This window comes from Abramis brama (assembly GCF_963993115.1).
Source record: "Abramis brama genome assembly, chromosome: 7".
NCBI classification, from domain to species: domain Eukaryota; kingdom Metazoa; phylum Chordata; class Actinopteri; order Cypriniformes; family Leuciscidae; genus Abramis; species Abramis brama.
The window spans coordinates 1,847,151-1,912,100 of NC_139969.1; the positions used below are offsets into that span (position 1 = coordinate 1,847,151).

General features: G+C 39.7%; 2 protein-coding genes across 3 annotated transcripts; both read left to right on the top strand.

Moving 5' to 3' along the window:
- Nucleotides 1-20,049: 20,049 nt before the first annotated feature.
- Nucleotides 20,050-42,802, top strand: pias4b (protein inhibitor of activated STAT, 4b; the record flags this gene model as incomplete). Its single annotated transcript, XM_084120296.1, has 11 exons — nucleotides 20,050-20,147; nucleotides 21,518-21,842; nucleotides 23,146-23,230; nucleotides 24,958-24,999; nucleotides 25,093-25,183; nucleotides 26,522-26,647; nucleotides 33,719-33,824; nucleotides 35,376-35,449; nucleotides 35,637-35,797; nucleotides 37,439-37,563; nucleotides 42,612-42,802. The coding sequence occupies exons 1-11, from the start codon at nucleotides 20,121-20,123 to the stop codon at nucleotides 42,800-42,802; spliced, it is 1,353 nt and encodes a 450-aa protein (XP_083976422.1). The 5' UTR covers nucleotides 20,050-20,120.
- Nucleotides 42,803-44,149: 1,347 nt separating this feature from the next.
- map2k2b (mitogen-activated protein kinase kinase 2b) lies at nucleotides 44,150-56,777 on the top strand. 2 transcript variants are annotated; one of them, XM_084121022.1, is made up of 12 exons: nucleotides 44,150-44,335; nucleotides 44,719-44,928; nucleotides 45,135-45,345; nucleotides 47,126-47,272; nucleotides 47,449-47,526; nucleotides 48,453-48,504; nucleotides 48,602-48,726; nucleotides 49,575-49,788; nucleotides 52,686-52,738; nucleotides 53,033-53,094; nucleotides 53,219-53,264; nucleotides 54,761-56,777. In XM_084121022.1, exons 2-12 carry the CDS (start codon nucleotides 44,840-44,842, stop codon nucleotides 54,869-54,871), a joined length of 1,188 nt encoding a protein of 395 aa, XP_083977148.1. In that variant the 5' UTR covers nucleotides 44,150-44,335; nucleotides 44,719-44,839; the 3' UTR covers nucleotides 54,872-56,777. The 2 variants fall into 2 exon arrangements, with proteins under 2 accessions (XP_083977148.1, XP_083977147.1); XM_084121021.1 differs by having other exon boundaries at nucleotides 44,176-44,558.
- The last annotated feature ends 8,173 nt before the right edge of the window (nucleotides 56,778-64,950 follow it).

A 64,950-nucleotide genomic window follows, 5' to 3' on the forward strand; every position in this document is an offset into this window, starting at 1 on the left:
ACATCTAATAGTTTATTAATTTAGTATGGTGTGAAATGAGAGTCTCCGCGATTTAATAGCTGTTTACGGTACGTCGGCTACAGACGCTGACATCAGGCTGCGTGTCGCCATTACGCGGTTGTGGAGGTGAGGTTCAAAATGCAAAGAAGATAGGGAAGTGCAAATTTAACGACAAGTGGATAGAAGAGGATGCATTTAGGAGGTGGTTGGCGCCGGCTGAAAACAACAATGAGGCAATGTGTAAATTATGCAAAAAGACCTTTTCATTAGGGACCATGGGGCTCAAAGCCGTCGAGTCGCATATGAAAGGAGGAAAGCACCAGCGGTACGTTGCAGCAGCTAGCCATAGCGGGGCCTGGTTAATCCCTGCATTGTTTGCAGCACGACCTAATGACATTACAAGTTCAGATGCCACATCTCAGTCGGCTATAACAAGTTTCATTTCACCGCCAGACACCCAAAAGGCAGAGGTACTATGGGTTCTCCATACTGTGACGAGGCACAATTCATTTAAATCTAACGATGACATACGTGGCGTCTTTGCTGCCATGTTCCCCCGATTCGCAGCTTGCAAAGTCATTCACCTGTGGTGAAAATAAAACGCCATATGTCGCCAAATATGGCATCGCTTCATTCATCAAGAAGGAGCTGTCGTGCAGCGTTAGTGAGAAACCATATGTTGTCATGTTTGACGAAAGTATGAATAAAACGACAAAGAGCAAACAAATGGACCTTCATTTGCGATTCTGGACTACTGATGATGAGGACTGGCACACACCACGTCATCTCCCGCTACTATGGGTCAGAGTTCATGGGTCACTCCAGAGCTGAGGACATGTTGGGTCATTTCAATGTAAGTAACGTTACGATTGTGTTTGAAATCCCATACTATTGTTCATACTAAGTGTGCTGTATAATTGAGTAACGTTAGTGCGGTTTAAAGCTCATATGCTAGCGGTGTAAACACCAACACTCCCCTGGTGCTCAGTGCGCCCACTCCAGGCAGAGTCGGCAGAGGACTGGTTATGTGCTCCAGTCAAGTCACAGGTCTATGGTCACTTTGACAATCTAACAAGTAACAACACATTAGCTCAGAGTTGTAACTGTTGGTAGATGTGGTTTATTTTGTTTAAATATGCTGAATTGTGATTTTATGGGTTGTTGGGCAGATGTAGCTGCTAATGTAACGTTAGGCTGTCACTTAATGACATAGCAACAGTAAACATTCACGTAAGGGTTAATGAGCTGTAAATAGAGATGCAGAAACAAGCTATGTTGTAAATACACATTAGATATGTTGTATTTTATCACAAAATACATGATTTTACCAGTTAGTAAACCTATAGAAAATAATTAGTTTAATTTGCAAAATTCACCATTACATTTATAGGCCACACACATAGAAAGACCACGGTGACCATAGACTGACTTGAAAAGAGCACATAACCAGTACTGTTACTATCAGCATAAAGTATTTTAATATCAAAGCTCACATTTTTAATGTACGAAGGCATCCTGTATCATAACTACATGTTGTTTGTATTAAAACAAAACTGAATTGAATTCACTAAACACTGAATTAAATTCAGTGTCCCATATACCAATTATATAATGATTAACGTTAATTATCGCGTGTGTTTGTGTATGTTTGCATTTTATTGTTGTTTAGGTGTAAATATGTGAATACATATTCGTGTGTGTGTGTCAGGGGTTTTGATGGATTTTTGATCTCTCTCTTTCTCTCTCTCTCTGCTATATAAGCACAACCATTATTATTGTTGTTGTTGTTGTTGTTATTATTATTATTATTATTATTATTATATAATGTGGATTACTTGGCACATTGAATTGATCTTTTTCTTTTTTTACAAATGTGCAGGAAGGTACAAAGGAGCTGAATCTGAACAACATGCTCTCACTGTCAATGGATGGGCCCGCTGTGAACTGGAAGTTTGTTGAACACAAGAGGAACACAGAGAGCAGTGTGGTGGAGCCCAACTACAAATAATTGGGAGTTGTGGCCTTCACACGATGCACAACTCGTTCAAGAACGGCTTCGCGGCGTGGCAAGTTGAGAAAGTCCTGAAAGCCCTGCACTACCTGTTTCATTGTGCACCTGCAAGGAGAGAAGACTTTGTGTTAGTGACCAAGTGTAATACATTTTCTCTGCCATTTTGTGGACATCGATGGCTGGAAAACCTTCCAGCAGTGGAGAGAGCCATTGAAATTTGGCCATATATTGTCACCTATGTGGATCAGGTCAAAGCCAAGAAGCTCCCCAATCCAAGGTCATCGTCATATGACACCATCACAGAAGCCCGGATAGATCCCTTCATCTTGGCAAAGTTGCACTTCTTCATGAGTGTCTCAAAAAGTTTTCAGCCATTTCTCACCAAGTACCAGACAGATGCCCCGATGATTCCCTTCCTCGGCAGAGATTTGGAGGATCTAATCAGGGTAGGCCTAATGACTACTAAAAGTATATTAATGGTTTAATCTTTCAAGCACCGTCATTTACAGAGGCTATGAACAATAAAACAAAGTACTGAGTTTTCAGCATGATGATGTTTGTAGAAAGTATTGTAAATACTGTAATACTTTTTCCAATTTTGGTTATAATCATAATTATTATGCTTGTGCTATTCTATTTTCAGAGCCTTCTCAGAAGCGTCATAAAGCGAGACGTCCAGGTTGATGTTTCCCCAGTAAAGCTGGTCAAGCTTGATGTGACAGACCAGAAGCTTTGGGTCAGTCCAAAGCAAGTGGACATTGGCATGGGAGCCACAGCTGCCCTCAAGGTAATATTTATCTTAGATTACTTCATCAATGTGCCATATCAGCTGCAAAGTCACTTGACTAGTGAATTATTTGTTGAAAAATTAAGAGATCAGATTAATTGTTTTGACATCAAGCAGTTGACATATTAACTGGATCTGTCAAATGTTGTGTAGTGTAAGTTATACATAGGGAGAGTTTATTTGATGTTTCAGGTGATGTGACTTTTGTGCTTTTGTCAGGGAATGTCAGGCAGTCAGAGTGGTGGAAGTGAGCGTGATGTGTTACTGTTCATGCGAGACAGCCAGAGTGCCCTGAAAAAATTTGTCAGAACATTCTATTGAAGAGCCCCCTGAAGTACCCCTCTGTCCGAAATATGATGTGCCTGGACCCCCAAAATATGCACAAAGAACCAGACATGTGCCTGCAAAAAATTAAGTTCCTCATCATGAAATTTATGCAGTATAAGAAGCTGTCAGGAGGAGTCACAGCGGGTGTCACGCTGCGGCAAGGATGAAGCAGAGAGAGAATCCAAGTGCAAGCATACATTTAATTAAACAAACAGGTAATCCAGGCGGAACACGGAACTCAGGACAAGAACAGATAACAGTACATTAAACAACGACCGACAACCAACAACTGAAGCACAGAGGTTTAAATACACAGACAAACAAGCTAAACAAGATAACAAGGGGGTGTGGCTAATTAGAAACACCTGGGAGAACTAATAAGCAAGAAAAACTACAAAGGACTACAAAACATGACACAGAACAGGAAATAACAAAAGTGCACACAAGACAAGGGAAACACAGGACAGGAAACATTACATAGCCCCCCACCTAAGGAGTGGATTCCAGACACTCCGAAGAAAAAAAAAAAAAAAAAGTCCAGGAGGGTGGTGGGTCTGATCCGGGGGCGGGACGGGGGGCTAGGCCCGTGGAGCGGAAGAGGGCCTGAAGACTCCGGCAGGGCAGAAGGCCAGGGCGGAGCAGGCTGTGCAGGCGGCCAGGGCGGAGCAGGCTGTGCAGGCGGCCAGGGCTGAGCAGGCTGTGCAGGCGGCCAGGGCGGAGCAGGCTGTGCAGCCGGCCAGGGCGGAGCAGGCGGTGCAGGCGAACAGGGTGGAGGCGACCCTTCAGGCGGCCAGGGAGGAGACGACCCTTCAGGCGACCATGGCACAGGAACAGACACCGGCTCAGAGGAGACCATCTTGTCCGAAGACACCGGCGTGGAGTCAGCCATCTTGTCCGAAGACCCCTCGGGCGGCCACGGCGGTGAAGACCCTTCGGGCGGCCACGGCGGTGAAGACCCCTTGGGCGGCCACGGTGGAGAAGACCCTTCGGGCGGCCACGGCGGAGAAGACCCTTCGGGCGGCCACGGCGGAGAAGACCCTTCGGGCGGCCACGGCGGTGAAGACCCTTCGGGTGGCCACAGCGGAGAAGACCCCTCGGGCGGCCAGGGCTGAGACGACCCTTTGGGCGGCCAGGGCGGAGACGACCCTTCGGGCGGCCAGGGCGGAACAGGAGACCACCCCTCTGGCGGTCCTGGTGGATCGGGCTGGTCCGGAGGTGTATTGCCCCCCCCCAAAATTTTCTTGGGGAGGCTCCCCGGTAAGGAGTCCTGGACCAGCGATGAAGAGGGCTTTGAGCTGGGCAGGACCAGCGGCGAAGAGGGCTCTGAGCTGGGCAGGACCAGCGGCGAAGAGGGCTCTGAACTGGGCAGGACCAGCGGCGAAGAGGGCTCTGAGCTGGGCAAGACCAGCGGCGAAGAGGGCTCTGAGCTGGGCCGGACCAGCGGCGAAGAGGGCTTTGAGCTGGGCAGGACCAGCGGCGAAGAGGGCTCTGAGCTGGGCAGGACCAGCGGCGAAGAGGGCTCTGAGCTGGGCAGGACCAGCGGCGAAGAGGGCTCTGAGCTGGGCAGGACCAGCGGCGAAGAGGGCTCTGAGCTGGGCAGGACCAGCGGCGAAGAGGGCTCTCAGCTGGGCAGGACCAGCGGCGAAGAGGGCTCTGAACTGGACGGAACCAGCGGCGAAGGAGACTCTGAGCTGGGCGGGACCAGCGGTGAAGAGGACTCAGAGCTGGGCGGGACCAGCGGTGAAGGAGACTCTGAGCTGGGCGGGACCAGCGGTGAAGGAGACTCTGAGCTGGGCGGGACCAGCGGTGAAGAGGACTCTGAGCTGGGCGGGACCAGCGGTGAAGGAGACTCTGAGCTGGGCGGGACCAGCGGCGAAGGAGACTCTGAGCTGGGCGGGACCAGCGGCGAAGGAGACTCTGAGCAGGGCGGGACCAGCGGTGAAGAGGACTCAGAGCTGGGCGGGACCAGCGGTGAAGGAGACTCTGAGCTGGGCGGGACCAGCGGTGAAGGAGACTCTGAGCTGGGCGGGACCAGCGGTGAAGAGGACTCTGAGCTGGGCGGGACCAGCGGTGAAGGAGACTCTGAGCTGGGCGGGACCAGCGGTGAAGGAGACTCTGAGCTGGGCGGGACCAGCGGTGAAGGAGACTCTGAGCTGGGCGGGACCAGCGGTGAAGGAGACTCTGAGCTGGGCGGGACCAGCGGTGAAGGAGACTCTGAGCTGGGCGGGACCAGCGGTGAAGGAGACTCTGAGCTGGGCGGGACCAGCGGTGAAGAGGACTCAGAGCTGGCGTGAATTGCAGGCTCGGCTGGACTGGCTTGAAGCTCTGGATCGGCAGAAGTGACGTGAACAGTCTCTGGATCAGCAGAAGCGACGTGAACAGTCTCTGGATCAGCAGAAGCGACGTGAACAGTCTCTGGATCAGCAGAAGTGACGTGAACAGTCTCTGGATCAGCAGAAGTGACGTGAGCAGTCTCTGGATCAGCAGAAGTGACGTGAACAGTCTCTGGATCAGCAGAAGTGACGTGAACAGTCTCTGGATCAGCAGAAGTGACGTGAACAGTCTCTGGATCAGCAGAAGTGACGTGAACAGTCTCTGGATCAGCAGAAGCGACGTGAACAGTCTCTGGATCAGCATAAGCGACGTGAACAGTCTCTGGATCAGCAGAAGCGACGTGAACAGTCTCTGGATCAGCAGATGCGACGTTAACAGTCTCTAGATCAGCAGAAGCGACATGAACAGTCTCTGGATCAGCAGAAGTGCGCTCTGAGCTTGACGGGACCAGCGGCGGCGAAGATGCGGCTGAACTGGACGGGACGTGAAGACCAGGTGTTGACCTTGGGTGCCACGGGAGGAAGCTAGAGAGAGAGTGCCTCTCTCCAATCCAGACCGGAGAGATCGGGGAGCTCCCTCGGGTCAACCTCCCTAGCCCCCAGCCGGTAACACACCTTAATTGCCTCATCACCCAGAGAGCAAGAGGCAGCTAGAGGAACAAATCCCCAGGTATACTGGAAGAGATCGAGGCTATCCAGGGCCAAGGCCGCGATCTGTCCAGCAAACTCCTGGGTCAGGCTGTGAAAATCAGGCATGACGCGAAGAGACTCAGGCTTTGCAGGCATGACGTGAAGAGACTCAGGCTTTGCAGGCATGACGTGAAGAGACTCAGGCTTTGCAGGCATGACGCGATGAGACTCATTTAATGCTGCTGGATTCATCGTTTGGTCGGTCGTTCTGTCACGCTGCGGCAAGGATGAAGCAGAGAGAGAATCCAAGTGCAAGCATACATTTAATTAAACAAACAGGTAATCCAGGCGGAACACGGAACTCAGGACAAGAACAGGTAACAGTACATTAAACAACGACCGACAACCAACAACCGAAGCACAGAGGTTTAAATACACAGACAAACAAGCTAAACAAGATAACAAGGGGGTGTGGCTAATTAGAAACACCTGGGAGAACTAATAAGCAAGAAAAACTACAAAGGACTACAAAACATGACACAGAACAGGAAATAACAAAAGTGCACACAAGACAAGGGAAACACAGGACAGGAAACATTACAGCGGGTAACTTCTGAAGACATATCAGAAATGTGAACAATAAGCCTAGTTTTTATCAAATGGGGGTCTTATTTTAGATGTCAAGTTACACTAGCCTATTATTTTGCATTTCATTTTTTAGTTGTATTTTATTTTATTGGAAATACAGTGTGAGTTATAATAAATGTCTGTAGGCCTAATATATGTTCTTAGACATAATAATTGATGAAATATAGTTGGAAATATGAGATGCATTTTACATGTATAGTGAAAATAAATCTCTTGTGATTTCCACAAAATATAATTTTAACTAGAAAATATTACAGATGTATTTGTCTTTATCTAAATGTAGGTGATAAGATTGCCCAACAATTTCAGAAGTTCCTCTTTAGTGAGGCCAGAGGAGAGGAATTCATGGCCTTCAGTGCATTGGATGGAAAATCGCGAGTTGACATCTTCCTTCATAAGGCCATGAATGGATATGCAGAACTTTGGAGCTTTGTGGAAAAGCTGCTGCTTCTGTCCCATGGACAAGCTACTGTGGAGCGTGGGTTCTCCATAAACAAGGAGGTGGAGATGTGCAATATGAACGAAGACACTATAGTCTCACAGAGACTAATCTGCGACTATGTGAGGATGTGTGGTGGAGTGGTCAAAGTGCCACTAACTAAAGAGCTGCTAAATGAGTGTGCATCTGCACGCAACCGGTACAGGATCTTCTTAGAAGATGAGAGGAAGAAAAAGGAAAAGACAAAACAGACGAACAAGAGAAAAGGGGTTGAAGATGAGCTTGAAGAGCTACGCAAGAAAAGACGAACAATCTCAACTGTGTGTGAAACTCTAGAAAAGGATGCAGATGGCCTTGCAGAGAAGGCTGAGAATACAGCAGGGACCAAGATGGCAGAACTTATCACTAAATCCAATTCCATGAGAAAAAGATGCAAGGAAAAGAGAGGGGAGTTGGTGGACCTAGACCGTGAAATTGAGAAGAGAGCGGCAGAGCTACGCCTCATGTCTTGAGGAGAATTTGGGATGTTACAAAACAATGGACCTCTCTATTCATTGGTTTCTCTCATTAAGAGTCATGTGATAACATTTGTGTTTTCAAACAGTTATGTACATTATTTGTCAACTTTTTGGCTTGGGAAAGGCTGTTTTGAGGACTTTCATTATTGAGCTTATTTATGATGGAGACTGCTTTAAGTGTTGGAAGTATTATTATTCTGTCTCCCACTGAGCCATGATGGAGTCCGCTTTAAGTGTTGTTATTTTCATTATTCTATATGGTTCCTTCATGCAATGCATTGTGTTGTTTAGTGTAATCCAACTTATGTATGTTATGTTGGCTCTGTTCTGCATCACAAAATAATAAAAAAAAATGAAAATGCCAACTGTGAGCTTTGGTTGTTTACATCTATATTGGCCAAACAGTGTTGGAAGGGTTATTGTTAGTGATTATACTGTCTCCTAATTTGAAAAATGTCTCATGAAAGAGTATTTTTGCAGAGTTTACACATTGCACATAATTGATAACAAATGGAAAACTTTAAGTTTTGATTTCCATTGTAGGAGGCAATAAATTGAGTATTCCAAAGAAATTATGACATTTTTGGGTCTTAAATTATATTTGTTGAGGTCTTAAAAAGGTCTTAAAAAGCATTAAATTTTACTTTTAAAATGGTGCAAGAACCATGAAATACATTAGTTTAGGCTTTAAAATAAATATTGTTTGTGGGCTAATTAATGCCACAATAATTTGTTTATTTTATTGGCTACTTATATTTTTCATTTTTGTTTTGCATTGAATACCATTTAAAGGATTTGTTGTGCACCGCAATGCCATCCTCCCATAGAAAGCCACGTTAAGAGTTTTCTTTATAATAAAGGGTTTCTATGGGAGGAAAACGCTTAACGTGTAATTAAATGCATTGCGTTCATGTTCTGGGCTCATCTGCTTTTCTATGATTTATTAATAAGGTGTGTACAGCATTTGATCTTTATCACTGAAGTAGCCTATTAAGCCACATTAAGCTTTTTTTTTATAATAAGGGAGGAAAATATTTATATTTCTATGGGAGGAAAACGCTTAGCCTAATGTGCAATTAACGCAATGTTCGTATTCTGGGCTCATCTGCTAATCTGTAGGCTAATCTGTAGGCTACACATGCTTTATTAATAAGGTTTGTACAGAATTCGATCTTTTAACATGAATGGCCATTGGGGGCTGCTATTGCTTCAGCTTTTTGAACGTAGAAGTATTATAAAGACATGATTGGCTATCAATTTTATGTGGATATAGGCATATTTTGTACAACATAAAAAAATATTTCATTTTAACGACATATGTCGTTTTAACGACGTAAGATCTCGTTATTACAACATAATAACGTAATATACAGCCACTTGCACACACATAACTCTCGCTCCAGCTACTAGGTGAATACTACAAGAGATCATTTAAATGTTATATTCATTGTATTATAAATAAAATATCTATGTAATGGTTACATCATTGCCTATAAAAGGCTTTTCCAGGATATAAACAAAATAGGGCTCTCAAGCATTACAATTTTAAATCTAATTAATTACATCTAATTAATCGCAAATGAATTGCACTTCAAATTTGGCTGAGAAATTATTCTCAAAAGATAATTTAAAGTCATTATTGTGTTAAATAAGAAAAGCATCAAATAGATATTACAAAAAGTTGCTTCAGAAAGAAATATTTTATTTCATTCAACATAGAATTTATTGTAGTGGCAAATAATTTTAAGTCATGTAATTGCATGACAACAAACATATGATCTTAGTGTAAATTTACTGTGTGCTATTTCAAATGTTGGCTTCTATGAGCTGAAAGTATCTTTGCAACTAAAAAGGTGTTTATGTGCACCCAAAATCCTGCTATCCTCTGTCTTGGGTCTAGAGAATGAGAGATGTTTTTGTCTACTTATATGGTATAGATCTTCTTTCTCAATTAATAGTACAGGAAACCAGCAGAGTATGGTTTGAGTGATAAAAAGCCTGTACTAGGCAAGATTGCCCTTCATGCAGAAAACTCTGATGTCTGACTGACACATGCCCTGTCAAATTCCTCATAACATATGAGATTTCTCCTCATAAAATGCTTGAGATCTCACAACCCTAACAATACATTTAAATAAAGTCACTTTTCTGTTCATAATATGCTTTAGATATCATGATAACTGATGAATGAAGTAAATCCAACAGCTCAATCTCAACAGTCCAAGAACTGTCCGGCAATGGAACTTTCTGGAAAACAGTCCCCATGTGAAAACAGCTTATATTTATCAAAATAATATTACGTGTACGGGTAGCGCAACTACGACTGTTTAAGCCCTGTCCCTCACGTCCGGTTCTGAAACTGTGGTTCTGAAACTGCTGGTGCTGCAGGTCTGCTGCTGGATATGTCTCGTCTCCTCAGCTGAGGCTGAAAGAAGTTTCTGTGCTCTTAGGAGACTAAAAAATATGGCTCAGAACAACAATGCACAAGTGAGACTTAACAGTATTGTGTGACGTTCACCAGGACAAACTGGACAAGATGCCAACAGTTAATTTCTTTTAATGGCAGATGCAGACATGTGTTTGGCTTCTTCAAATAGCAAGGAACAAGACAGTAGACACATTGACATTGACTATTCCATTGCACTATGAACAGAGTAAAGTTAAGTCTCTGTTAAACTGCCTCCTTTTCATTATTAGTTACCTGTAACATTACAGAATTAATTTAATTAACACATTGTTAAGGTCAATAGAGACTAAAAACCTTAATACACGATCCTATTCGTTTGCTGAATCCTGAGCTTCCAAGGATGTCTCCACGTATAATATCGGTAGTTTATGTGTTTATACCTTTGCCTTTTTTGCCGTTATAGGTTAAATGTTATTTTTAGCAGGAAAATAATTTTAAGGGGAAATGAAACGTACATATACCCATGGGCGTCGGAAGAAAAAAAAAGTCGGGCGGTTCTTTGCCTCCACGTCGTGCATTAAATGCACAGCTATACGTGGAGTATCCCCCTAATACCATGGTCATTTGCCAAAAATGACAACTTCTGTTATTGATGTTTGCAACGCAATATTTGACTGAAGGGTACAACGGGCGGTTACTTTCGTCAGTTGCGGCTCGTTGAGAAATATAATGTAGCGATTCAGCGGAAATGGAGTTTAATTAATTAATTTTAATTGAAAAAAAAATAATTTTAATTCCTCAAGTGGAATGGATTTGACTGACGGCGCTCTGAAAAGCGAACAGACAAATGCGCTGAATTAGAGACGGTAAAAGTGACTGGGTATAATATCATTGGTCTTAAAAAGTGAGTGGGTCTTGTCCCACCCATATACAATGGTTCCGACGCCCATGCATATACCAGTGGTGCTGAAAAACGAAAGATATAGTACAACAAAAGAAAAGCTTTATTCAGTCTACCAAAAGTGACCCCTTTCTTTGGTCCAGCATCTGTAATCCGCCGTCCGCTGAGCTGTCCGCGGTGCTGAAATAACGCGGAGCCCATCGTTATTTATGATAAGTTCGGTTCAGGTTCACTTTTTCTTCTTTGCTTTTGTTAAATAATTCAAGTTGAGGGGATGTTTGAGCTGGTTGAGCTTTTTTTTTTTTTTTTTTAAGTCAGACCAGACAGCTGAAAACAGCTGCGCAAATCAATTAAGCAGTGAAGTTGCCCTGCGTGAAAGGGCGAGGCTTATTCCAACGTAAAAAGCTGTATAATTGTATATAGTTTTAATCAAATAAAGTTGGATTATTTCTATGTTGAGCTGCCTGTTCATGAAGCTGAAAGTGCACGTAATAAAATAATATACCATCGATGCAAACCAACAGGAATCCTTGCTTTTTCTGCTCTATTATGTTTATGTTTTATGTGGGTATGGGCCCCATATTAGTTATTGAAACGGCCCCCAGATGCTTAAGGGCGCCGCTGTCTCCACCAATCTCAAAATCAAACCTACGCCTGAAATGTAAGATGAAATAGGTCTGGGCGGCAGCGTTAAATGCGTTAATAATTTTAACGCATTCTTTTTTTTTATTATTATTTTTTTTTTATTATTAATTAAGTAATCTAATAATGCGTTCAATCGACAGCCCTAAAACAAAATAATAATACATAATATATACTATATTACCTAAATGGATCAAACAATTAGGCAGGATAATTGTATTTTTATGTAGGCCTATATTACACAATTTTGTGGAATAATTCCCCTGCGCATCTGACTTAAGCTAAACAGGGCTTCTCTTCTTCGACACCTACAAAGTTATACTCTACTAACTGTCTCCACTTCATCACTTACCTATGAAAATATCATTTGGGAATAAGATCTGTTACACTAACCTGCTGCGCAGCAGTAACCCGGCAGACTCCAGACAACGCCTTTGCAGATACTTAAACAGTACACCGGGTTTTATAGAAGAGGAGCGTGGCAAAAGTGACGTTGTTCATTTCATAATAACTCCAATAGGATTGGTTCTTCACATGTATAATTCTCTGTTACTAGGCAGACTATTTTTTCTCAGATAAAACCATCGATGCATTCTCAAACATCTTTGCCTATACAAACGTCTAAATTTCCAGAATGTTTTGTTGAAAGTTTTTTATTTTCCCCTGAGTGTGGACGCGCAATCTACCGCTAGATTCACACTGCGTGTCGCACGCGCCTTTGGGTCTAGAGAATGAGAAGCTGAGATGAGATGAGGCTCACAGAAGCTTCTGGAAGTTTCCCGTCAATAATGTGCTGCGTCACTGAAGCAGAAACAAGACACACACACACATACACACACACACACACATCATTCATACACACTGAGAAACACATTATGTGCCAAATGTTCATTAAAGTAAACAAAATACTGTTGGTGATATTAAACAGTGTAAACGAGTGATGGATCTGGGTTTTGCTGAATGGGGCCTTTTGTTCCACAGAAGAAAGTTGCAAACTGCTATGGATAAAATCATCTTACCTTCTTATTTTACTGACCATCATATCATCTGTTCTCTGAATGTATTTTCTACAACGTTTTCATAAATATTCAGACTTAACTCTGGAATAATTTACAAAAGAAACTACAGACTGATTGAATGTATTGTTCAGAGGGTAGTCTCAATGGTTCCATGCATTTCTTACTGGCAGGACTCAGCAAGTTAGAGTAACGCAGACTCTTCTGAGTGTAGGTCCATTAGTATTGGTGTCCCCCAGGGGTGTGTATGTTCACCACTCTTATTTACACTTTACACCAATGAATATAGGAGTCACCATCCTGGAAATATTGTCATAAAAAATCCAGATGACACTGCCATTCTTGGTCTTCTGAATAAGGATAAGGACATTCAACATTATACTACAGAGATTTCTAACTTTGTTTAGTGAAGAACACAGTCTTGTAATCAACATTAGAAAAACAGAGGAAATTATTTTTTATCCCAAGTTAGTAGGCAACCGCTGATCTATCATGATTAACAACGAGCCCATTAGACAGGTTTCTTCGTACAAATACTTAGGTTTGCTTATTGGTGATAAACTTTCTTGGGATGTGCATGTGGATAACCTGTGCTGAAAGGCACAACAAAAAACTTAGTTTTTATGGAGGCTAAGACTTTGGAGTTGCTCAGAGGGTAATTTTGCTGTTTTATCATGCCTGTATTGAATCCATCTTAATCTATTGTATAGCGGCCTTGTTTGGTAATTTGACAGTTACTCCGAGATCTCAGTTGAACCATTTGGTGCGTACGGCAATGAAGGTGGTTGGTCTAGGGCAGGGGTGCCCAATCCTGCTCCTGGCGATCAACTGTCCTGGGGTGCGTTTCCCGAAAGCATCGTTGGCCAACTATGGTCGCAAGTTCATCGCAATGTCCATTGAACTCTATTGGTAACGAGGGAACTTGCGACCATAGTTGGCTAACGATGCTTTCGGGAAACGCACCCCTGCACAGTTCATCTCCAACCCTAATCAAACACACCTGAAGCAACCAATTAAGGTCTTCAGAGCACGTCAGGATCACTTGAAAATTAAAGGCAGGTGTGTTTAATTAGGGTTGGAGATGAACTGTGCAGGACAGTCAATCGCCAGGAGCAGGATTGGGCACCACTGGTCTAGGGGTTTACCTCCATCTTTAATCTATTTTTAACAAAATTATTTTTAAACAGGCAAGGAAAATGACTCTGGACCCTTCTCATGTGCTTTAGCCAGAATTCAAACCACTCTATCGGTCGACGTTTTCATATCCCAAGGTTTAGATATAACCGCTAGAAAAACTCTTTTGTTCCTCTGGCTACAAGGCTGTTAAACTCTAGTGCATGAGTCTCAAACTCGCGGCCCCGAGCCCAATTGAGGCCCGGGGGATGATATTTTGTGGCCCCCTACTTTACATCAAAGTTTAGTGTTAGTGCGGCCCGCGTGTTGTTCTGAAACGCACCTTTTTGCTGAGTCGTTGCGTGTGCCGTGCTTGCCACGCTTTTTTATGAAAAAAAATTTCAAGCTAGCCAACCGCAAAGTACCTGGGGAAGTATCAACATTAGTCACTTGGTTGAAACATGTTCCGGAGTGACACCAAGTGGACGGAAAATATATGCCATCACCCAGTTCCAGTCATGTCTCTCTCAAAAAGTGGCGTGAAGAGAAAGGTTGGCGACAAGCACAGGCAATTTCAGGAAAAGTGGGAGACGGAATATTTTTTGTCGAGCACAGGGGCACCCCTACGTGTCTCATATGCACAGAGAAAGTTGCGGTGTACAAGGAATATAACATCAGACGTCATTACTCAACTAGACATGCTGAGGAGTATACAAAATACCATAGAGATGAGAGAAAGAAACAGGGCGCCAATCTTAAAAAATGGCTAATGAGGCAACAAGATTTATTCAAGAAAGCAAACAAAGAGAATGAAGCAGCAGTCGAAGCTAGCTATGTGGTGAGTGAGATGATTGCTAAGGCCGGAGAGCCATTCAAGGAAGACGAGTTCATCAAAAAGTGCATGTTACTAGCTGCAAGTAAAGTCTGTCCGGAAAAGAAGGTTCAGTTTAACAACATCAGTCTTTCAGCTAAAATAGTGGCAGAGCGCATTTCTGATGTTCTGAAAGATTAAAAGGCATTTGGTTAACAGAAAAGACAATTTTCCAACATCCTACATTTTCCATTTATATATATATATATATACAGTACTGTGCAAAAGTCTTAGGCAAGCTTGTATTTTCACCCCAAAGAAATGGTTTTAATCCAGTTATTCATAACTTTTGCTGTAGTGTTTCAGTAGGAAATATCAGTTTACATTTCCAAACAATTATTTTGCCTGTAAATTTGAGTAATCCAGAATCATAATCAAACACAGGCAAAGGGTCAAGCACAGGATGGCAGTCCAAACAAACAAACAAACAAACAAACAAACAAACAGGCAGGCAGGCAGGCAGCAGTCATAGACAAAAAAAAACAAGAGACAAGCGAGAATGCTCAGAAATGCAGAATAAACACTAATCAAGACTTCACAGATAATGCATGAGAAAACCAGGCTTATATGGGGTGAGCTAAACAAGATAATGAGACACAGGTGAATGTGATAATGGATGAAGAGTCCGGGCAGTGAGTTATGGGAAATGTAGTTTGTGAGGGAATGTCAGTAGTCTGATGTGGACTCTGGTGGCTCTCACTCCAGCTGGTGACGTTACAACATCTAAGAACACCTCGAGCTTTTCTTTTCTTTTGGTCTTGAGGAGAGCGCAAGCGAGAAGAGGAATGTATTTTTCTACGTAAAAAACAAAACAAAAAAAACATCTCACAATGTAGATTGTTTCAGAACCACTTTGTTTCATTTTCACAGAATGTCCATAATAACAGACAACAGAATTATTTTAGTGTATAAAATGGTCTCACTCAACAATGTCTCATAAAGTGGATTCCATCTATAGCCTAAAATTACAGTAAATCAAGGAACACATTTATAACCTCCATTTCTACATCTCAGATATAACATATGAACAATGCCACCAGTTTTTTGCTTATGATTTATTCAGATAAATCGCCAGAACCACTGAACTGTCTCTCTCTCTCTCTGTGTGTGTGTGTGTGTGTGTGTGTGTGTGTGTGTGTGTGTGTGTGTGTGTGTGTGTGTAACACGTGTGTTTGACGTGCATTAACATCAGGATACTTTTTTCCTTGCTTTTCATGAGTCTATTCAACAGTTTAACTTTTCACACACTGCTTTGAACACTGCTGTTGTTCTGGACATGCGATTGTGTGAGTGTGTGAGTGTGTGTGCGTGAGAGAGAGAAAGAGAGAGAGACAGAGAAAAGGAGAAGAGATGGATGGACACAAGCAACTCTGACCGCAGACACAGAGTGAGAAATCTCTGACCTGTCACCAGGAGATCAAGTCTGGATCACAGACACAAGATCTACAGGGACTGTGACATCTGCACATGAAACACCTAGATCTTACTTGGTCAGTGGACCACAGGGCACTTTAAGGAGGAATCGTCGCCACCTTGTGCCCATGTCGGAAGACAACAGCAATAAAACAGGAGCACGCTGCAGGGGTTGACCTGCAGGATACTGGAGATGTCTCCGCTCCCGAAACGCTGAGAACCAGGTCTGGCAGGTCTATCACAAAGCCGGATCGACTGGACCTGTGAGAACTGGAAAAAAAAAAAAAGAAAAAAAGAAATGGAAATGTGAAAAAAAGAAGAGAAATATAAAATGTATTGGGGGAACAATACAAGGGGGTTTGTTAATGTAGTCCTATAGACCTTCTGTAGCTCCGCCCCTTTTCAGTGATGCGCTCGTTGTCTTTTGACTTCCGGTCTGTATTTTCACAGCGATTCTGCGTGTTTATTAATGAACGGCTCGTTTTAAAATATTCCTGGTCGACTGACATTTGTTAAGTCATTTGCTTTAAGCATTACAGTCCTCTTGATAACTTTCGTTAACTTTACATTAAGTAAATCCATTTCAAAAGCTAATTACTCCTGGACAGCAGCGCCATAGAAATATAGGCTACAGAGCGACCGCAAAAACGGAAGTTCAAAGACAATATTCTAAAGATGGCGGCGCCCTCGTTTCTCTGGCGCATAAGGTCTATAAGGGGTTAATGGGAGGTAAAATCTTTTTGTGTGTTAACGGTCTGTCTATGTGTTCTTTCATAGCTGAAAGATGCCTCATTGAGTTCATATTCTTTAGTGTAATCCGGTTTCAATATGAGTTCTCAGGAAGGAAGCGTGTTAAATAAGCACGGTAAAGAAATGTGTTATAGTAGACCAAATGTTCACAGTGATACAAAAGTGAGATTTTGAGTTTGATGCAACCTGGGGATAAATGATGTAGGTCACAGTCTATTGCTCTTCAGAAAGGGAGATGTGGTGTGATCTATAATATTGTTACATTGTCTGGACACCAGGGGGCAGTAGAGGGGGTTCACGAGGTTGTGTGTTGTGTTCGGAGAGAAGTGAATAAAAAGTAAAGTCATGTAAATCTACCCTGCTGCGTCTTTTTTCGATATCTTAAAAACCCAACACGACACAAATAAGAGCTTGACTTTTAGAATTTAGAAAAACTTTATTGTCTATCACTGATGATAGATAATGTTCTGAGGTTAAAGAGCACTTAATCAATACAAATCAACATAAACATACAATTCATTATTAAAACAGACATCTTAAAAAATGTAGAAACTTTCTCCAGTTTAAAAGATGGAGGCTACATTTGTGCACAATTCTCCAATCCACACACACTCACTTGATCTTGTGTAAAATAGTCCCTGCATTGGGCACAAACAGATTCCTATAAGCCTTCCTCCTGGCTAAGGGAGTTCTGAACCGGCATCCTGATGGAAGTGGATGAAGAGAGTCATAAAGCGTGTGTGTGGAGTCTGTAATAACAGAAGCTGCTTTCCTCTTTACTGCCATATTATAAAGGTCTGAGAGGTGAAGCTGCGAGACCCCAGTAAAGTGAGCGATACCAAGAAACAATGTTAAATGTCATGACTGACTGTTGTCATAATGTCAGAGGACGACGGTGAGGACAATCCTTTGGTGAGAGGAAGGAGTGTGTTATATTCGCTGTTGGTATATCAGTACCTCTCTCTCTCTCTCCAACACCATCAGCTGTAAAACACATCTGGAAAGGAATGGTGCTCATAAAGTAAAAGCTCTTCTAGCCTCTATACTGCATAGTTGGCCCATCGCTGAGGAAGAAGAGGTTTTGAACCCTTGGGTGGTTCACCTTCAGGACTTGAAGAACTGGTTCAAGTTGAGCCCAAATGGCAGCAGATCATGTTTCATTGAGGGTGATGAGGCTCAGAGTGTCAGTGTGTTATCTGTGGTGTAAACAGCGCTGTGTTGTCTCTCAGCTTTTTGTCATGGGTTCGATTCACAGAGAAAGCAAGAGCTGATAAGAGTGTAAATGTGTTCTTGAAATGCAATGTAAGTCGCTTTGGATAAAAGTGTCTGCCAAATGCATAAACGTAATTGTAAATGTTGTCTGTCTATGAGATGCTCAGAAATGGACTTGCTGTACCTCGTTTGCACTGCCAGTTTTCTGCATAGTCACTGTGAAGAATCACCTCGTCTTCTTTCAGAGATCTAAAGACTGTAAGCTGTGTTTATCGATGCTGAAGAAATGCTTGCACACTTTGTCTTTCATTTCTTTTTCAGAATCCTCCAACAGGAGCTCTATCCTTCCCTCACATCTCTGATTAACAGCTTTTGTCACAGTGATCTTCTCTCTTTTCCCATCCTTTTCTTTTTCATAGTCTTCTTTTTTCCACTGGTTCCACCGTGTGACCCGTTTCTGATGTCGTTTTGCTTTGTGTGAGAGACTTCTTCCTGCATGAAATACATTCTCTGAACATACAAGCCTTGACCTTTGTGTCGCTTTGCTCAAACTCTGGGAGTAAATGATGCCAAGAGCCTTTCTGCTTTCATTTGGGCATTGTCATGCACTGTGCAGACACACGTCTCCCAATCATTGATATAGCAACAATCCAAAACGGCTTTATCCTACAGAAAAGTGAACAGGATAGCTTCAGGTCAGGCATCTCCAGCATCAGTTTCTGATACAAACTCAGCATTGTGTCAGAGAGAAACCTCTTTTGTTTCTTTGTTTTAAATCTTGTGATTGTTTCCTTCTTCCCTCCTGATACTCCACTATTGTCATCTTGCCTTAGAAAATGTTTGACTATGTTCATGTTTTTTTGTTAGTGAATGCTCTGATAAGTGAACCCAAGACATGGCTGGTTTTCACACTTGTTGAACACTTTGTAGGAGATACCAACACATTTTCTTATCGTAGAGACAAGCTTGTATTTTTCTAAGCAACCCGTCTGTGAAAGCTTTTCTGAATGAATGTTTCTCTTTATAACCTGCAGACTTGTATTTATCCTGTGTTTAGTGCATAAGCGTGTTGTGAAACAGAAGAGTCTTTCTGACTTGGTTAGTCTGCGCTTCTGTACATCCCTCTGAGTCTTCGATCTTGGAGAACATTTTGACTGGTCTGACTTCTGCCTTAACCTTTGATATCGCTTTCTATATTTGTCTTCCGTCCTCTGCATGTCTTTGATCTTCTATTCTAACTTCTGACATTTTCTATAGTTACTGATTTTTGCTCTTTTTATCCTTTTGCAGGGGTGTGGATAAAATCAGTCTCAACCAATGGACTAAAACATTCACTGTTTCAGTAGTGACATGAAAATGCAGGACACATTTTTTTTACATAAAGTTTCATAATTTAAAAATAAAAAATAAAATAAATATATATATTTTTAAACTTCACTTTATATATATATATATATATATATATATATATATATATATATATATATATATATATATATATATATATATGTTTAAAAACAACAATGGAAAAAACCGCAAAAATTATTTCAATATAATTTTCACAAGTTGAAATTTAGAGGTTGGGTTCGGGACATCCACTTCCCAATTGAAAGTACCCAATAAATGATGATTTTATATTTATAAATCTTACTGATATTTTAAATATTATTGTGGGTTTCATTAGATAACTGTAGGATCTTAGTAAACATCTAAGATTTGAATACTTAAATGCTTTTCATGTGTTTTTTGAATGGCCTGTTTGCCTATGAAAGACGACCGAGCCAATCAGAGTGAGTCTGGGGCGGAGCGACGCGTGAATCTCTGCAAGAGTTAACCAGGTCGTTCTCTCAGATCAAGTCATCTTGTTTTTCAATTAAACAGAAAAGTGTTATTACATTTTAAAGCAGATCCAAGTGTTTTCTCTACAATAAATGTAATTCTTAGTACATTTTACACACATTGTAAATACTTTACAAGCATGCACTACATGTCACGTGACTCTGACTGAGATTGATGAAGTATCCGCTTTGATCCTCAACAGTTTCTGTTTTCACTTCACGATTAACATTTTCCTTTGTAATATTTCCCAGCTCTGCGTGATTATGTCCACGGATGTTTTGGAAGCTACAGTAAGTAGATTCATTTGGCATTTTTTCATATTTAATTAAAATAACACGCGGGCAGAGCTCACCTTGAGTGTATTAGCTCGCTCATCATGTTGTGTGTTCAGTAGTTTTTAGTCCTCTTGTTGCATTCTAGCACTGTTGGGTAACAAATGAAACATTAAAACTATACTGACATACACACACTGTACAACTGACAAACCACACTGTAAGACGAAAGCCATTATATTATGAAGGTAGATTTAAACTGAAAGCATGAGGACTGTGTTTTTGTATTTTTCATAAACGTCTAGTTTTCATATTGTATTGTAATTTTATACAGTTTATTAATTACAATTTCTGTTGGCCAAAGCAATGCTTTCAGATGTCTTACCATTCACATTTTCTGCTGTTTAATGAGTTTTATGTTTTATAATCGTTTTACTGCTGAAATTCTGCTGACAAGGCAAGTGTATTTATAAAGCGCATTTCATACACTATGGCAATTCAAAGTGCTTTACAGAGAGAGGAATTAAAATAATCACAAAATAAAAGCAAGGAAAATTTAAACAGTTATAAAAGAAATTAAAAGAGATGTATGATAGAGTTATACAATGAATTAAAAGAGTAAAAAGATTATGCATAGATAAACCTCTCATCTGGCAAACACCGGTGTATCATATTTTTCACAACTCCCAGTTTTACTCTGAGATTTTCCCATTACACTGACAGGCCATTAAACAGCCTATAATATAGTTTTAATACAGATATGTTTTAAAATGGCGATCATACCATCAAAATAATAAATTGGGGAAACAATAAACCCTTGCTGAGAAAAATAATTGAAATTCATATTAATCCCTCAGTAAGTACATCAGTATCTCACGTGTGTGTGTATGTGTGTGTGTAAAAGAGAGAGAGAGAGAGAGAGTGTGTGTGTGTGTGTGTGTGTGTGTGTGTGTGTGTGTGTGTGTGTGTGTGTGTGTAAAAGTGAGAGAGAGAGTGTGTGTGAGTGTCTGTGTGTGTGTCTCTGTGTGTGTTTGTGAGAGCGAGAGAGAGAGAGTGTATGTCTCTGTTTGTGTGTGCATGTGCGTGTCTGTCTCTAAGTGTGTGTGTGTGTGTGAAAGAGAGAGAGAGATAGTGAGTGTGTGTGAAAGAGAGAGAGAGAGTGTGTGTGTGTGTGTTTGTGTGTGTGTGAAAGAGAGAGAGAGAGAGTGAGTGAGTGAGTGCGTCAATAACAGTGCAAATGTTCAATAGTGGTTTTTGTGACTGTACAGAAGTTGAATTGTGAAACTAAACCCTGAGAAATCTTCACTGGAATAAAACTGTGATGTAAACTTCTCATATATGGATGATGATCCGTGTTTGAGTTCCTCCGTGTCTCTCGTGTCCCACAGGTGATGCTGGAGGTGTTTCGGGTCACAGATCTCCGTCTCCTCCTCTCTAAGATGGGCAAGAGTAAAGCGGGCCTGAAGAAGGTCCTGCTGAAGAGAGTCTCAGATCTCCTGCTTAACGAGTGCAGTCCTGAGCTTCTGTCGCTCGTCCGAGAGCTTCACACACTCCGACAGGCTTCCAGAGACTCCCGGATCTCCAAGCCCAGTCCGGTCCACATCATCTCCATGCCGGAGTGTGTGTCGCCCGCATCTGTGTGTGCAGAACCACAGATGATCAAACTGCCCTTCTGTCACACGCTGGACACCATCCTGACCCCGACGCCTCTGGGTATGAGGATGATCATTTTCAGTTTTTAGTATTTCTATTAATAAGGATTAGCGGAGTTTTAGTGTCAGTACTACATTAAACTACTATATATAATGTTGAATATAATGTATAATAATGCAATGGGGGAATATGTGTGTGTCCTGATAATGCCAAATGTCTGATGTTACCAGTAAAAAGTGGTTTTCATTATTTTAAATATATCTAGTCAGTGAAAGAGTGCAAGCATATTCATATACAATAATTCAGTATTTTCATCTTCAGAATCATGAATATTGTTATTCTGGTGTCTCTATTGTCCTGCATTGGGTTTCAGCTCCAAGTCCGAGTTATTCATTTACACACACAATGTAACATCAAATTTTGTATTTTAATCAACAGTACATTTTTTTGTTAACTTTTTATCATATTTCTTGGAGTATCGCAATAATATCGTATCGTGATCTGTGTCGAATCGTGACATGAGGGAATCGTTACACACCTTAGGACACTAAACTGAATCATAATTATCAATTCCTCATGGATAAAATCAAGCCTCGCCCGACATTTGTAGATGTATAAGTCAGAAAAGGGAAGAAAAGACTTCCGTTTCATGACGACTTTAAGTGCACTACAATAATTTACTATAAATTAAATAATAAAACCTATTCCCTTATTTAGATCAATTTTTACCACATTAATTCTGATGATTCTTGTGTTTGATTCATGTTGATTCGGGTGACTCGTGTTTGATTCACATTGATTTGCATGACTCTTGTCTTTGATTCGCATTATTTCTGATGACTCTCGTGTTTGATTCACATTGATTCGGATGACTCTCATGTTTGATTCACATTGATTTGGATGACTCTTCTGTTCAATTCACGTTGATTCGGATGACTCTCATGTTTGATTCACATTGATTTGGATGACTCTTCTGTTCAATTCACGTTGATTCGGATGACTCTTGTGTTTGATTCACGTTGACACGGATGATTCTCGTGTTTAATTCACGTTGATTCGGATGACTCTCGTGTTTGATTCACATTGATTCGGATGACTCTCGTTTTTGATTCACATTGATTCTGATGACTCTTGTGTTTGAATTTTACTATGTGACTCAAACACAAGTGTGCTTATGACGACTCTTGTGTTTGATTCACATTGATTCGGATGACTCTCATGTTTGTTTCACATTGACATTCACATTGATTCACAAATTTACTATAAATTAAGTAATCAAACCTATTCCTTTATTCAGATCAATTTTAACCTAAATTCTTGATGTTGAAAGCATGCATGAGTGTGTATTTGCTCATGTTTTCAGTGCCAACGTGTGGAGGAATCATGCAAGTCTCAGATTTCTTGATTCATCTCAATGCGAATCAACAGGCTCAGATCCAGAAGAGCCGGTGAGTTTCTGCTCGTCTTTATTCATTCATCTGAACATTAATGCACAGTGTTGTGCTGTTGTTTGTAGTGAGGGATTCATTACAAATATCTAAACATTCTTAAATCAAGACACATTTACTGGAGAAGCAAAATCAAGTAAGATATTAATTGTTTTCTGAAAAAATTATCCAAATTAAGTGTTTATGCTTCAAAGAGCATGTGGTCAGAAAATAATCTGGTTTTCCCTCTAAAATAAGTAGATTTTTCTGACCCCACTGACAGATATTTTATGCATAATTTTTTTGAGCAATTTTTCAGAAAGTCATTTTGCTTCTCCAGTAAATGTATTTTGATTTAAGAAAGTTTAGATATTTGTGCTGAAAACAAGACAGAAATTTCAGTAACCTTACAAAAGATCGCTTTTGGGCACATCTGTTTATTATTTTCCTAAAAGAGTGACTTCATCTGAATGCAATGCAGAATTCAAATTAAAAGAAAACTGAACCAAAAATGGTTAATGGTTCTGAAAAGATAAACCTGAGTGAGTCGATTCGGCGAGGCAGTGAGTTGAATGACCAATTGAGTCCATGATTCAGACTCTCTCAGACTCAGACAGTGTGTTTGATTCACATTGATTCTGATGACTCTCGTATTTGATTCACATTGACTCGGATGACTCTCGTGTTCGATTCACATTGATTCTGATGACTCTCGTATTTGATTCACATTGACTCGGATGACTCTCGTGTTCAATTCACATTGATTCACATTGATTCGGATGACTCTCATGATTGATTCTGATGACTCTCGTATTTGATTCACATTGACTCGGATGACTCTCGTGTTCGATTCACATTGATTCTGATGACTCTCGTATTTGATTCACATTGACTCGGATGACTCTCGTGTTCAATTCACATTGATTCACATTGATTCGGATGACTCTCATGATTGATTCTGATGACTCTCGTATTTGATTCACATTGACTCGGATGACTCTCGTGTTCGAATCACATTGATTCTGATGACTCTCGTATTTGATTCACATTGACTCGGATGACTCTCGTGTTCGATTCACATTGATTCTGATGACTCGTATTTGATTCACATTGACTCGGATGACTCTCATGTTCAATTCACATTGATTCACATTGATTCGGATGACTCTCATGATTGATTCTGATGACTCTCGTATTTGATTCACATTGACTCGGATGACTCTCGTGTTCGATTCACATTGATTCTGATGACTCTCGTATTTGATTCACATTGACTCGGATGACTCGTGTTCAATTCACATTGATTAACATTGATTCGGATGACTCTCATGATTGATTCTGATGACTCTCGTATTTGATTCACATTGACTCGGATGACTCTCGTGTTCGAATCACATTGATTCTGATGACTCTCGTATTTGATTCACATTGACTCGGATGACTCTCGTGTTCGATTCACATTGATTCACATTGATTCGGATGACTCTCATGATTGATTCTGATGACTCTCGTATTTGATTCACATTGACTCGGATGACTCTCGTGTTTGATTCACATTGATTCGAATGACTCTCGTGTTTGATTCACATTGATTCGGATGACTCTCGTGATTGATTCTCCTCTCAGTCTGACCATGTTTTACTGCTTCTCTGCCTCGTATTATGTTTGAACACAGTGTCCTCAGTATAATTATTTCATTATAACTTGTGTTCTTGAGATATTTAAAGCTTTTTTCTTCCTTCCATCAGGACGACTCAGTCTGGCTCGGCATCTGTTCAGGTGGTGCTCAGGTGAATATTTACCGCAGAAGAATAAAATAAATGACATGTACTGCTGTTCAACCACATTCATTCTGAAAACGTGTTGTTAAATGTGTCTTTCAGGATTTGTTACAGTGAGAGCGTCGGTGTTGAAGAAGATCAGTATCCACCGAACATCAGTGTTTTAGTTAATCACGCGACCTGTCCTGTACAGGTGACGTATGGCAGATAAAGTATTAGATGCTTGACACCAAAAAGGTGCTGTTAACATTAAATCTTCTGCATCACGTGTTGCCAGGCCAAGTTTACACATAAATAATCATATCCTGTGAATCCAGTTGTCTGGACAGTGTCAAAAGGCATTGAAGTTTTGAACTCACTTGTTAGTTATCACAGTTGCCAAGACATTCATTTATTGTCCTCATTCATTTACACTGTTTAAAATGTGTTTTTAACACAGGTGATAAGGAGAAAGCAACATGTAGAGTCAAAGTTCATCATGAGTAGCTTTTCCATAAATGTATAAGGTGCAGTCAGTGTCATAAAAATAAATGCGAAACACCATCATAACATACAATAATGCAAGAAAACAATATTAGATGTAACATAAAACCCTAATGTGCATAACTGATAAGTGAGTTGAATGACCAATTGAGTCCATGATTCAGACTGATGACTCTCGTGTTTGATTCACATAGATTCGGATGACTCTCGTGTTTGATTCAGATGACTCTTGTGTTTGATTCACATTGATTCAGATGACTCTCATGTTTTGATTCACATTGATTCGGATGACTCTCGTGTTTGATTCACATTGATTCGGATGACTCTCGTGTTTGATTCAAATGACTCTCGTGTTTGATTCACATTGATTTGGATGACTCTCGTGTTTGATTCATGTTGATTCAGATGACTCTCATGTTTGATTCACATTGATTCGGATGACTCTCGTGTTTGATTCACATTGATTCGCTTAACTCTCGTGTTTGATTCACGTTGATTCAGATGACTCTCGTGTTTAATTTACATTGATTGGGATGACTCTCGTGTTTGATTCATGTTGATTCAGATGACTCTCATGTTTGATTCACATTGATTCGGATGACTCTCGTGTTTGATTCACATTGATTCGTTTAACTCTCGTGTTTGATACATGTTGATTCAGATGACTCTCGTGTTTGATTCACATTGATTCAGATGACTCTCGCGATTGATTCTCCTCTCAGTCTGACCGTGTTTACAGCTCCTGTGCCTCGTATTACGTTTGATCACAGTGTTCTCAGTATCATAACTGCATAACTGATAAGAAGAACTTTTTCAATGGAGAACTGTCAAAAGTGAGGATTCTGGGAAACTCAGGTTACAGTTTTTCACTGTGAATTATTATTATTATGGTGCTTTTTAACTTTCAAACACTGTCAATTTAACAGTATTTTAAATGTCCTGTCCAGTTTTTCACTGTGTAGTAAGGTAAGCATTTTTACACGCTTTTACTGTAGGATTTTTTAACAGTGTAGTTTAATTTTGTCTAATGTTTATGTGTTGTTCGCAGTGTTCCTATTCATCCAATAAAATGGGGACGGAACCTTCTCGTCCGTGTCGTCCGATCGACATCACACCCGATCTGTACATTTCATTCACAAACCGATTCTCAGTGGAGTGGGGAAACTTCGGCAAGGTACGTCTGTCTGACAGAATGAATCCCACATAATAATATTCATGAGGAGGCGTGTCTATTCATGTTTAGCATGTTTAAAAATCTACGCACTTAAAGTCCCCCTGTGGTGAAAATCCAGCTTTTAATGTTGTTTATGTGTCTATGTGGTGTTTTTAATATGCTTTAAGACAAACCATGTGTAAATTCATAAGTCGACTCCATTGCTGAGTATTTCCTCCTTAAAACTGCAGTGAACCAAAGACAGTCTCAAAAACACGCTTTGAAATCGCTGGTGTTTCTGACGTCACAAACTACCTTGTAACCAATCAGATCATGTGTGTGCAGGCTTCACACCCAGGGGTTAAAGTGGGCCGGAACGGTCCGGAACTGTGTTCCGGCACCTCAGATAAATTAATAAATAAATAGATTCATTAATATCAATGATAGCGCGATGGTAGGGTTTTGATGGTTGGCAAACACGCTTCCCGAAGTTGTGTTCTCAGTCACGGCTCTCCTGTCTGATTTGAGTGCATCTACGCCGGTTCACGCATGCAGACAAAGTCCTTCCTCCCGTCCCCGCTGAACGCCAGTGATTACTAATGCGTGAAGTGCACTCGTGGTTAAGCACGGTAAAGTTAGTTTTAGGTTCGATATTCGTTGGACATTTGTTTGCCCTTGCCAATGAGGGTCGGCAGTCTTACAAAGATATCAGTAGCAGGATTAGTTTTCACATTATGTAACCATTGTATATCGACATTAAATATTCATTCAAAATCACCTACACTCACCTAAAGGATTATTAGGAACACCTGTTCAATTTCTCATTAATGCAATTATCTAATCAACCAATCACATGGCAGTTGCTTCAATGCATTTAGGGGTGTAGTCCTGGTCAAGACAATCTCCTGAACTCCAAACTGAATGTCAGAATGGGAAAGAAAGGTGATTTTAAGCAATTTTGAGCGTGGCATGGTTGTTGCTGCCAGACGGGCCGGTCTGTGTATTTCACAATCTGCTCAGTTACTGGGATTTTCACGCACAAACATTTCTAGGGTTTACAAAGAATGGTGTGAAAAGGGAAAAACATCCAGTATGCGGCAGTCCTGTGGGCGAAAATGCCTTGTTGATGCTAGAGGTCAGAGGAGAATGGGCCGACTGATTCAAGCTGATAGAAGAGCAACTTTGACTGAAATAACCACTCGTTACAACCGAGGTATGCAGCAAAGCATTTGTGAAGCCACAACACGCACAACCTTGAGGCGGATGGGCTACAACAGCAGAAGACCCCACCGGGTACCACTCATCTCCACTACAAATAGGAAAAAGAGGCAATTTGCACGAGCTCACCAAAATTGGACAGTTGAAGACTGGAAAAATGTTGCCTGGTCTGATGAGTCTCGATTTCTGTTGAGACATTCAGATGGTAGAGTCAGAATTTGGCGTATTAACGATTTGGCATTGTTTAAATGCCACGGCCTACCTGAGCATTGTTTCTGACCATGTCCATCCCTTTATGACCACCATGTACCCATCCTCTGATGGCTACTTCCAGCAGGATAATGCACCATGTTACAAAACAAATTGGTTTCTTGAACATGACAATGAGTTCACTGTACTAAAATGGCCCCCACAGTCACCAGATCTCAACCCAATAGAGCATCTTTGGGATGTGGTGGAACGGGAGCTTCGTGCCCTGGATGTGCATCCCACAAATCTCCATCAACTGCAAGATGCTATCCTATCAATATGGGCCAACATTTCTAAAGAATGCTTTCAGCACCTTGTTGAATCAATGCCACGTAGAATTAAGGCAGTTCTGAAGGCGAAAGGGGGTCAAACACAGTATTAGTATGGTGTTCCTAATAATCCTTTAGGTGAGTGTACGTGCGTTATTGCTGCATATTTATACCTGAGAATGCTTTGACGCGTTTCCACAGCGCATGATGCCTAAGGGAACGTCTGCCAATTCCACCAACTGCGTTAAACGTAAGGGTGTCACGATTCTCCAAATCCTCGATTCGATTACATTTTCGATTCTAAAGGCATGGTTCGATTCGATTCTCGATTTTAATTTTTTTTTTTTTTTTTTTTGAAAGCACAAGCTAGCCTATGCCATTTTTAGACTTTTATGCAATATAATAATATCTGACCTTTGTTAGCAATGTACCACACACTACATTGTCAAATTTAAAACGTTTATTAACAACATAATGTAACTAACTTATATAAGTCAATTGGAAACTTAAACAATATAGCCTAACCTATTACCTATTATAGTCCCGCGGGCTCCCTGGACTCCTCAGAGCAGTCACAGGCGAATAGCACGGCGTTTTAAATTGTGTTCTCATAGCGTTTGCAACGCAGTACGAGAGAACGTTCTCGTAAGGGAACGTACATGGTTACTTGCGTAACCTCGGTTCCCTTTAGAGATAAGGGAACGAGCATGCGTTGCCTTGCCGTGCTATTTCGCTCATATCAGGTACTTCGCTTCAGTCGATTTAAACCTAAAGTCCTTTGACGAGTTTTCTCTGAATTTATACACTTCAGCCGCGTACAAATTGGCGCGCTCGAGGTTGGCATTGGGCCAAGCGCTCCCATTGGACCGCAAGCCACTGCTAACTCGCCATAGGTTCGTGCAGTTGCCGCAGCACAGCCAGCTCGCTCAGACGAGCTATGATGCTCTCGCTGTGCAGCTGCAATGCGTTTTAAAATAAAGGCTTCAATATTCTCGAGAAAAGGAGTTTTACCTATTACAGGCAAGCCGAGCTGACGTGACATATGGGGCGTGGCAGCATCGACGATTCCATTTTTTGATTCGATGATCGAGATTGAGCATTAATTTCGATCGATTTCGATTTAAAATCGAAATCGTGACACCCTTAGTTAAACGTAGCCTATAATTTGTATTATTTTAAATTACTTTTAACATTTAAAAACAGGCGTTTTCAAATTCCAAAGCTTGCAGAAGGTTCCTATTGACAATACTGACTTAGGCTACAGCTTTCCTGGTAGCCTTGAGTCAATTAACTTGTCTAAGAAAATGATTCATAAAAACATAAATATCAGTTGAGTTTACTTTCTTTTCTGACACAGACGAAAATTAAAAGACTATCAAAGTTCAGCTTTAGGGGGGGAAGAAATAGGGCAGGATAAGGAGACTGAGAGAAAAAGATAGACTGGTAGAGATGAGGAGAGAGCAAGTATTGACAAATAATCGAATGCCCACTGACATGGTTTTAAAGCTATTTCTTATCCATTTTTGGATAAAAAAATTGCACATATGTAGGTCAGAAAAATCCAAATTTTCTTAGGGGAGCATGCCCCCAAACCCCCCATACTACCTCACATTTGAATGCCCGTGTCTGTGAATGGGCTGTGGATGGTAATATGGGCTGGTGTGGCTACAGTGCCAGGGCTGAATTTTTGTCCCAGTCCATTTTCAGCCCAGTCAATTTTAACATAGTATCGTCATCATATCAGTGTAGATGGGCCAAAATAAAAACATTCAAATATCAAGTAAATAAGTATTGTGATAGTTAGTGACACTCTTGTTAAAAAAAGTATTGCTATACCACGATACTCAATATGTTGTCCCACGGTGAGTCATTTTCCCCTGTTGCACCTACACAAAATTTGAGGGTTCCCCGACCTGCCAAATCCCACTTTAACCACTGCGATAAGATTCCAGCAACAAATAATGTGTCTGTCCACACTAGACGTGATGCGACTGCGAGATGCGTCAAAATCAATCAAAACCCACAGCCAATCAGAACAGCGTGTGGGCAGAGTCAGCCAATCAGAACAGCGTGTGGGCAGAGTCAGCCAATCAGAACAGCGTGTGGGCGGAGCCTCGCGGCACCTGAGTAATCTTGACGGCACTCACAAAAAAATGGATAAGTCGCTACATAATCAAATTCACAAATATTACACCATTTAAACATTATTCAAATACATAGGCTACTGAGTTACTAAAACAATCTTTGTCAAAGAATACACTTGTTTGTTCACAGTTTGAACGTTCTTGTTTCCATGTGTTTAATTTCAAGATCTGAGGTGAATTATCCATTGTTGCTTTTACAGCTACAAAGCTGGAGCACTAAATGATATTCAAAGTCACATTACACGCTTTTAACATTAGATAAAGCACATAAACAGTACCTGAGATTATCATTGCCAGGTTGCCAGATTAAGGACACGCAACAGGAGCGATTGCAAATGACAATGAAAGCTGAGGAGACTTACACACTTTAAGTTGATGAGTTTATTTATCTGCATTTTAATATGCTCTCGTTCATAGAGATGTTTAAATGGATACGGAGGCTTTTTAGGTCGTGTGGAATCTGCAGTTTCTGACCCAGTTTGTTTGCTGGCCGTAATACGCTGTGTTTCCCGCCAACTGGAATCCCGGGCTGTCGGAACACTATTGGCTGAACCGACAGTGGGCGGAGTCACACAGAGCAAAACAAAAACACACATTCCAACACGGAACGCACAGTTCTTTAACTGTTTTTAAATCTTCTCTTAAAACCTACTTTCTTTAGCTATTAATTCATTGTGAGCTTCTGTCATGAATGTGTGTCTCTTTATCTTGTGTTGTGTTCAGCACTTTGGTCGGCCATGTTTGCTGTTTTTTATTGTGACCCTGGATCACGTCACCAGTCTCGAGTCGCACGGGTATATTTGTGGCAATAGCCAACAATACATTGAATGGGTCAAAATTATCGATTTTTCTTTTATGCCAAAAATCATTAGGATATTAAGTGAAGATCATGTTCCATGAAGATATTTTGTAAATTTCCTACCATAAATATATAAAACATTTATTTTTGTGAGTGAATGAAGCACAATCTCGAACATAAATGCACAACTTTAAAGGAGATTTTCTCAATGTTTAGATTTTTTTGCACCCTCAGATTCCAGATTTTCAATAGTTGTATCTCAGCCAAATATTGTCCTATCCTAACAAACCACACATCAATGGAAAGTTTATTTATTCAGCTTTCATGTTATATATAAATCTCAATTTCAAGAAATTGACCCATGTGACTGTTTTTTGTGTTCCAGGGTCACATATAAATAAAAACAAACTCGAAACTTGATTTTAAAGTAAAATAACTGGCTGTAAAAGTGTTTTTCAGACAAACGAGTATGTGAACTCAGCATGTGTCCTAAATATCTGCAAACATATTATGGTATTTTTATGCTTTAGTGGAGTGAAAAAGTTACATACAGCATCTTTAACTGTTCTCTGAAGCAGGGGAGTCTCAAGGGAATGATATATCTATGCACAGCTGAGGTGGTAATGCAATAATTCAATTATTTCACTTATACTACGGTTGCCACACCTCAAAACATTGTTCAGACGATGTATTTCAAGACATTTGTCAGGTTATTTACTTTAAAACGCTCTTGTGTGCAGGACTAATTTCTTACGCATCTCATCAGACCTCCGTTGCTAATTATAAATCGCCATTTTAGAGCTAGTAATGGATGCTTGAGCCGCTAGGCTCCATTACAGATTTGCGCAAAACTTTTGCAATGTTTTTTTTTTTTTTTTTTTTTTTAAATGTCGACAAAAAACTATTTTGAAATGTAGTTTCCATTAACCGATGTTATGCGACTAAAACATTCGTTTCAATTTTTTCCTGTCGCGATCAGTAAAATCATTCCAAAAACCATGGCAACGGACATTGGTAGGTTTATGTACTATATCCCAGCCACTGCACTGGCCATTATTATTAATGGAAGGAGATGTGTGTGTGTGTGTGTGTGTGTGTGTGTGTGTGTGTGTGTGTGTGTGTGTTTTCCAAGCATTAATGGTAAGGAACGACCCTTATTATACTTGTGAGCGGCTCATATGAGGTGTTTCTGGGTGTTTCTCCCTCAGATCTGCTGATTGTGGCATTTATTTGAGGTTTAGAATCCATTATTCCTGTAATTCTTTGTCTTTTATGAATTTAACGAAGAACTCTGTCTCGTATTCTGTCCAAACACACCGCGTCATCTACGTCAAGTGACCTATAAATGCGCAAAAACTGTTTCCATTGCAGTTTCGCGAAATATTTCTTTTTCGAATTGCCTGAAAAAACCCCTCATGCGAGCGGAAAAACTTTTTTGCGAGTTTTTGCGAAATTGACGTGTTTCCATTGGCCGTATTTTCAATTTTCAATTTCAATTTGCGCAATTTGAAGGGTAATGGAAACGCGGCTGCTGATAGCAGACTAATGCAGTTATGAGAGAGAGAGAGACACCGAGAGAGAGAGAGTGTCACCTGAGTGTGTGTCTCTCTACAGTGTTCATCAGCAGCGTCTCTAATAGTGAAATTGTAAGTTGATCTGCTTCAAGAACAGCGGCGTTATTCTCTCGCTAGTGAGAAACGTCATGTAGCTTTTAAGTTGCTAAACTATTTTACTGATAAACTCATTAGAGCAGCGCTGACAACACGTTTCTGTGCGAGTGTGTGTCCGTACTGTGTGTGTGTGTGTGGGTTTGACTGGGAAAGAGAGAGTATGTATTTTCCGTACATAATAAAACGTAATTTTGTGGTAATTGTCGTTTTTATCCTACTGATAACTATATTAATCTGCTTGGTCAGTGTCGCTGTGGGTGTGGGTTATTTTGCTGTTGTCGGCTGTAAAGACCTTTAAAGTAACTGGAATGTGTTGGCGTAGTGATATGGAGCTGTGATGCGGTCAAAACCTGCTGGAACTACTTTAGCTGTGAGTTTCCCTGATAATAACCGCACACCTCAGAACGTTCGTCAACCAATCAGATTCAAGCATTCAACAGCCCTGCAGTATAAGATATAAACCTCTGTAGTCCATTTAGACACTTGTTAGCAAGCTTTAAAGAAATCACAAGAGAGTTTTACTGATGTTATATCGTAGAATAAATCGTGATAATACCCCGAGCTTCAGCACAGACTTTATTTCAGGTGTTTAACTAAAGCCCTCTGACTTCAGGACGATGGATGTGATGAATAAACTGCAGCTGTTTTCAGGGTTTTGGCTTATAAAGATCCTCATCCCTGCAGCTCTACACCAGTTAGTGCTGTCTGTGTGTGTGTGTGTGTGTGTGTGTGTGTGTGTGTAGAATTACTGTGTGGCTGTGTATCTGGTGCGGCCGGTGTCGTCTCAGGAGTTGCTGGATGAGCTGCGCAGGACCTCGGTGGAGCAGCAGGAGCTCTGCAGACGCAGAGGTGAGTGAGTGTGTGTGTGTGTGTGTGTGTGTGTGTCTCGTTGTGTGTGTGTATGTGTGTCTCTGTGTCTGTGTGTGTGTCTGTGTGTGTGTCTCTGTGTGTGTCTCTGTGTCTGTCTCTCTGTGTCTGTGTGTGTGTTTGTGTGTGTGTGTGTCTGTGTCTGTCTCTGTGTGTGTGTGTGTGTGTGTGTCTCGTTGTGTGTGTGTGTCTCTGTGTCTGTGTGTATGTGTGTCTCTCTGTCTCTGTGTGTGTGTGTGTGTGTGTGTGTGTGTGTGTGTGTGTGTGTGTGTGTGTGTGTGGACATGTTTTTCTACACCGGTGGGGACTTAAACCTGAATGCACACAGACTCATGGGGACTCGTGTCACTGTGGGGACCTAAATTGAGGTCCCCATGGGTACAAAAGCTTATAAATCATACAGAATTAGTTTTTTTGAAAATGTAAAAATGCAGAATGTCTCCTGTGATGGGTAGGTTTAGGGATAGGGGCAGTGTAAGGGGATAGAATATACAGTTTGTACAGTATAAAAACCATTACGTCTATGGAGAGTCCTCACAAAGATAGTGCACCAGACGTGTGTGTGTGTGTGTCTGTCTCTGTGTGTGCGTGTGTGTGTCTGTCTCTGTGTGTGCGTGTGTGTGTGTGTGTACAGTATCTCACTCTCTCTCTCTGTCTCTCTCTGTGTGTGTGTCTCTGTGTGAGTGTGTGTGTGTGTCTCTCTGTGTCTATGTGTGAGTGTGTGTGTGTGTCTCTCTGTGTCTATGTGTGAGTGTGTGTCTCTGAGTCTCTGTGTGTCTCTCTGTGTGTGTCTCTGTGTGTGTGTGTGTGTGTCTATGTGTGAGTGTGTGTCTCTGTGTGAGTGTGTGTGTGTGTGTCTCTCTGTGTCTATGTGTGAGTGTGTGTGTGTGTGTGTGTCTCTCTGTGTCTATGTGTGAGTGTGTGTGTGTGTCTCTCTGTGTCTATGTGTGAGTGTGTGTCTCTGAGTCTCTGTGTGTCTCTCTGTGTGTGTCTCTGTGTGTGTGTGTGTGTGTGTGTCTCTGTGTGTGTGTCTCTGTGTGAGTGTGTGTGTGTGTGTGTGTCTCTTTGTGTCTATGTGTGAGTGTCTCTTTGTGTCTATGTGTGAGTGTGTGTCTCTGAGTCTCTGTGTGTCTCTCTGTGTGTGTCTCTGTGTGTGTCTATGTGTGAGTGTGTGTCTCTGTGTGTGTGTCTCTGTGTGAGTGTGTGTGTGTGTGTGTCTCTCTGTGTCTATGTGTGAGTGTGTGTCTCTGAGTCTCTGTGTGTCTCTCTGTGTGTGTCTCTGTGTGTGTGTGTGTGTGTGTGTGTGTGTGTGTGTGTGTGTGTGTGTGTCTATGTGTGAGTGTGTGTCTCTGTGTGTGTGTCTCTGTGTGAGTGTGTGTGTGTGTCTCTCTGTGTCTATGTGTGAGTGTGTGTCTCTGAGTCTCTGTGTGTCTCTCTCTGTGTGTGTGTGTGTGTCTATGTGTGTGTGTGTGTCTCTGTGTGTGTGTGTGAGTGACTTCTTCTAATTGACAAATTTGTTTTGTGTTTTGATAGTTTCTGAGAAGCTGTGCTCCGATCCAGAAAGTGACATCACTACAACACGTCTGCAGATATCACTGATTTGTCCAGTAAGTAGGAATAATAAATATTTCAGAAACAAAATGTTATTTCCACCACTTATGAATGACATGATGCATTTGATAGCAAAGACCTGCATATTACAAAAGTCGAGTCAGGTCACCTTTATGTAGCACTTTATACAGTACAGATAGTTAGAGAGCAGCTTCACAGTGATAAAGCGGATGTGTTTCTCAGCTGGTGAAGGTGCGCATGAGTGCCCCCTGTCGGGCCCGAGGCTGCTCGCACCTGCAGTGCTTCGATGCGTCTTTCTATCTTCAAATGAACGAGAGAAAGCCCCGCTGGACCTGCCCTGTTTGCCACAGATACGCCCCGTATGATGAGCTGCGGATCGACAGGTAACATCCGCACAACCACTCTCTGACTGAGTTTCTCTCTCCCTGAGTTTCTCTCTCCCTGAGTTTCTCTCTCCCTGAGTTTCTCTCTCCCTGAGTTTCTTGCATGTATGCCGCCATCTAATGGTGAAATAATGTATGTAACTTCTGTTGCTGTTCACGTTCAGGGACTATTTTCTCCAGCGGAAGGAAGGCTTTTAGTGATTTTTACTGCATGAAAGTTGCATTGATACATATTTTTGGCTTTAATATTTGTATTGTGTAGTAACCGTTTTATAAAAGCAGTAAGGTACTGGAGGCTAGTGCTGTCGTGAATAAGTCACGGCTGAAGGGCGTTGTTAGGCACGACGCGAAGCAAAGTCATGACTTATATAGGATATCGCAGCGGACATTCAAACGGATTTTTATTATGAATATAGGACTGACCTGAAGGAAAACTCTATATCTACTGTAAATGCAGGTACAGTCGCTTACGGAGAGCCTGGCCACTCCCTATTAAGTCCTATTGTACCGAATTTTGGTTGTAGTTCCACCAGAGTTCCACTGGGGGCGATCGCCCATGAGTGCAAAATGAATGGGAGTCTATGGAGCTAGACGGCAAAATTTGTCTCTTTCACCCGATTGCCGTTGAGAAATCTCGGATTTGATTGTAGGTTTTGCATATTCAACATGGGTTATAGGTCGAAAGTTTAATGAACGAGTACTTATGTCCTTTTGATTTCTTACAGGTTGAGTTGTTGTTGTCCATAACACGCTAGCATTCTGCTAATGAACGCTGATTGGTCAGTGAAGGACTGATTACGACCAGAGATACCGCTTGATGGCATCGTAGCATCCGAAGCCCTTCTAGCACGTGTGTTTACCTGTGTCAGCTGTATTGTCGATGCCTCGAGAGAAAAGAAAGTGCAGAGCGCGAAAGCACCAAAGTGACCGAAGGATTGCCGTAAAGCAGTATCTCTGGTCGTACGATGTGTGTGACGTCATTGACATTTTAAAAGACTTTTTAAAGCAAATAAGTGACTAAAAAATCTAACACCCAGCAATGTGTAATTTCTTTGCATCTCCTTTCGAATACAACATTCAAATTACTAGACAAAAAATTATAACCTGAGAAAAGTGGATTTTGAGGGGTATAGCGCCATAGACCTCCATTCATTCTGCACTCGTCCTGTGAGCGCCCTCATGTGGAGCCAGAGTGGAACTGCACTCGTCCTGTGAGCGCCCTCATGTGGAACCAGAGTGGAACTGCACTCGTCCTGTGAGCGCCCTCATGTGGAACCAGAGTGGAACTGCACTCGTCCTGTGAGCGCCCTCATGTGGAGCCAGAGTGGAACTGCACTCGTCCTGTGAGCGCCCTCATGTGGAACCAGAGTGGAACTGCTCTCGTCCTGTGAGCGCCCTCATGTGGAACCAGAGTGGAACTGCACTCGTCCTGTGAGCGCCCTCATGTGGAACCAGAGTGGAACTGCACTCGTCCTGTGAGCGCCCTCATGTGGAACCAGAGTGGAACTGCACTCGTCCTGTGAGCGCCCTCATGTGGAACCAGAGTGGAACTGCAACCAGTTCAGAAGCAGGAAGTTTACTGAGAGTGGAAGTTCTCCCCTTATTAGTGTGTAGTGTGTGTGTCTTTGCTCTGGTCTGCAGTTTGCTGTGTGGAGTTCTGGAGAGCTGTGGTGAGGACGTGGAGGAGATCGAGTTTCTGTCGGACAGCAGCTGGAGAGCCGTGAGACTCGACCAACACGAGTCTGATCCACTTCCTCTCAAACACAGTGAGATCATCTACAGACTCATCATATCGGCTGGAGAAAGACGACATTCTGAAGACATGCTATATTATTATTATTATTAAACTATCTTATAAATGCTATCTATCTGTCTATCCATCTAGGGTACTCGGGATGGTTGCTAGGGTGTTTTGCGGTTGCTAGGCTTTTTTGGATGTTGATGGATATATGACAGACAGATAGATAGATGGGCTATTTATCCATCCATTCATCAACATTCATCCTTCCTTCCTTCCTTCCTTCCTTCCTTCCTTCCTTCCATCCATCCTACCGTCCTTTCTTCCATCCTTCTTTTCTTCCATCCTTCCTTCATTCCTTCCATCCTTCCTTCTTTTCTTCCATCCTTCCTTCCTTCCATCCTTCCTTATTTTCTTCCATCCTTCCTTCTTTCCTTCCATCCATCCTTCCGTCCGTCCGTCCTTCCTTCCTTCCTTCCTTCCTTCCTTCCTTCCATCCTTCCTTCCTTCCTTCCTTCTTTTCTTCCATCCTTCCTTCATTCCTTCCATCCTTCCTTCTTTTCTTCCATCCTTCCTTCCTTCCATCCTTCCTTATTTTCTTCCATCCTTCCTTCCTTCTTTCCTTCCATCCTTCCTTCCTTCCATCCATCCTACCGTCCTTTCTTCCATCCTTCTTTTCTTCCATCCTTCCTTCATTCCTTCCATCCTTCCTTCTTTTCTTCCATCCTTCCTTCCTTCCATCCTTCCTTATTTTCTTCCATCCTTCCTTCTTTCCTTCCATCCATCCTTCCGTCCGTCCGTCCTTCCTTCCTTCCTTCCTTCCTTCCATCCTTCCTTCCTTCCTTCCTTCTTTTCTTCCATCCTTCCTTCATTCCTTCCATCCTTCCTTCTTTTCTTCCATCCTTCCTTCCTTCCATCCTTCCTTATTTTCTTCCATCCATCCTTCCTTCCATCCTTCCGTCCGTCCTTCCTTCCATCCTTCCTTCCTTCCTTCCTTCCTTCCATCCTTCCTTCATTCCTTCCATCCTTCCTTCTTTTCTTCCATCCTTCCTTCCTTCCATCCTTCCTTATTTTCTTCCATCCTTCCTTCTTTCCTTCCATCCATCCATCCTTCCGTCCGTCCGTCCTTCCTTCCTTCCTTCCTTCCTTCCTTCCATCCTTCCTTCCTTCCTTCCTTCTTTTCTTCCATCCTTCCTTCATTCCTTCCATCCTTCCTTCTTTTCTTCCATCCTTCATTCCTTCTTTCCTTCCATCCATCCTTCCGTCCGTTCTTCCTTCCATCCTTCCTTCCTTCCATCCTTCCTTATTTTCTTCCATCCATCCTTCCTTCCATCCTTCCGTCCGTCCTTCCTTCCATCCTTCCTTCCTTCCTTCCTTCCTTCCTTCCTTCCATCCTTCCTTCATTCCTTCCATCCTTCCTTCTTTTCTTCCATCCTTCCTTCCTTCCATCCTTCCTTATTTTCTTCCATCCTTCCTTCTTTCCTTCCATCCATCCATCCTTCCGTCCGTCCGTCCTTCCTTCCTTCCTTCCTTCCTTCCTTCCTTCCATCCTTCCTTCCTTCCTTCCTTCTTTTCTTCCATCCTTCCTTCATTCCTTCCATCCTTCCTTATTTTCTTCCATCCTTCATTCCTTCTTTCCTTCCATCCATCCTTCCGTCCGTTCTTCCTTCCATCCTTCCTTCCTTCCTTCCTTCTTTTCTTCCATCCTTCCTTCATTCCTTCCATCCTTCCTTCTTTTCTTCCATCCTTCCTTCCATCCTTCCTTCTTTCCTTCATTCTTTCCTTCCATCCTTCTTTCCTTCCATCCTTCTTTCCTTCCTTCCTTCCTTCCTTCTTTTCTTCCATCCTTTCATCCTTCCATCCATCCTTCCTTCCATCCTTCCTTCTTTCCTTCCGTCCTTCCTTTATCCATCCTTCCTTCCATCCTTCCTTCTTTCCTTCCATCCTTCCTTCCTTCCTTCCTTCCTTCTTTTCTTCCATCCTTCCATCCTTCTTTCCTTCCATCCTTCCTTCCATCCTTCCTTCCATCATCATTCCATCCTTCCATCCATCCATCCATCCTTCCTTCCTTCCTTCCTTCCATCCTTCCATCCTTCCATCCATCCATCCTTCCTTCCATTCTTCTTCCTTCCTTCCTTCCATCCATCCATCCATCCTTCCTTCCATTCTCCTTCCTTCCTTCCTTCCATCCTTCCATCCTTCCTTCCATCCTTCCTTCCTTCTTTTCTTCCATCCTTCTTTCCTTCCATCCTTCTTTCCTTCCATCCATCCTTCCTTCCTTCTTTTCTTCCATCCTTCCATCCTTCTTCCTTCCATCCTTCCTTCCTTCCTTCCTTCTTTTCTTCCATCCTTCCTTCATTCCTTCCATCCTTCCTTCTTTTCTTCCATCCTTCCTTCCATCCTTCCTTCTTTCCTTCATTCTTTCCTTCCATCCTTCTTTCCTTCCATCCTTCTTTCCTTATTTTCTTCCATCCTTCCTTCTTTCCTTCATTCTTTCCTTCCATCCTTCTTTCCTTCCATCCTTCTTTCCTTCCTTCCTTCCTTCCTTCTTTTCTTCCATCCTTCCATCCTTCCATCCATCCTTCCTTCCATCCTTCCTTCTTTCCTTCCGTCCTTCCTTTATCCATCCTTCCTTCCATCCTTCCTTCTTTCCTTCCATCCTTCCTTCCTTCCTTCCTTCCTTCCTTCTTTTCTTCCATCCTTCCATCCTTCTTTCCTTCCATCCTTCCTTCCATCCTTCCTTCCATCATCATTCCATCCTTCCATCCATCCATCCATCCTTCCTTCCTTCCTTCCTTCCATCCTTCCATCCATCCATCCATCCTTCCTTCCATTCTTCTTCCTTCCTTCCTTCCATCCATCCATCCATCCTTCCTTCCATTCTCCTTCCTTCCTTCCTTCCATCCTTCCATCCTTCCTTCCATCCTTCCTTCCTTCTTTTCTTCCATCCTTCTTTCCTTCCATCCTTCTTTCCTTCCATCCATCCTTCCTTCCTTCTTTTCTTCCATCCTTCCATCCTTCTTTCCTTCCATCCTTCCATCCTTCCATCCATCCTTCCTTCTTTCCTTCCGTCCTTCCTTTATCCATCCTTCCTTCCATCGTTCCTTCTTTCCTTCCATCCTTCCTTCCTTCCTTCCTTCTTTTCTTCCATCCTTCCATCCTTCTTTCCTTCCATCCTTCCTTCCATCCTTCCTTCCCTTCCATCCTTCCTTCCATCCTTCCTTCCATCATCCTTCCATCCTTCCATCCATCCATCCTTCCTTCCTTCCTTCCATCCTTCCATCCTTCCATCCTTCCATCCATCCATCCTTCCTTCCATTCTTCTTCCTTCCTTCCATCCATCCTTCTTCCTTCCTTCCATCCATCCATCCTTCCTTCCATCCTTCCTTCCTTCTTTTCTTCCATCCTTCTTTTCTTCCATCCTTCCATCCATCCATACATCCATCCATCCATCCTTTCTTCCATCCATCCTTCCTTCCATCCATCCTTCCTGACTTCCTTCCATCCTTCCATCCATCCTTCCTTCCATCCATCCTTCCTTCCTTCCTTCCTTCCTTCCTTCCTTCCTTCCATCATACATCCTTCCATCCATCCATCCTTCCTTCCTTCCATCCTTCCATCCATCCATCCATCCTTCCTTCCATTCTCCTTCCTTCCTTCCTTCCATCCTTCCATCCTTCCTTCCATCCTTCCTTCCTTCTTTTCTTCCATCCTTCTTTCCTTCCATCCTTCTTTCCTTCCATCCATCCTTCCTTCCTTCTTTTCTTCCATCCTTCCATCCTTCCTTCCATCCTTCCTTCCATCCTTCCATCCATCCTTCCTTCTTTCCTTCCGTCCTTCCTTTATCCATCCTTCCTTCCATCGTTCCTTCTTTCCTTCCATCCTTCCTTCCTTCCTTCCTTCTTTTCTTCCATCCTTCCATCCTTCTTTCCTTCCATCCTTCCTTCCATCCTTCCTTCCCTTCCATCCTTCCTTCCATCCTTCCTTCCATCATCCTTCCATCCTTCCATCCATCCATCCTTCCTTCCTTCCTTCCATCCTTCCATCCTTCCATCCATCCATCCTTCCTTCCATTCTTCTTCCTTCCTTCCATCCATCCTTCTTCCTTCCTTCCATCCATCCATCCTTCCTTCCATCCTTCCTTCCTTCTTTTCTTCCATCCTTCTTTTCTTCCATCCTTCCATCCATCCATACATCCATCCATCCATCCTTTCTTCCATCCATCCTTCCTTCCATCCATCCTTCCTGACTTCCTTCCATCCTTCCATCCATCCTTCCTTCCATCCATCCTTCCTTCCTTCCTTCCTTCCTTCCTTCCTTCCTTCCTTCCTTCCTTCCATCATACATCCTTCCATCCATCCATCCTTCCTTCCTTCCTTCCTTCCATCATCCATCCTTCCCATCCATCCATCCATCCTGACTTCCTTCCATCCTTCCATCCATCCTTCCTTCCATCCATCCATCCTTCCTTCCATCCATCCTTCCTTCCTTCCTTCCTTCCTTCCTTCCTTCCATCATACATCCTTCCATCCATCCATCCATCCATCCTTCCTTCCTTCCTTCCTTCCTTCCTTCCATCATCCATCCTTCCCATCCATCCATCCATCCTTCCTGACTTCCTTCCATCCTTCCATCCATCCTTCCTTCCATCCATCCTTCCTTCCTTCCTTCCTTCCTTCCTTCCTTCCATCATACATCCTTCCATCCATCCATCCATCCATCCTTCCTTCCTTCCTTCCTTCCATCATCCATCCATCCATCCATACATCCATCCATCCATCCTTTCTTCCATCCATCCTTCCTTCCATCCATCCTTCCTGACTTCCTTCCATCCTTCCATCCATCCATCCATCCATCCATCCATCCATCCATCCTTCCTTCCTTCCAAAACACCCTAGTAACCACCCCGAGTACCCTAGCAACCACATAGCTACACCCCTAGTAACCACCCATCCTTCAAAGCTTTTAAAACCACTTTAAACTCTGGTCCGGTTTCTCAGTGTGTAGTTTCTGTGTGTTGTGAGCTCATGATCGATGAGTGTGATTGGGTCTGATGTGTGATTTTTCCCGTGACAGAAGGATGTTCTAATCCGGTGGGAAGCGTCGTCGTGGATCTGACTGAGTTTTCCTCTGACGATGAAGATTTCCAGAAAGAGGAGACCGTTTCTACACATCTAGAAGACAAATCTGTACATTTTAGAAAATCTGGCATAGTTAAAACTTCTGGACCCAAAAGTGAAAAACACAGGTCCAAAACTATTAACTGATTTTTTTTTATTTTTTTTTTTATAATTGATAATATTTATGAATTACTTTGCCAATTGTTTTAGCATATAAGGCTGAAAGACCAACTGACGTGAACCTTTTGTCATTTAATTTTGTTCTGTTTGTTGTTTTTCTTTGTTGTAAATCTTAATTGTGGTGCCAATAAAGTTTCTTTATGAGATGAGTCTCAATCAAAGCACTTGTAAAATCATTGTAACCTCACATTTTATATTTTATATTGTTTGAATGAAAATTGTACATTTGAATTAACAAAGCATTTGCAGCTTACATGCAATGAGTGCACAAATAAAAAGAGTAAAATATTAGGAACATGTACAATAAATTCAGTAAACCTATAATATTAACAAAAATATCAAGAAATTGGAACTGCGTAAAAATAAATGTTTTATTCTCTCGTTTTAGTTTAGCAATTTAAATTCAGTGAGCTTCATTGTAATGACAAAAACTATATATATTGACATTCATATTTTGCAAGAGCAAAATAAGTTAAAAATAGCATTAATGCAAATAGAGTACATAAGAATAAAATAAAACGATCATATGAAATAAAATGACATTGCAGCGTAAAATTATAATTTAAAAACTTTAGTATGACGTAGTAAAAATACATTGGTAATTTTATTTATTAATTTTGTTTATTATTAAGTAATTCTGATTTCAAAGTGCTTGTTTTAAAGAATCTAGTCAAAGCAAGTTTTTGTATTAACCTATTTTTATTTATTGGAAACATCTTCAAACAACAATAGAATTTGTATTTGAATACGATTTCAATGTCTGTAAATAATAAAGCTATAAAAACATCTAAAATGTGTGCCATATTTAATATTCTTTCATAATATGCTTTTATTCATTTTTGTGCCCCCTTTTGTATTTTTCTTGCTTAGTAAAAAACCTCAGAGTACAGCTGGGAGCTGAGAAAAATATGAAAAATATAATATAAAAATAATAATAAAATATAATACACCGGTGTTTTGCCAGATGAGAAGTTTATCTATGTATCATCTTTTTACTCTTTTAATTCATTTTATAACTGTTTAATTTATCTTTTTTAATTCCTTTTATAACTGTTTTAATTTTCCTTGCTTTTATTTTGTGATGATTTTAATTTATTTCTATGTAAAACACTTTGAATTGCCATAGTGTATGAAATGTGCTATATAAATAAACTTGCCTTGCCATCTCTTGGCAAATAATTTCCAATAGGTAAATTAAGCTTCTTTAAATATTTTTCTTGTTGTCTATTGAACTATAACTTGTCTATTGTTTCAAAGTTTGTCTGTCTTTGTATGTTATGTTTGTTAAAATTTAAATGCTCTCGAGCAAGTCTCGTCTCGCGATAGTTGCCGCGCGCCGCGGGATCTGCAGTCTCTGATGTTTCCGGTAAGGGGCCGAAACTCACCGCACCCTCCGGTCCGGATCCTCATCGTCCTTTACCGGGACATTCCGTTCACCGGGACCGGCTTCAAACCCACCACGGGGTTCGGGAACTCATTTCCCATCATATGAGAGAGACAGTGAGCGCTGACAGACGCTTTAAGCCTCCGCAAACACACAGACTGAAGCTAGCAAGCTAACAGCATCCTCTCGCGCGGGCTGAGAAATCAAAACAATGTGTTTTTTTTATTACTTCTAGTTCATTTATACTCGTTTCACGAAGTTAATGTGCTTTTTGCTCAGTTTGAAAGAATGTCATGTGTGTTTAATGGGCAGTAGCTCATGCTGGTTATACGTTTACAGGTGATTTTACAGTTTGTGTGCAATATATCTATATAATACAAGATATATTAGAGTCAGTGTCATATTAGCGCAAAGTGAATGTGCACACAGTGTTATAAATGTGATTTTTCATGATAATGATCAGATCTGGATAGGAAACAGGGTTTTTTCTTCTGACCAGGTGATCTGGGAACTTGATCAGCTCGATGACAAGCTGTAAAATACAGTCATTATTGAGTAAAGCTCAGTGTGAGCTCGCCTTTTACTGTCCCAGAGATTGAAGGGTTTTTCACACGTCAGTCATGGCTCCCAAAAAGAGACCAGATCCCATAGTTATTACTGGATCCGGAGAAGGACAGACAACCTCTACATCCATAGATGCTGTATCAGAGTAAGTAATAAAGCTGTATATAGTCTGAAATACAGTAGTCAATATTAATCAAAGTTGTCCTAAGACACAAACATATTGTTCAAAATTCATGTCTAACTTTGATGAAAGGTTTTGATCCACTTCAAGTGTTGGCTACTGTAGTTCCTGTAATAAACCCACCGTGTCGCTTCAGAAGTGCTAAATGACTTGTTTTTCTCAAACCTCAGAGCGAATCTCGAGGCCCTGCAGAAGAAGCTGGAAGAGCTGGATCTAGACGAGCAGCAGAAGAAGCGTCTGGAAGCTTTCCTCACGCAGAAAGCCAATCTGGGCGAACTGAAAGATGATGATTTCCAGCACATCTGCGAACTGGGAGCTGGAAATGGAGGTGTGGTGAATAAAGTGTGCCACAAACCCTCTGGACTCGTAATGGCCCGCAAGGTGAGTCTGGTTTGTCATCTTTATTTCACAGAGAATCATTTTGACTGGTTTGTCAGATTGAACGAGAGAGATGTCTTCATTTCAAAGAACTACTCAATATGTGACCCTGGATCACAAAACCAGTCACGAGTCGCACGGGTATATTTGTGGCAATAGCCAATAATACATTGTACGGGTCAAAATTATCGATTTTTCTTTTATGCCAAAAATCATTAGGATATTAAGTAAAGATCATGTTCCATGAAGATATTTTGTAAATTTCCTACCGTAAATGCATAAAACATTTATTTTTGTGAGTGAATGAAGCACAATCGCCAACATAAATGAACAACTTTAAAGGAGATTTTCTCAATGTTTTGATTTTTTTGTTGCACCCTCAGATTCCAGATTTTCAGAGAGTTGTATCTCCCAAATATTGTCATATCCTAACAAACCACACATCAATGGAAAGCTTATTTATTCAGCTTTCAGATGATGTATAAATCTCAATTTCAGAAAATTGACCCATGTGACTGGTTTTGTGGTCCAGGGTCACAAATATCCAGTGTTTCATGTAAGGGCTTGAAATACAAGCATCACATTTCAACTTTTAAACTGGGATTGTCCTGCTAGACTTCCATCGTAAGTGTATAGATTCCCTCGACAGAAACCCAATAGGAGTTTTCCATTGGCTTTTGAGTTATCGCAGTAAATAAGCTCTGACTGTGACTGATAAAACTGTATGATTCTTACTAGGGTTGCAAAGGGGTGGACAAATTCTGGTAAAGTTCCAGAAACCTTCCGTGGGAAGTTTAGATGGGGAATTTTGGAAATATTCCATGTTGGAAACTTAACTGAAATGAAAGGGAATTAATTGGAAATTTGCGGTAATTTATACAAAATGTATCATATTCAAAACATACATATAAACATTTTGTTTGGTCATTAGCAAACATGCATGCAACTAAAGCAAATAAAAAAAAAAGAGGCATTTTTGACTGATTTATTTGTGAGTAGAACTTTACTGGCCCGTTTCACAGACTAACACGATATGAGTAAAAAATGTAATTTAAATCAGTAAAATTTAACAATTATCAATACTTCAGCAAAATATAATACTAGATTAACCAATGTAAGAATAATTCCATAAGACAAGTAAACAGTCAGCAATACAACAAGAAGAAACTCATTACAAACAAAACTGACAAATAAATACAACAGAACGAAAATACAAATAAACAGTGTTTTAAGTTTTTCAGGAAAATGTAATAACAATTGTATTCAGATAAGTTATAGCCTACAACAAAAAATGTAATAATCAACTGTAAAATAACAATCAATAGTCTTACTGTATACATTAAATATAGATTAATCCTTATTAAAGCTACTTAAGTTATTCAGTCAAGATCAGTGAGTGATTCTCCTTTGTCATTTGTTGTTTGATTATCATTAATAACTTTAGAGCGAATGCACGGATCCAATATACTGATACACACTCTCTTATTCGGCTGATTTGGATGTGAAGTTTGGGCTTTTAGGGAGGAACGAATGGATGGACTCTGGCAGCTGCACAATAATCGCTTTCCCCCGATTATCTTTTTATAATCGTCGAAAATAAATTACGATTAATTGCACAGCCCTACCAAAAACCCACTGACTTGTGCTAAAATATTACTCGTCTACGGGTTTTGGCCTCCAAAACTACATCATGTCTTCATGCTGTCCATAGACATGATGAGAATATCACGTTCACTCACGACACGTCTCTGTGTGCTGTATGTGTTTATTAATCTCTCTGTAGTTAATTCATCTGGAGATCAAGCCTGCCATCCGGCATCAGATCATCAGGGAGCTTCAGGTCCTGCATGAGTGCAACTCTCCCTACATCGTGGGCTTCTACGGCGCCTTTTACAGCGACGGGGAGATCAGCATCTGCATGGAGAACATGGTACGCTCAGAGCCTTATAGCGTCATCTTTATTGAGTACACTTAAGTTCCCAGGTGTTGATTTCATTTTAAAAGTATGTTAATTTTACCCTTTTATTTGCAGTTCCCTCTGTGAGTGTGTTTGGTAACTGGTGTGTATGTGTGTGTGTGTGTGTGTGTGTTTCTGCTTGTCCACAGGACGGAGGATCTTTGGATCAGGTTCTGAAAGATGCTCGCAGAATTCCAGAGGAGATCTTGGGAAAAGTCAGCATAGCCGTAAGTGTGCTTAGTCTAATAACATGTCAAGTCGCATTTATTTATACAGCGCTTTTTACAACACAGAGTGTTTCAAAGCAGCTTGACAGAGATAACAGGAAAATAATGCAGCAAAGTTTGTTTCCAGAAGAAAAAAGCGTCACAGTCCAGCTCAAGTAAGATCAGTGATGGTTCATTTTTGTTATTAATTTGGTTAATTTATATATATATATATATTTATATATTAGCCGCTCTGGAGAAAACCATCGTCATCGTCCAGCTCAGTTCAGTTCTCATATAATGGTGTCAATGCAGGCAGATCAATAATAGTGTTGAATATTAAATTAAATGTTAAATTGAATTTATAAAATGTTATTAAATTTAAAAATGTTAAATGAATATGTGAAAAGAGTTCGATTACGAAACCGCAACTTCAAAATGTTTCTGAGCGATGTGTTCGAGGGATGCACCAATACTCAGGCCTTGTCCACACTAATACGGTTTCGCTTGAAAATGCATCTTTTTCTCTCTGTTTCGGCCTTCCGTTCGTTCGCACTGAGACGGCGTTCTTATTAATGAAAACGCTCTCCGAAGTTGATAGATTTGAAAACGCCGTTTTCGCGTTGTAGTGTGGACTGTGAAACCGGAGGTATTTGGAGATAATTTTGTTAAACTCCCAAATTTGCATGACTTTCTCCTGTGAAAGACAAAAGGAGCTGTTTTACACAATGTTCATGCTGCTCTTTTCCCAAACACAATGAAGTTGAATGGAGATTTTACTCAGACAAAAAGAAAGGCTTGCTCTTGTTGGATGGAAGAAGAGCAGTCAGACATTCTGCTTAATTTCTCCTGTTGTTTTCCACAAGAAAAAACAAACAAACTCATACATGTTTGCAACTACGTTCATTTTTAAATCTGAAAAAAAAAAACTTTTTTCCTTCAAACAGGTTTTAAGAGGTCTCGCTTACCTTCGAGAAAAACACCAGATTATTCACAGAGGTAAAGAAAACTAAATAAAAATGTTTGAATCTGTCAAAACATATGTATCTGTGTAAAATGAGTGCACTGATATAAAACATGTTCCTGTTTTTCACAGACGTGAAACCTTCAAATATTCTGGTGAATTCTCGCGGGGAGATCAAACTGTGTGACTTCGGTGTGAGCGGGCAGCTCATCGACTCCATGGCCAACTCTTTTGTAGGAACACGCTCGTACATGTCGGTATGTTTCATTCACTCGCCAACACCAGTGTTCATTTCAGGCCGTGAGTGTAACGCTTGAACTTCTTAAAGGGGTGGTTGATTATGATTTAATTACTTTTTTATTTCTTTTCTAACTTTAGTTAGTGTGTAATGTTGCTGTTTGAGCATAAACAACATCTGTAAAGTTACAACGCTCAAAGTTCAAAGCAAAGGGAGATATTTGCTTTTAAAGAAATCGCTTTTTAAGGACTACAACAAACGGCTGGTAGAGACTACAGTGAGCTTCTTCACGGGTTAGTGACATCACTAACCCTAGAATTTACATAAACCCCGCCCCCTGAACACGATTTATAGATTATCATGACAGAATATGCTAATCAATGACTAGAAGATAACTACATATCAGCTTCATAAATTTACAACTAACCATTCAGAAATGTCCTGTTGCTTCTACATGTTGTCACTTCTTCTTGAGTCTCTCCATCTTTGTCTGAGTCCGGTTTGAACATAAAAGGCTAAAAGTTTTTGAAATTTTCAGTGCATGTGTGTGTGAGGTAAAAGAACACGAGCTCTTGAAGCTCCGCCCCCTGTGCCGGGAGCAGCAGCTCATTTGCATTTAAAGGGGGACACACAAAAAACGTATATCTGTGTGGTATTTTAGATAAAACTTCACACACACACTCTGGGGACATCAGAGACTTATTTTACATCTTGTGAAAAGGGCATTATACCACCCCTTTAAAATCCCTAAGCGAGTGACAAAGACGACATTTTCCATGAATATATGGAGGCCTTTAGAAGTGATGATCGTGTTTGAAGTGATTGTCCATGTTTGAATGAGTTAATTGTGTGTGTGTGTGTGCTCAGCCGGAGAGGTTGCAGGGCACTCATTACTCGGTGCAGTCGGATGTGTGGAGTATGGGTCTCTCTCTGGTGGAGCTGGCCATCGGCCGCTATCCCATCCCTCCACCCGAAGCCCGGGAGCTGGAGGGCGTCTTCGGGAGAGCCATGATGGATGTTGGGGATTCAGAGACTCACGGCTCCTCTCCTCGACCCAGACCCCCGGGCAGACCCGTCAGCGGTGAGCAATCAGTCACGAGGGTTTAGAGCTTTGTGGACATTTCCTTTTTTTTTAGATGTGATCAAAAGTGTAGTGTGTATTTTCTGCACTACTAACATCACTAAATGGAAATACTGGGCAAAAGTTTGAATAATTAAGTTTTTTTTAAAATGTTTTTGAAAGAGTCTCTTCTGCTCACCAAGCCTGCTTTTATTTGATCAAAAATAATAAAAAGTTGTGAAATATTATTATCATTTAATTTATAATTTAATAATAGCTGTTTTCTATGTGAATATATAGTAAAGTGTAATTTATTCCTGTGATCAAAGCTGAATTTTCAGCATCATTACTCCAGTCTTCAGTGTCACATGATCCTTCAGAAATCATTCTAATATGGTACGTAGTTATTGTTGGTACTCATTTGTTAAAGCTCCAGTATGTAACTTTTGTATGTGACCACAAGAGGGCGCAGTTTCCAACAATAACAAAGGCGAAGCTTGATGACGCTATGAAGGAGGTGACGATGGGAGATGTCGTTTTTAATGCGTTTTCACCATAGCAATGTATCTAAATGGAATTAATGAATCATGATCACGGATGAGGTAATTTATTCGTTTTTGTATTACCTGTATGTCTGATCGTATTATTTTATGTCATCATAATTAATGAACTGCAAGGAACGTGAAATGTTATGCTATATTATCCCATTACAACATACAGCTATTTGTCAAATGATTTGTTTGGTTTATGTTGTGCAGTTTTACGTTTTTATGGTTAATGCCGTGTTGTTTAACGTGTTCAAACCAATATCTAAAAGTAAATTTGAACGAACATTTGCAAGTAATGACTAAATATATTTTTTAACAACATATCCGATTGTATTTAATTGTACTGCCATAATCTCGGTCACCACACGTGATAAAAAGCCTTACCGAAGTACAAAGAGCAATATAACTTTGTTTATAAGTGCTATTATTGACAGTTGCATGTCTTACCTGTCTATCAATACACTCGCGAGAGCAGAGTCTCTGTCAAGTCCAAGATAGTCGCGCAGCTCTCTCCATCTCGAAAACGCCTGCCGATATTTATCCGGGTTTTATTCCTCCGTTTGTCACACAGTCCGTGACTCCGCATGTATCCGAATATGGACGCTTTCGTTTTGTTGGCACTTCAATACTCGCCAAAGAGTAATCGTGATCCATAACAGCTATAACCATACAGTCTATGGCAATAACGCTATAACTACCACTTCCGCATTTGACCGTGATATTCCGGTGTGGTGGGTCATATTTTTTATTTTATTCTTTTTTATTCTTTGTCAGACGTCTTTATTGTTTATTGTGATAAGAAAAAAAAACTCAATAAAGTTGTTGTAAAAAAAAAAAAAAAAAATCGGAAAAAAAGGATAGAGCGGACATTGCGTCACTGAGGCGCGACATTTCTTTTCCGGGATGGCCAGTTATTTAAAATCGGAATTTCTCTGAAATAAAAAATCTTTGGAGACTTTTGAGATATTGTAAGTACACAACTGGAGGAAATATATCACACTGTCCAAGTTATTTTCGGAAATTTTATTACAAAATTCCTACATATTGGAGCTTTAACATTAACAACACTTATTATTATTTTCAGTGTTGAAAACTCTTTTCTTTTTGGAAACTGAGATACATTTTATTTTCAGGATTATTTGATGAATGAAGAACAGCAATTTATTTGAAACAGAAATCTTTTGTAACATTATAAATGTCTTTTTTGTCACTTTTGAATGCGTCATTGCTGAATAAAAGTATTAATACATAATTTTTTTTAACTATCTTACCCCAAACATTTGTATATTAGTTATCAGTTTCCACAAAAAATATTAAGCAGCAAAAATATTGATGTTTTCAACATTGATATTAATCATACATGTTTCTTGATCATCAAATCATATTAGAGTGATTTGTGAAGGATCATGTGACACTGAAGACTGGAGTAATGATGCTGAAAATTCAGCTTTGATCACAGGAATAAATTACACTTTACTATATATTCACATAGAAAACAGATGATTTACATTAGAATAATATTTCACTTTTACTGTATTTTTTATCAAATAAATACAGCCTTGATGTGCAGAAGTGACTTAAAAACATTTTTTAAAATCTTAATTATTCCAGACTGTTGACCAGTATTATAAAAAAAGAATATAATATGTAATAACAATATAATATTGTATAGAATGCCAGCAGGCGTCAGAATAATAATAATAATAATAATCTTTATTTATATAGCACCTTTCATACCTGGAATGCAACTCAAAACAAACATCAATTACATCACATAAAAAAAGTAAACATCTTGCAACATAATACATAGAATACTAGTTAAAAGCAAGGGTAAAAAATAAATGTTCTTTTAAAAATATTAAGGAACTATATCAGGTTGTATATATTAATCAGAGTATAATGTATAACAGACCACTGTTGTATCGGTTACTTAAAGTCCCCCTGTAGTCAATAATTTTATCCCTTAAAACTCATTTGATCACCAAAATTACATATTTAAAGATTTTTGCCTTAAAATATCTTGACTGTAACTCGACACCCTTGCCTCATTTAGTATGCACGGCTCTATGAATATGCAAATGAGCCCCGCCTCCACTCACTCACTCAGCTCAGAGATCCACTGGTTGACGATCACACGTTGATCTGATTGGTTACAAGGTAGTTTGTGACGTCAGAAACACCAGCGATTTCAAAGCGTGTTTTTGAGACTGTCTTTGGTTCACTGCAGTTTTAAGGAGAAAATACTCAGCAATGGTGTCGATTTATGAATTTACACATGGTTTGTCTTAAAGCACATTAAAAACACCACATAGACACATAAACAACATTAAAAGCTGGATTTCTTGAACTGATGTGGCTGTTCTCCTTCAGGTCACGGGCCCGCCATGGCTATATTTGAGCTGCTGGATTATATAGTCAATGAGGTGAGAGTTTTGTTTTCAATCACACTTCAGCCTGGGTATAATATAATCAACTAAATACTGTATAGATGCTTATGGCAATGCTTTATGTGTCTGAACTAATTTCTAAATGTTTTTTTAATGCATGAAAAAGTGCCACAAATTACACTTTTTGATGGTTTATTCAGTAAGATATATCACTACATAATGAGTGTATAGAGCACTGATTACTTTTAAGGCACTGTGAATATGAGATCTGATGCTGTTATTAATGATATATGAGTGTAAAACCGTGTTTTTGTGTGTGTTTTCCATCAGCCGCCCCCTAAACTGCCCCACGGCGTCTTCACGCCTGATTTCCAGGACTTTGTGACCAAATGGTGAGTTCTGTTCACCCAATCACTGGTGTGATTTCAGATGTCGGTGAGATCTTGTGTGTGCAGACTGAACACTTCAGTGCCGAAATGATCGTTGAAGCTGTTTTTCTTTGCATTGTGTTTCTAGTCTCATTAAAAACCCTGCAGACAGAGCGGACCTGAAGATGCTGATGGTGAGGACACATTCCTCATGTTTACATGCAAGACCAGACTAAATCAAAATCAGCTTATAAATACATAAATGCACTATTATTATTATTATTACAGTTACCAAGGTTGAAAATATCAACCAAAGCTAGGGCTCTCAGTCATAAGAACGGATTTACCGTATAATGCAGAATTTGTCAAATGTTTGATGAATAAATAAAAAGCAGGTCAGGACACTTCAATCAGATCGTGATATAGACTAGTGTCTATGAATATTACCCGAGAACAACTATTGTCATACAAACACAGAAACTCAAAAGTTCAAATGTAACCCGTCAAAATAAAAGTTCAGTTTAACTTAAGTTAACTTTAACTTAATTGTGACAGAAATATATTACGGTTGTACAGTAGAATTTAGCTATGTACAGTAATAATAATTATTAATTTTATTTTTCATTTTTTGAATTCAAGGATTAATTTTAACAGTAAAGCTCTGTTTTGCAGCACAAAAGTTTTAATTTCAAATGATTAAAAGATAAATTAAGTTCATGTTTTATGCCTTTATTTGATTACCAGAAAAAGTAAACACTTTATTTTTTCCAGAAATTCTTTGTTTTAACGAATTCAATCAACTAGACGTGCTTTTGGATTATTAAAATTGTATTAAAACATTCAAATAGAATCCAGAAAACTTAAAAACAGAAAACAAAACAATTGATATATATATGTTTATGGCCCTATGAAATGCATTTTTCCTCAAATTTTATATATATGTGTGTATATATATATATATATATATATATATATATATATATATATATATATATATATATATATATATATATATGTGTATATATGTGTATATATATATATGTGTATATATGTGTGTGTATATATATATATATATATATATATATATATATATATATATATATATATATATATATATATATGTATATATATATATATATATATATATATATATATATATGTGTATATATATATGTGCAAATTACCTATTATTTGTCATTTAAGTGAAATTACTGAACTTAAATATACAAGCTTTATAAAAATGATCATTCTAGAAGAAAATTTCAAATGTCACTTAGAGGCTTTTGCATCTGAACTCTTCATATATATATATATATATATATAACACATAAACTTGCAATTTTTGTTAAGAATTGTTGTTAATAAATTGTTGTTAATTTGTATTCAAGTTTCATGATTTCAACTAATTAGACATGCTTTTTGGTTACTAAAAAATGTATTTAACCATTAAAATTAAAACAGAAAAAAAAAATGTGACCCAGAAAACGGAAAAAAACTGAATTTGGGAAAAAAATCAAATGTGTTTCATAGAGCCCTGCATATCCCACTCTTCACAATCCAGTTTCATCTGATCGGATCTAATCAACTGTTGCTGGACGTTATTCACTATGATCATATCTGGTTTTATTCCACAAACTGCATCAGTGTTTTCTGTTCTACATCTCACGTCAAACTTGTGTCTCTTGCACAGAATCACACGTTTATCAAGCGCTCCGAGGTGGAGGTGGTCGACTTCGCTGGATGGTTGTGTAAAACCATCGGGCTCAATCAACCCAGCACACCCACACAATCAGCCGAATGACCCGCGCACACACACCTGACACACACACCAACGTTTACAGCGCGTCTGATGGAACACCTGCAAAGCTGCTGCTTTTACACTTTCATATTCACGAATCTCATGAAGCATGTCACGGCCAAAACCAACAAATAAGACATTTTGCTGAAAGAAAATGAAGTGTTTTTAGGATATTTTTGTCACATTTGCCCACAAACTTCCCATTACTGTAAACATAATATATTATTAAAGTGCGAAATTAAGCTCTGTATATTCTGGTAGTATTTGTTATACTGCCTTTAAAGGACCTGTTACACCCTTTATAAAGTCTTGATGATGTTTTCAGGCTCTACTAGAACATTATGATTATTTTCCTCATATTCTCCATTGTTGCAGCTCCTCTCTTCCCGGTCTGTCAGTAACATTCAGGAGTGTGTTTCCTGAAAGCATCGTTAGCCAACTGTGTTCGCAAGTTCTGTTGTTATCAGCAGTTCTATGAGTCTGTGTTTCCCCAAACCATCGTTCTAATGAACATTCACACACAGCATCGCAGAGTTGTGTGTTTGAGCGACAGATCTCGACCTGTGGTTAGAAGCAGAGTTTGTAGTTTTCATGTCACGTGGACTCAATAAATCCTTGAGCCAAATAAGCAATCTGACATTCATTACAATCTAGATCTTTTATTTAGAATACAGACAAATATCATTTATGTCTTTTAGTTCGTCAAGAGATTTAAAGCGTCGTTATTAAAGAGTGTGCATGTGCGAACGAGCTCTAGTGCGTAAGAACGAGTCTATGATTGAATCTGGAAATAAAGTAAAATAACTGAGAAAAATGAGAAATATTCCTCAGATGTCATGTCCATAATTGATAGCAAAACATCTCTAACAGATTCATTAACAGTAGTTATTACTCCACCACCTGCATGACATCATTAACCAGCGTGGTTGAACGACCAGTTTGCGACAAAACCGTTTTGGGAAAATTTCTTCCCTGTATTGTGTGTAACTCATTACAAGTAACTTGAGTTATGTAATCCGATTACTTTTTCAAGTAACGCATTACTTTTTCAAGTAACGCATTACTTTTTCAATTTACAACAAAATATCTTAAGTTACTTTTCCGTCGTTGTACGGGAAACACACTCCTGTTTACTTCCTGTCTCTATGAAGCCCCTCCTTCTGAAAAGCACACTGTGCTCTGATTGGTCGGCTGGATCAGTGTGTTGTGATTGGTCGAGCGCTTCGTGTGTTTGGGAAATGCCCCGCCCCTTACCATAACCGCCAGTTTAACACACTACTAACTAACTCAACCAGGCCCCGCCCCTTTATTCTGCGCATTAATTATTATAATGAGGAATATTGTGACGTGTTCGTTCCCGAGAGAAACTCAAGACTACAATGGAGGCGTTTCAGGAGTTCAGAAACACTGATAACAGCAACATTACACACTCAACACAGATGAACATGGTTTCATCTTTGATGAAAAACAACCTTTTTCTCATGCATACTATTATTTCAATACTAACACTGAAGTACAGTAAATTTCTACTGTAGTATAAAAATACAGGATTATTTAATTCACCAGTGAAAATTACCACACATTTATTTTTTTATTTTTTGAGTTTTATGCTCAATTTTCATGCAATAAAAATCTAAATGGTCCTAAGAATAAGCTTCATTTCTTTAAGCAAAATATAAGTTCATCTATTTTTCTTCTGATTTTGTAGTGAAATGCGACCTGAGAATGTTTTGGTGAGATTCGTCACATGCACACGCGTGTTCTCAGTTGATCTCGGTCATGTGTAACGGAGTTCATACTCACCGCGCACACTCATGATTATTTCTGTATGTTCCTTCAAACGTTTGCCACAGACTTCAACTTCAGACAGTTGTTGCTTTCAGACTCAATAAAGTGATTGTAGAGGGGATGAACTGGTTCTGGTTTCATTTCTATTTGTACATTTCATTTGTTTTATCTAATAAGTGCAATTGTAATACTATGGAAGCTTGTTTCCGCCACAGAATAAAACATAAAAGTAATTGCTGGCTTTAATTAAAATTCTGGCCACCTGCCCACACTGCCAAAAGAACCAAAACCTGGTTCAATGACCATGGTATCACTGTGTAATTACTGTGTGATTTAATGTAATATTCTAATTTTCTGGGATTTTGATTTCGTGGGTTTCATAAGCTGTAAACCATAATCATCAAAATTATAACAAAGGCTTGAAATATCTCACTTTGCATGTAATGAGTCTATATAATATATTAGTTTCACCTGTTAAGTTGAATTCTTGAAATAAATCAACTTTTTGATGATATTCTAATTTTATGACCAGCACCTGTATCAATTCTGGCTTTATATCGCAATTCTGGCTTTATATCTCGCAATTCTGACTATATCTCGCAATTCTGGCTTTATATCTCACAATTCTGGCTTTTCTGGATATATTCTGGCTTTATATCTCACAATTCTGGCTTTATATCTCACAATTCTGACTATATCTCGCAATTCTCACTATATCTCACAATTCTGGCTTTATATCTCACAATTCTGGCTTTATATCTCACAATTCTTGCTTTATATCTCACAATTCTGGCTTTATATCTCACAATTCTGGCTTTATATCTCACAATTCTGGCTTTATATCTCACAATTCTGACTATATCTTGCAATTCTGGCTTTATATCTCACAATTCTGGCTTTATATCTCACAATTCTGGCTTTATATCTCGCAATTCTGGCTTTATATCTCACAATTCTAGCTTTATATCTCGCAATTCTGGCTTTATATCTCACAATTCTGGCTTTATATCTCACAATTCTGGCTTTATATCTCACAATTCTGACTATATCTTGCAATTCTGGCTTTATATCTCACAATTCTGGCTTTATATCTCACAATTCTGGCTTTATATCTCACAATTCTGGCTTTATATCTCACAATTCTGGCTTTATATCTCGCAATTCTGACTATATCTCGCAATTCTGGCTTTATATCTCACAATTCTGGCTTTATATCTCGCAATTCTGACTATATCTCGCAATTCTGGCTTTATATCTCACAATTCTGGCTTTATATCTCACAATTCTGGCTTTATATCTCACAATTCTGACTATATCTCGCAATTCTGGCTTTATATCTCACAATTCTGGCTTTATATCTCACAATTCTGGCTTTATATCTCGCAATTCTGACTATATCTCGCAATTCTGGCTTTATATCTCACAATTCTGGCTTTATATCTCACAATTCTGACTATATCTCGCAATTCTGGCTTTATATCTCGCAATTCTGACTATATCTTGCAATTCTGGCTTTATATCTCACAATTCTGGCTTTATATCTCACAATTCTGGCTTTATATCTCACAATTCTGACTATATCTTGCAATTCTGGCTTTATATCTCACAATTCTGGCTTTATATCTCACAATTCTGGCTTTATATCTCGCAATTCTGACTATATCTCGCAATTCTGGCTTTATATCTCACAATTCTGGCTTTATATCTCACAATTCTGGCTTTATATCTCACAATTCTAGCTTTATATCTCACAATTCTGGCTTTATATCTCGCAATTCTGACTATATCTCGCAATTCTGGCTTTATATCTCACAATTCTGGCTTTATATCTCACAATTCTGGCTTTATATCTCACAATTCTGGCTTTATATCTCACAATTCTGACTATATCTCGCAATTCTGGCTTTATATCTCGCAATTCTGACTATATCTCGCAATTCTGGCTTTATATCTCACAATTCTGGCTTTATATCTCACAATTCTGACTATATCTCGCAATTCTGGCTTTATATCTCACAATTCTGGCTTTATATCTCACAATTCTGGCTTTATATCTCGCAATTCTGACTATATCTCGCAATTCTGGCTTTATATCTCACAATTCTGGCTTTATATCTCACAATTCTGGCTTTATATCTCGCAATTCTGACTATATCTCGCAATTCTGGCTTTATATCTCACAATTCTGGCTTTATATCTCGCAATTCTGACTATATCTCGCAATTCTGGCTTTATATCTCACAATTCTGGCTTTATATCTCACAATTCTGGCTTTATATCTCACAAATCTGACTATATCTCACAATTCTGGCTTTATATCTCACAATTCTGGCTTTATATCTCACAATTCTGGCTTTATATCTCGCAATTCTGACTATATCTCGCAATTCTGGCTTTATATCTCACAATTCTGGCTTTATATCTCACAATTCTGACTATATCTCGCAATTCTGGCTTTATATCTCGCAATTCTGACTATATCTTGCAATTCTGGCTTTATATCTCACAATTCTGGCTTTATATCTCACAATTCTGGCTTTATATCTCGCAATTCTGACTATATCTCGCAATTCTGGCTTTATATCTCACAATTCTGGCTTTATATCTCGCAATTCTGGCTTTATATCTCGCAATTCTGGCTTTATATCTCACAATTCTGACTATATCTCGCAATTCTGGCTTTATATCTCACAATTCTGGCTTTATATCTCGCAATTCTGGCTTTATATCTCGCAATTCTGACTATATCTCGCAATTCTGGCTTTATATCTCACAATTCTGGCTTTATATCTCGCAATTCTGGCTTTATATCACGCATTTCTGATGTAGACTCGCAACTGTGAGATAAAAAGTCACAATTATCTTTCAAAATGTTTTATTCTGTGGCGTAAACAAGCTTCATAAACACTGATGCACTGAATAAGTCTAATAATTGTTTTTATTAATGTTCCTCAGAGGAAGTGTAGGATGATTTCCTGATTCATAGCATACATATTCATAAGCAAAGCCTGTTTAAGGTAAGAGTTTGCCAAATTTCAAACCAGTGATGAGAGTGCCATACACTCATGCTCACGTGTGAGTGATGCAACAGCTCGTCCCGGCCATCAGGGGGCAGTAGAGTTATTAACACACTTCACCAGCAGCTGATCACAGTTCTGTGTCTGAGGCCACAGAAATAAACTAAACATGTTTTTGTGATGTTGCACCAAATATCTCCAAATAACAATGCTTATTTATTTAGATGTTCCTTCATCTTCTATTTTAAACAATGTTTTTGAACTAAATTCTGTGTAAACACCCTGAACATGTGTTGAGCATCAATAATGGCCGATTGTTTTGAGTCCTGTATTTCAAGAACTGACCCGCTACAACATCACATTTTTAAGGTCTCTGGGTTATTGTCATGCATGCATGTGAAATTTTTTGGGGTTTCTTTTACCATCTTTAATTATTTGGTACAATATCTTTTTTCTTTTCTTTTTTTTTTTAACGTAATTCTCACTATTATTAGAATATTTGATTTAAGCAACAAAAAAGAAAAAAAGAAAAAAAGTGAATATAGACAGCCTATATTCACTAGAATGTTATTTTATTAATCAAAATGATTGGTTTTCTACCATTAGTTGATCTAATGATGACATGTAAACTAAGATTTTTAGTTGGTCACAATGCACAGTAGCTTCTAAACAAATGTTTTATAATACAATATATTATTGTGATCAGCAACCCTCTCATCATTATTAATGCTCATGAAACGCACTGCAAGAAAATATATTCTTCCTCAATATTTCTGTCTTGTTTCCCAGCACAAATATTTGAGAAGAAAAATAACTTGAGGTATTAAGTCTTGTTTTCTGACAAATGTATCCAGATTAAGTGAGTTTGTGCATAAAGGTAAGAAAAATAATTAGGTTTTCCCTCAGAAGTTTTTTTTTTTTTTTTTTTTTTTTTTAACCTCACTGATATTTTTTCTTGTTTTAAAGGGGTAATAATTTTTTTATTGCCAATGTATGAACAGTTTGTAACGCAACTTAAAAAACGAGACGTTCCGCGACTTCTTAGCTTGTCTATGAACGCCTGTAGACTGATTTTTACGTGAAGTATTCGGGGCGTTTTTGCCGGGAAAATCAAACGGATGTGACGTTTACGCGCGCCCCTGCGAGCCGCTTTTCTGTTCTCTGATCTCTGATATGAAATGAATGTAAAAAAGCCATTATGTAGGCCTACTGTAATGTCAATGTGTCATGCAAAGAAAAAGCGATTAATTCAAATTACAGTCTCACATAGTCAGATCTATATAGTCTCAAATATACTATATAATCAACCTGTCATAATAGTGTAATTTTAATGACCTCATCTGTCGACATGATCCCGGCGAATTTGGACTTTTAATCACGTTCAGTGACAGTCTCTTGTTCGTTTTGTGTGCACGAGCAATAACTTACAGGCTGCAGTTCACTTAACGGCCACCGGTGGCGCTATCAACAAGGGTTTCTGAGCACAAAGTCACTTCACGTATACATTTTTCAAAAATCAAGACTTAATATAACAATCATTGTGCTTCTCCAGTAAATGTATCTTGATTTAAGAATGTTTAGATGTTTGTACTGGAAAACAAGACAGAAATACTGAGGAAAAACATCATTTTTTGCAGTGCATCACTCATAATAATTCATAACATGCTCTTTACTAGTTTTGTCAGCATTACTGGCTTCTGCCCCCAAAAACTGTGTGTGAAAGCATGGAGGTTTTGACCCGCTCTGTGATTCTACTAGTGGTCCATGTACAGAGTCTGCATCGTGTCTGGGTTTCACAGTGATGCTGTGTGTGTGTGTGTGTGTGTGTGTATTCATCATGGGAGAATAAAGACAGGGTGACTTTAAACCCTCGCTCACTGCCGCAGTCAGACAGCAAACTCTGCAGTCATTAATATGCAAAAATGCAAATGAGTGGGTAATTAAGAGCAGGAGTTCCACAGAGGCTCTTTGATTGCTAATGAATTCTAATCTGCAAGAACGGGGGGATGGGTTGATGAAAAAAGAATGAGGAGAGACACATATGAGAGACGGTGTGAATTCAAAACCTCGCTGATAAATTGGGGATTTTGTCTTTGGTTTGATGACCAGCTGAAATAACCAAAACTAAACCCGCCTGTCCTGAAGTAAACACTGCATGCACGACAACAATAACACAGTGTGACATTTAGAAACACAATGAAAATTGATAGATTCTTCATGCAAATATTATAATGATGTGATTTTGATTGCGGAACATTCTTTGCTTTCGAATTTTAATCCAAAATCATGACTAATATTGAGTTTGTGTGTCAAACGGTTTAATCAGGTTCACCTTCAGTATTAATTATTTATTAAGTAGCTTAGATGCATTACTTAATAAAACATGATAAATGATGTTCCCATGAGGCCTTGTGTGTGTGTGTGTGTGTGTGTGTGTGTGTGTGTGTGTGTGTGTGTGTGTGTTTTCCAGGCCCTGATGCCATCTGACCCTCAGCGAGTGGCTTTCGGTGTCTTGGCAAACCCTGAAACTGCAGCATATGTGTTGCAAAACCCAAACGATGTCATATTACCATTTTGGCAAGCCGTGACATCACATATGCACACGGAGACAGAGATGTTGTTTAGAGCTCCCCTGACGCCCGCTTCTCATCTGTCTCTCTCTCTCTCTCTCGCATTCTTTCACTCGCATGGTGGATTCATGTGAGCAATGCATGATGTTAGATGCAGAACGGCTCTTCTGTGTGTGTGTGTGTGTGTGTGGTGTATCTGTATGGTGTGGGTGTCGTTGCACTCAAGTAAACCATTCCAGTTTTTAAATCTGTGACTGTGAGAAAACCCAGTCATCACTTTTATATGATCCTAAATCAAATCTTTCACATTCTATTGGACTTCAAGTTTAGGATATATATCCAGTAGGGAAAGACATTTCAATTTGAGACGCATCCTTCCTTTTCTGGAACTACTGAACACTTTACTGCATGATTTTTACCTCTAAATTCTGTGGAAGTTTTTAATTGGCTTTCAGTGAAAATTAATAATATTCTTAGTTGAATCCCCAGTTTTCTGACCATGTGAACATGTGGATTGAACGTGTACCAGATGTGGGCCGGATCTGGGCCGACACTATGTTGCTGTCACGGTAATTTTGGTGTGTAAATGTAAATGGAAGAAATGTAAACCTTTCTTTGCTTTATTTATTCGTGATTTTGTGAGAAAGTTTCAAATACTTCAAAAAACAAAGTAGAGCGATGGAAAAGTTTTGCTCTTCGATGGCAAAATATTTGCTGTTTTAATGCTGCTGTTTTACATCTTTGTCAAAGTCCCCCTGTGGTGAAAATCCAGCTTTTAATGTTGTTTATGTGTCTATGTGGTGTTTTTAATATGCTTTAAGACAAACCATGTGTAAATTCATAAGTCGACACCATTGCTGAGTATTTTCTGCTTAAAACTGCAGTGAACCAAAGACAGTCTCAAAAACACGCTTTGAAATCACTGGTGTTTCTGACGTCACAAACTAGCTTGTAACCAATCAGATCAACGTGTGATCGTCAACCAGTGGATCTCTGAGCTGAGTGAGTGGAGGCGGGGCTCATTTGCATATTCATAGAACCACGCATACTAAATGAGGCAAGGGTGTCGAGTTACATTCAAGATTTAAGGCATGATGAAATTGTTTCCAAGGAAATTTACACACTGACAGTGTCACTCCTGACCATAAAGAGGGTGTTATGATAGATTGTGAGTCATGGTTTTTGAGCATCAGTGATGACAACTCTCACGCATTCACTGTGAGACTCGCCAATTGACATTTTTCACAGGCTCTCACAACACACGTCCATTTTCTCACACACAGAAAAATCGCGAAGCAAAGAGGACACGGAGACTAGACAGAGCAGGTTACTTTTGATATCTCAGCTCTCAGATTCTGTCAATTTTATTACGAAATTCAAACAATAAATACCGTTTTGGCGCTTGTAAATTTGACGTGACAGATCGCTAGCGGCACGTGAACCGATCATCTCTAGCTAATAGTAAATAAACACGAATGAACAATGTTGAAAGATACAGTACAATTTACCGAAATGTTTATTCCTCATACATAATATCGACCAATCAGTGTTTTTCATCCTCGGAAAGGAGTCAATAAAATAGCTGGAGAACAATTATGTAACATTTACCTCAGGAAAGCCATTTAATGACCATAATATATAGGCTAGCATGTTATGGCTAAAAAAAGAGCTATAGTATTTTGCTAAATATGTGTAGGCTACTATATTACATATTATATTTTTACTTATATCATTAAATAAAGTTGTTATTATAATAAAAAACCCATTATAGCCGATTTATTTTGAGTTATTTTTAACCTTAAATAATACTAGCAGCTGATAGGGCTCTCTGTATGTTTACAGCATTAGGTGAGTTTTTTTTTTTTCTTGAGAAAAATTCATGCCTATCTTGTGTACTTAATATTAAATGAGTCAATATTGAATCAAATCACAAGAATTTAATTGAACTGAAGTCATGAAATTTGTGTCAAGCAATAATAAAAAACGTAGCTTACCAGAAATTGCACCATGTAAACATTGTAACATGTCACTAAATCTAATAAAATTTTAGTTAGTAAAATGTATACACTTATATGCACAATACACAATAACCCCCCCCCCCCCCCCCCCCCCCATAATTCTCACTCTAAGCTAAACTCAAAAGCTGCATCATTTGTCTTATGAAGTAATATGAGTGGTTATTGAGCAATATTGAGCAACACTGAAATGTTGCTTTAAGGCTGAATACACGACTCTGAACAGATTTTAAAACCGTAGGCATCATTCATCTGTCGAGTTGTAAATGTTACAGAGCATCATTCACTGAACGACTGCGGATCACACACTACCAGACTTTCAAGTCGTTCCAAACGCAACAAACTCGCGCGCGGATATGCGTTACAGATGTAAACAATGCGTTCTAAAATGGACTCAGATATGTTTGATGTCTTCCGACCAGATGAGAATCTGAAGCTGAAAAATATTATGTGCGATTATGATTCACGATGTGATTTTTTCATCTGACAGTTTTTGGGGGGGAACTAGCATCGAGCCATTCCAGACTTTATTCAATGTAAAAGCTGTTCTTAAATCGAGCTGATAAACCTCTGCTTTGATACACACGTCACTTCCTTTCCTCATCAGCGCCGTCGCCGCCGCGACCGCAATGTTGCACAGTAGCAGCGTTTCTCAGGAAGCGTGTGTGTGTGTGTGTAGATATACTGTAATC

Coding starts and splice junctions, on each gene's coding strand:
- map2k2b (XM_084121022.1), top strand. CDS start 44,840: ATGGCTCCCAAAAAGAGACCAGATCCCATAGTTATTACTGGATCCGGA. Junction 44,929..45,134: donor TCCATAGATGCTGTATCAGA/GTAAGTAATAAA, acceptor CTCAAACCTCAG/AGCGAATCTCGAGGCCCTGC. Junction 52,739..53,032: donor TGGATTATATAGTCAATGAG/GTGAGAGTTTTG, acceptor GTTTTCCATCAG/CCGCCCCCTAAACTGCCCCA.